General features: G+C 42.9%; 2 protein-coding genes across 3 annotated transcripts; both read left to right on the forward strand.

Annotated features, from left to right (window-relative positions):
- Nucleotides 1–3,879: 3,879 nt before the first annotated feature.
- Nucleotides 3,880–43,315, forward strand: ASB12 (ankyrin repeat and SOCS box containing 12). The gene is made up of 5 exons (XM_082263253.1): nt 3,880–4,015; nt 10,034–10,863; nt 21,343–21,475; nt 35,952–36,739; nt 43,079–43,315. Exons 2-5 carry the CDS (start codon nt 10,050–10,052, stop codon nt 43,213–43,215), a joined length of 1,872 nt encoding a protein of 623 aa, XP_082119379.1. The 5' UTR covers nt 3,880–4,015; nt 10,034–10,049; the 3' UTR covers nt 43,216–43,315.
- A 23,127-nt stretch (nt 43,316–66,442) lies between these two features.
- On the forward strand, nt 66,443–71,683 carry AMER1 (APC membrane recruitment protein 1). Of its 2 annotated transcripts, none has more exons than XM_082264278.1 (2): nt 66,443–66,575; nt 67,866–71,683. In XM_082264278.1, exon 2 carries the CDS (start codon nt 67,961–67,963, stop codon nt 71,210–71,212), a length of 3,252 nt encoding a protein of 1,083 aa, XP_082120404.1. In that variant the 5' UTR covers nt 66,443–66,575; nt 67,866–67,960; the 3' UTR covers nt 71,213–71,683. The 2 variants fall into 2 exon arrangements, with proteins under 2 accessions (XP_082120404.1, XP_082120405.1); XM_082264279.1 differs by having other exon boundaries at nt 66,492–66,586; nt 67,876–71,683.
- Nucleotides 71,684–72,089: the final 406 nt, after the last annotated feature.

Genomic DNA, 72,089 nt, shown 5'->3' on the forward strand with positions numbered 1-72,089 from the left:
CACTGGTCACTGGAAGTTTAACATGGCACCTCATGGCAAACAACTCTCTGAGGATCTGAAAAAAAGAATTGTTGCTCTACATAAAGATGGCCTAGGCTATAAGAAGATTGCTAAGACCCTGAAACTGAGCTGCAGCATGGTGGCAAAGACCATACAGCGGTTTAACAGGAAATGTTCCACTCAGAACAGGCCTCGCCATGGTCGACCAAAGAAGTTGAGTGCACATGCTCAGCGTCATATCCAGAGGTTGTCTTTGGAAAATAGACATATGAGTGCTGCCAGCATTGCTGCAGGAGGTTGAAGTGGTACTGGGGAGCTACAGTTCATTGAGGGAACCATGAATGCCAACATGTACTGTGACATACTGAAGCAGAGCATGATCCCTCCCTTCGGAGACTGGGCCACAGGGCAGTATTCCAACATGATGACCTCAAACACACCTCCGAATCTACCCCTGCCTTTCCAAAAGAAGCTGAGGGTAAAGGTGATGGACTGGCCAAGCATGTCTCCAGACCTAAACTCTATTGGGCATCTGTGAGGCATCTTCAAATGGAAGAAGAAATGGAGAAACTCAAGGTCTCTAACATCCACCAGCTCTGTGATGTCGTCATGGAGGAGTGGAAGAGGACTCCGGTGGCAACCTGTGAAGCTCTGGTGAACTCCATGCCTGAGAGGGTTAAGACAGTGCTAAAAAAAGAATAATGGTGGCCACACAAAATATTGACACTTTGGGCCCAATTTGGACATTTTCACTTAGGGGTGTACTCACTTTTGTTGCCAGCTGTTTAGACATTAATGGCCGTGTGTTGAGGTATTTTGAGGGGACAGCTAGTTTACACTGTTATACAAGCTGTACACTCACTACTTTACATTGTAGCAAAGTGTCATTTCTTCAGTGTTGTCACATGAAAAGATATAATAAAATATTTACAAAAATGGGAGGGGTGTGCTCACTTTTGTGAGATACTGTAACAAAGATACCTGCTTCCTTGATTACAGAAGGAGCCAAAAAAACTACTTAGAATCCTACCCTAGGAGGGTGCTACGCATAAAGAACATGAAGCATTAATACACAAAAAATGATTGGTTAAGCTGGCAAGTGCTTTGTTTTACAACTACTTTTGCTTTATATTTTACCATTTTTTCAAAATACCACCACAAGTGCAAATTTTTAGCTAAAGGAAAGGAAGTGTGAGGCCTCAAAACTGTTTGCATCCAAGGCCAATCATTTACAAGTAAAAGCTGCATGTCCAATTACATGGCTGTGGATGCTGTCAGCCTTTCATTGCTTTGTATGGGGCTTCCTGCCTTCAGCTGTTTGCATAAACCCAGCAGAGTCTCCCACAGGAATTCATAGTCCGCCCCCTAGACATACATCTGAATGAGGCACTTTTGAAAAGTATACGTATATTTAAACCCAAGAACAAAAATGTTTTATATTGCAGCTTACCAACTTATATTATTGCAGCTTTAGTATTTTTTCCTTTATTTTCACCTGTTGACCAGGCCAGTAACACATGTCCTGTCTTCGGGACTATGCTCAGTTCTCCACCATATCTTTTGAGGAGCAATGTAGCCACCCTTGGACAGCAGCATCAACCTGTGAGGCTCCAATTAACTAGCAGCTGTAAAAAACACCAAAAAAAATGCTCATAATTAGCATTTTTGTTCCAGCGTTTAGCACTTTTTGTGATGGCGTTTAGCAGCGACAAGCGGATTGTTAAGGAGTGGGCAGCCGTTGCATCCTTAACAACAGGTGACTCATTACATTTTTTTTTTTAACCACGTGGGGATCCCCAAATCTATACCAGGCCCTTCATGTCTGGTATAGTTTTTAAGGGTAACCCCATGCCAAAATTTAAAAAGAAAAATGGTGTTGTGTCCCCCCTAAAATCCATACTGGACCCTTATCCAAGTATGTAGCCTAGCAGGCTAGCAAAGAGCCTCCTGAACCATACCAGGCCACATGCCTCAAGGGAGCATCACAAGGGGCGGAGTTACAGGATGCCCCCCACCCCTTGTTTTATGTATTCCCGGGAGGCGGCGGCGGCCCTGTCTTTCGGCAGGAGCCAGCATCAGGTGCAGACCTCTTTTTTTTTTTTTTTCGGGTTGGCGACCGTGATAATCGTAATTTATGTTAGATCTGCACCAGGGGACTGTTTTATTTTAATTTTTTTTTTTTAAAGGACTTTAATAAAGGCTCCTATCTTTATTTACATTAATCTTTTTTTTTTTGGTAAATGAGTAGGGGTACTGTATACCCCATACTCATTCACATGAGGGGTTTAGATCTGGGGACAAATCCGATAAGCCCCCGCCTGCAGACCCCCACAACCACCAGCCAGGGTTGTGGGGAAGAGGCCCTTTTCCCTATCAACATTGAGGACAAGGTGCTTTTGAGGGGGAGCCCCCTGCCCCAAACCACCCACGCCATGTTGAGCGCATGTGGTCTAGTATGGTTCAGGAGAGTGGGGGCTTGCTCACCCCCCTTTCCTGGCCTGCTGGGCTGCATGCTCCATAAGGGTCTGACATGGATTTAGGGGGAACCCCACGTCATTTTTATAAATTTTGGTGCTAGGTTCCCCTTAAAATCCATACCAGGCCCAAAGGGCATGATATGGATGGGGGGGGGGGGACGCCACGCTGGTTTTTTTTTGTTTTGTTTTTTCTCAAGCTTTCGTTGCTGGCAATTCTTTTGTACTTACCTGCCAGATTAAGGGAGTTTCTGAAGTATAGAAGGCAATTTGTTAAGTACAATTCTTTTGTTAACATTCAGGTGTCAGTGGCAGCTGGCATGCTGGCCTGCTCCTTAACAACCAGCTATTCACTGGTTTTTAAGGATGCTAAGGGACTGCCCGCTGGGGGGGGGAAAAAAAATGGAAACTGGTGCTTAGCAGCGGTTAGCAGCATTTAGGAGCTTGTAGGAGCTGTCAACTTTTTTTTCTGCTAGCAAATTGCTCCCAAAAATGCAAACAAAAGAGTTTTTTCTGCTCCAAAATGCTAAAGCCTAACACACGCCTCTATAATAAAATAGTATGAATTGACACATAGGATAGCACTATTTGCTTCTAGAAGCAGACAAAAAAGTGCTCAAAAGCTGCTGCTAGGAGTGTCTTTTAAGCTAGTGTGCATGGAGCCTGAAGAGGGTGATGTTAGACACAGACAAGTAGATTAGATGGATTTTACATAAATGACTAACAAAGCCTAACTCCAACTTTTTTAAGCAGTTCCAGCAACAGCTTTTCCTATTTGTTTGTGGATAAAGGTTTTACATAAATGCATAAAAGATGACCATTGTAAGCACCTCTGTCAGTGTTAAATAGTTAACCTCAACGTTCTAACTGCTGAATAGTTGAACAGCTTGGTCTGTTAAAGAAAATTGAAAAGTAACAGACTTACTGGCAGGATAAACAATTAATACAACCATGTTACAGGGGACTCGTAAAAACAGAGACTGTTGTGTTAATGCTAGTGACAGACTGCATCATATATGTCATTTTGGATTTTTCCCAGAGTTGCTCTCTTTTAGAGAGTACTATATATCCAGCCAAAAATGGCACATCAGAGAAGGAAAGAAGGAGAGCCCACCTAAATCAGGGCTGGCTGGAAGCCATATGTATACAGTATATTACAATACAGAACATAATGATTTTGTATGTAAATTGCAGTTGCGGGGTTAGGTTATTACAGCTGTTTAGAACAATGTCACTACACCCCATCCTACAATTCAGACTAGAACAGACAAGAGCACCTGCCAGGCACCTCTCTATATTTACCCTTCCAGTGAGGTCAACAGCCCAAGAATGGACATAGCAAGCACAGCCTCTTCAGCATTATTTTTAGCAGGAGCTCTGTCTCTTATCCATTTGTTGGAAGAGTTTAATCACACCCAGTTACATTTCCACACTTGTTGGAGTTCTTGTGAATTTGCTGGATACCCTTTGTGTACAAGGCAAGAATGTAAAGATGGCACATCAGACTTGCACATAAATAAACCTACACAAAGCTTATACAGGTAAGATTAGCCCAAAGTTTATTTATATTGGTTTATTTGTTTGGGTTGCATAACCATTATTTTATTTATGTTGTGTTATATACTATGGATGATTGCAATTTGATGTCTTAGCCCGGGCTTACATTTGTGCGATTGCAGAGATCGCATGTAATTCAGAGCGCACTGCTCCTAAATTACATGCGATCTCATGTGCAGTGCGAATTTTAGCCATACACTTTGTATGGCTGAATTCACACTACATCCGCACTAAACCCGCACATGAGGCTTTTTTTTATTTGCAGCAGAATCGGATCGCATAGTGGTTCACACTAGTGCGATCCGATTCTGTGCGAACTTGCATATCGCACTGCGATATGCGATCGCAACTGGGGGTGTCGTTAACTTTTAATTGACACCCCCTGTGTATCGCATATGGCAGTGTGAACTGCCAGAGGTGCGGATGCAATGCGGGCTCACTCTGCATATTCGCAGCGTTCCCACATCGCACAAATGTGAACCGGGACTTAATCCTAAGTAGTGCTATTTAAATTTGTTGTGAAAATATACTGACTAATTAAGTTTCATTCTACACCTTATGTGCTGCACTTCACTCTATGTGTACCTATATTAAAATCTGATAAGCAGAAAGTTGTTTTAACACTTTTCACTGCAATATGGAAAATACAAAATCTTATGGCAGTTAGGAGTTATAATGATGCCATACCTAGCATTACATTAGGAACATATAGTCTGTATGATATGCATACTTAGAATTAGGTCTTACAGTGATATATGTAGAACTATAGCTGTGATTCCATAAGCAAGCAACAAGTTGGTCTTTTAAAGCTGGATACACACTATCCAACTTTTGTGGTTAGTTTTCCTTCAGATTTACCTTTTCTATGTAGTGCAAGGGCCTGCCAGATTGCATTCAAATTGAAAGTGTTTAGGTTTGACCTCATATTATATGGTTTTGGTAAATCTAAAGGAATAAGTCTTCAGAAAATCTTATAGTGTGTATGGCCCATTAGTCTGAGGAACCATCATGGCTTGTATTTGGCCAGGATATACTAGGACCTGCAGAAGCTTGAAAAATGAACAGCTACCCATGCTTGCTGAAAACTTCATCAAACAAACCGTAATGATTAATGTAATAAACTTCTTGCAGTTTGATTTATATTTGGGCTTTACTACATGGGAATTTTTATGCTGCTGTCACTAATCATGAATTTGTGATAGATGGAAAAAATAATTTTAGCTGCTACATTTAAATCCATAATTTAGATCAAATGTTGATCATGCAATGATCTACACAGTCCACATTTAATTTTTCTTGCTGCAAAATTTGACTAACCTTTACATAATATATACAGTGTGGAAAACTAATAGACATGAGGATCAGAAGATCTGACCCTAGACAGGCAAATCTATAGAAAGACTTGTTTATACAAATACAGCAGTAATCAGCTGGGGAAAACCAATGATGGACCAGCTAGGGATCATTTCACAGCTCAAACAGTTGTACACTTACAGTCTTATGAACATTCTAGCCAATTTTTGTGCCAAATTTTAATATGGACTTTTTTTTTAGGATTTACAAAGACTAGTAAGTGACTTCAGGTGTCTAACACTATATTGTGATCCCTATACAATGCCCCCACTCTTGAAACCCAGCACACAATTACCAATCAGCTTCCTGGTCTTTTGGATCTACCTATGTGCCCGCTTGCCCCGTCCACCTTACTACAGACCCATCAATGTCATTGGTGACTCCAATAGTGAGAGCTGTGGGAGGGAGCAACACCACAAACCTGATATTTGCACACTGGGTTTCAGGGGTCATCTTGTTGGTGACACTGACCCCTCCTATCCCATGAGCCTCCTGGTTGTCCCAACTTCTGATTGTCTGACATTTACATTTATCTTTGTAGAAGATTGAGGCCTATCACACCCCTGAGGAAGGAGCTGTGAAAGCTTTAAAACGAGTTGGGTGAAAAAGACGTTGGTCTATGTATATTGTAGACATTGGTGCAATTACCACTGCACATTCCATGTATTTTTTGTGCTTAAAATGTTTTTAATTTTGTAACCTAAATAAAAATGATTTTTTCTTTTTATATAGTTGTAGTCTATTTCAGTGCCTACAAAGTCCCATCTAAAGGGCCATACACACTATAAGATTTTCTGAAGACTTTTTCCTTCAGATTTACCTCTTCTATGTAGTGCAAGGGCCTGCCAGATTGCATACAAATTGAAAGTGTTTACGTTTGACCTCATATTATAGGATTTTGGTAAATCTAAAGGAAAAAGTCTTCAGAAAATCTTATAGTGTGTATGGCCCATAAGGGAAATTTTCCATGGTCCACCTCTAACAGTGACACGCTAGTAGTAAAGTGGTGGGGATGGGAGTGTACATAGACAAGGCCAGAAGACCAAGAAGCTGGTTAGTATGGAGTCAGGGGTACAGGGTCATGTGACATGCCATTTAAATGAAAATTAAGACTGAATCTCCCCAATGGTGACACAGTAAGCAATATACATTTGAAAGAGGTTTCCACCCTTATTCACTCTTCTAAAAGCATTTTAAGTTTTGTTTGTGTTCTTATTAAAGGGATTTCCCTTCATTTCTTGACCTGACCACACGACAAGAATGAAAATCTGTTTAGCAGGGCACAGACAGCATTAAAAATCTGACAGAGGTTCTAACCCTTCCATACTCTATCTAAAACGCAAAAAGATTTCAGCTAGAGTTCCATTTAAAGTCAGCAGTCATACACAGAAAAGATCAGGGTATCTTATTTTACTTGGGCTTGACCTTGGGCAAATCAATCAGCAAATTTGGCTATATATGGATAATACTGCTGCTGACTTCCCTTGTCAAAATACGAATGCTTGGCTGCCTGTAGTCTCAGTACTTTGATCCTGATACAAGCTTGCAGCTAGAGAGGTCAGAAGAAATTAAGAATTCCTGATCTGCACATTTGTCCCACATAAGCATAAAAGCCAGGACATCTTGAAAATGACAGTTCAGCATTCATCAGTAACAAATACCAGGAATTATATATATATTATTATATATATTATAATGACATGATGGTGCAGGGTCCCTAGTATTTTGCATTCTCTGAATTCTCTCCCCATCCCAATGTCATTTTGGTGAGAGTAGTGTCACTCTCCTCCATTTTTTTAATGGAATTTCCATTTCTCACAAACCTTTGGCAGGAAGTCCATCTAGTGAACAAGCGCATACATCCCTGCACTTTGGTGTACACAGGAACTCTTAACTGTTCCACAATAGTTTTCAGAAATTGAGGACAACAAACTGCCTTCAGATACAGTTATGTCTACTGCAGAGGCGTAACTAGAACCTTCAGTGCCCCGGTGTAAGAAACCATGAAGGGACCCCTGGCCAAGGCCCTTCCCTTCAAGCCTGGGGCTCTTCCCACTGATCCTGGGGCCCTTTACTCTCATTGCGGGACCCTTTCACAAGTTCTGCACTGGGCCCTCTTCCTGCCATGTTGGGGCCTCTCCACGGTGGTGGAATGCTGGGGCCCGGTTGCAAGTGTGACCTTTGCAATCCTGGAAGTTTACCCACTGGAGTCAGTCGTTTTTTATTTTTATTGTATTATTTTTTTTTTTATCATTTTATTAAATTTTTTTTACAATGTCACTGAGGAGCACAGGAAAGAGCTGGTAAATTATATATTTACCGACCCTTCCTGGTTTTCTATTGTGACACATCCCCTGCAGCAGCTGGCAGGAGAGGGGAGGGAGCACAGTGAGGAAGGAGGGGGGAGGGGGGACAGCAGGACACAAGTGAACTGGATAAGAGTGGCGGAGGCAACATACAGAGGAACCAATCTCCTCAATTATCCTCCTGCAGCTACAGGAGGAAAAAGGAAGACAGTGATTTCTCTACATGCTGCCCCCGCCGGCCCTCCTATACAGGTGTACAGGGGAGCCGCACAGGCCCCTGGAACATGGGGCCCGGTTGCAATTGCAACCCCTGCAGTTACGCCCCTGGTCTACTGCATAGAATATAAATACTCATTTCAATTATCTATCCCTGCTTGCATCCACCTTACCTATGTAACATTGAAGAGCAGGAAGTTACCCTTACTTCCCTCCATCTCTTTTTACCCTTCTCCCTCTCCTTCAACCACATTTCTCCTTCTGTCCGTAGCCCCGTTTCCTGTCCTGCCCCCCCCCCCCTTTTTTTTCATCTTTTAACCCCATTCGTAATCTTTGCCATTCTCCATCTCATTATTTCCTTAACCAAGTTGACACCCCAAAGTGCCATGCTCCAAATCTTACAACATAATGTATGGGAATGCCCCTTTCCACTGGTTTCTTCTTTAACAATAGGAAAAAATTTGTAAATTAACCACTTTAAGACCGGAAGGATTTGCCCCCTTAATGACCAGGCCCTATTTTGCAATTCGGCACTGGGTTAGTTTAATGGACACGCTGTACCCAAATAAAATTGATGTTTTTACCCACAAATAGAGCTTTCTTTTGGTGGTATTTGATCACCTGTGCGATTTTTATTTTTTGAGCTATAAACAAAAAAAGAGCGACAATTTAAAAAATATATATATATATTTTTCACATTCTTCTATATGACATTCTCAAAAAAAATGAATTTAAAAATCAAAATTTTTTAACATTTTAGGCCAATTTTTTTGCTACATATTTTTGGTAAAAAAAATTGCAATAGGCGTATTTTGATTGGTTTGCGCAAAAGTTATCGCGTCTACTAACTACAGGAAAGATTTTTAATTTTTATTGTTTTTTTTTTTTTTACTAGTAATGGCTGCGATCTGCGATTTTTTGTGGGACTGCAACATTGTGGTGGACAAATCGGACCCCTAACTGACATTTTTAACACTTTTGGGGGTACCAGTGACATTACTACAGTAATCGGTGCTAAAAATATGCACTGTTACTGTAATAATGACACTGGCAGGGAAGGGGTTAAAATTATAGGTGATCAAGGGGTTAAATGTGACCCTAGGGGAGTGATTCTAACTGGGGGGCGTGGTTTCTGAGATTACCATAGAGACATGTGATCCTATCCTATATAGCAGGATCACATGAGCTCTGTGATCATCCCAGGGAGAAGGACGGTCAGCTGTGTTTACTCTGCGGGGCGATCGCGGGTGTCAGGCAGCAATTGGAGCCACCTGACACACGCATCGGCTTCCCCGATGCCGAGTGGGGGCGGGAGCGCACCGCCGGCAGTGCGCACTTTCGCCCCCTAGCTTCCCGCACACGACCGACGTAGACCTACATCAGTTTGCACAGGAGAGCCACCCTGACGCAGTAAAAAGGCGGCGGGTGGTCAGGAAGTGGTTAAGGATAAACCCTGACGCAGTCCCAAACAAGGACAAATACAGAAACACAAACATGTGAAGGGGGTCTAAGACTTGCTTTGTAGGGTGCAGATTAAACAGGAGTGCAAACTGCTTCAGCTACAGTAGGACCCACAGACAGTGTCCCCGCAGCTGGCATCCACCCAGTCTGCCTCCCCCCCTCTCTCTGGGCTCTGGGGCAAATAAAACCAATCCAGCTCATATTACACACATTCTCTGCTTGTGACTTTTAGGCTCCTTTCACACACTATGTCCGTCAAACGGACTCCGCTTTTCTCAGCGGGGGATCGAGCCGCCGATCCCCCGCTGAGCATAAGGATGACAGCTGTGTCTCCGCGCTGTGTGCGGAGACACAGCTGTCAGTTCCCCATGCATCTCTATGGGGGAAATCGGATGGGAACGGACCGTCGGTCCGTTCTCATCCGATCCGATCCGCTGGATGGATGGAAAATAGGGTTTCCATCCGTCCAGATTTGACGGATCGGATCGGGTCGGATGTCAGCGGACATCCGCCAAAAAAACGAACGATCCGCCTGTGTGAAAGGGGCCTTACTGAAATAGATTTTCTCACATCAGTCTTAAGCAAAGCTACTGTTTTCACTTTCTAATATGGTACAAGGCCACAAAAACAATGTGTGTAATATTATTTTTGTGTTTTATCTCATAGCTCATTCATTCTGACAATGGTTTTCTGCAGATGTCTAAAAATGAGTGTCATGGACATCACAAAAATTTTTGCCATGTTAAAACCTAAAGAAGATGAGGAGGCCTTAGAAGAAAGTCGTGAGCTACATTTGGCAGTGGCTATGGATAATCCGCAATATTTAGCTTTTCTTCTTTCTGATGAGAAGTATAAGAAATATCTGAACAGTCGTAGTGGATGGGGTGTTCCAGTAACCCCCCTTCGCCTTGCTGCCTCTAAAGGATCCCTGGATTGTCTAAGGATTCTCTTGGCCAATGGAGCAGAAGTTGACATACTGGATGTGAAGGCTCAAACTCCTCTCTTTGCTGCCGTCAGTGCTGGACATTTTGACTGTGTTAGAGAATTACTTAAAGCTGGGGCTTGCCCTTCTGGAAGTGTCTACAATAATGGCTCTCCTGTTTTGACAGCTTCTAGGGAAGGCAACATCAGCATTTTAAGGGAGCTCCTGAAATATGGTGCGGATCCTAATGTCAAGTGCAAAGTACCTGACTGGGCGGCAAGTAACACCATTTGTACAGGACCACTATACCTCTCAGTTGTGTATGGCCACTTGGAGTGCTTTAGAACTCTGCTTTTTTATGGTGCAGACCCCAACTACAACTGTACTGATGAAAAAATACTACAAAGGATAAAGCAACCTAAAACTGTACTGGATGTATGCCTAAAACATGGATGCAGGACATCATTTGTAAAGTTACTTATTGATTATGGAGCAAATGTATACTTTCTTGACCTCAACATTGCTAAGTCATTCTCTAATAATGAGGCAATGGAGCTTATAGCTAGAGAAAGAGGTAATTGCTAACATATGAGTACTTACAAAACATTGTTTCCTATGTATCAAATAAGAAAGTCTTCTAGCCAAAACCTAACTTTTTAGTTTTGGAATAAGTTGGGAAGGGTTAAAACCCCATATTAGATACATTTGTGCTGTGTCTCACAGGAAAGAGATACTTTCACTTCCTGTTCTGCTGACCAAACAGGAGATTAGAGAAAATCTCCCCAAAGTCAAGGGAATTCCATTTTAGACAGTTGTCACGTGTCAACATTTCAAATACTTGCAAAAGCTTGTTTAATCCATAGGTGATCTTACACTTAGGGCTCTTTCACACGGGCATTCCGTATGTCTGTTTTTCATCCCATCCGTTTGCGGATGAAAAACGGACATAATGTATCTCTATGTAAATACGGATGTCAGCGGATGATAATCCGCTGACATTCGTTTTTCGTCCGTTCCGGTCAGTTTTTTGGAATGGAAGAGAACCCTATTTTTTCTTCCATTCAAAAAACGGAACGGACGCAAAAACGGATGTCAGTGGTGTCATCCGCTGACATCCGTATTTACATAGACATACATTATGTCCGTTTTTCATCCGCAAACGGATGGGATGAAAAACGGACATACGGACCGGATGACACAAGTGTCATCCGTGTCCGTTTCAAAAAAAAAAAAAAAAAGGACCTGATCGGGCAAAAAAAACTGAACGCCCGTGTGAAAGAGCCCTTAAATAGTTGTGTCTAAGCCCCACTGAGCTGAATCTGGGAAAGCCAGGAATAGTGTCTATTGGAAAGAATATTAAAAAAAAAAAAAAAGAACCAATTTTAAAGACTTGGACTTTAATGGTACTAAATTCAATATATGCACACCATCATATTTAAAAATATTAAAGTGGCTCTAAAGGCAGAAGTACATTTTCTACCTCAATGCATTCTCTGCATTTAGGTAAAAAACCTTCTGCAAGCAGCTCCCCCCCCCCCCCCCCCCAGGCTTCCCACAATACTTACCTGAGCCCAATCTGGATCCAGCAATGTGCACGAAAGCAGAGGCTCTCTCTCTTTAATGGCTCAGACACAGCCAGTGAGGAGGGAGCGGGGACAGCGCAAGTGATCCCATAGCAAGTGGCTTGCCATGTGGGCACTCGCCAGGGGGGAGGGGCCAGGAGCAACGTCGGGAGACCCGAGAAGAGGAGGGTTGGTGCTGCTCTGTGCCAAACCATAGTACAGAGCAGGTAAGTATGATGTTTGTTATTTTTTTTTTTTTTTAAACTTTATCCTTTACAATCACTTTAATGTTACAAACACTTTAGTATTAATAATATTAAATATGTAGGTGTGTCTACATTGAATTAAGTCCAAGTCTTTAAAAAAAAAATGTATATCATCTACTGGGATGTCTAACGCCATAAAATTTATGTAATACGGAATCCACACATACCTAATATATGCCTATTGCAGACAACAGTTTGGTGTCTCCGCCCATTTCCACTGCTTTGTCATTCACAATGCAAAGCACATTGATGACACTGCAGCTGCTCTACGTGAATGGCACAGCAAGGGGAGGGGGTGGAGGCTAGAGGTGTGCATTAGTGATCGACCGATATAGTTTTTTTATTACCGATACTGATATTTTTGGTCGTCGCATATCGGTATCTGCCGATATTTTCAGACATTTAAAAAAAATTGTTTAGGGACTCTTGTGGAGGGATCTGGGGGTCTAAAAGACCCCAAACCCCTCCTCTGCACTTAAAAGCATTCAAAACTGCAAATTTGGCTGTTTTGAATGCTGTAATTTTTTTAATTTGGCGCAGAGTACCCGGAAGTGATATCATGACATCACTTCCGGGTTTTTACATGGAGACCCGATCAGAGCCGAATGCGGCTTTGATCGGGTCTTCGGCAGCCGTACAGCTAGGATGCCCGGGTCTCCCGGTGGGAGGGGAGACCCAGGCGAGCCGCGGAAGGGAGGGGACGTCTCCTCCCGCTCCTTGTAATGATAGCCAAGCGGTTATTTAGTCGCATCGGTTGTCATTACAAGACAGCCGACCGTCGGCTATGGACGCCGGTACCGGGGGGAATGCCTCTAGCTGCAGGCATCACTCCAGTACAGCACTTTCCCGCAATATCGGTAACCTCTTGGGCTGATTCTGATATATCGGGGAAAGTGCAGATCGGCCCTCGATATATCGGCTTTGCCGATAATCGGTCGATCCCTAGGCGCATCTTCAGTGGTCTCAAGATTCGATTACGGTTATCCTGTCAATGATTCTATTCAATTCGATTCTGCGATGCATCACAATTACTGCCCATGGCTTTCATCAACAAACGTAAGCAATTAGAAGAACTGAAGGATGGAAGAATCAAAAGAAATATGGAGGAGCCTGGAGATAGGGAAGGAGGAATCCACGAATAAGAAAGGAATGATGGAAGAGTCCATAAATAGGAAAGGAAGGATGGAGGAGTCTAGGGATTGGGAAGGAGGAATCCATGAATAGGAAAGGAAGGATGGAGGAGTCCATGAATAGGAAAGGAAGGATGGAGAAGTGTGGGGATAGGGAAGGAGGAATCCATAAATAGGAAAGGAAGGATGGAGGAGTCTAGGGATAGGGAAGGAGGAATCCATGAATAGGAAAGGAAGGATGGAGGAGACTGGGGATAGGGAAGGAGGAATCCATATATAGGAAAGGAAGGATGGAGGAGTCTGTGGATAGGGAAGGAGGAATCCATGAATAGGAAAGGAAGGATGGAGGACTCTAGGGATAGGGAAGGAGGAATCCATTAATAGGAAAGGAAGGATGAGGAGTCTGGGGATAGGGAAGGATGAATCCATACATAGGAAAGGAAGGATGGAAGAGTCTGGGGATAGGGAAGGAGGAATCCATGAATAGGAAAGGAAAGATTGAGAAGTGTGGGGATAGGGAAGGAGGAATCAATAAATAGGAAAGGAAGGATGGAGGAGAATGGGGATAGGGAAGGAGGAATCCATATATAGGAAAGGAAGGATGGAGGAGTCTAGGGATAGGGAAGGAGGAATCAATGAATAGGAAAGGAAGGATGGAGGAGTCTGGGGCTAGGGAAGGAGGAATCCATTAATAGGAAAGGAAGGATGGAGGAGTCTGGGGATAGGGAAGGATAAATCCATAAATAGGAAAGGAATGATGGAAAAGTCTGGGGATAGGGAAGGATGATGGAGGAGTCTGGGGATAGGAAAGGAAGGATGGAGGAGTCTGGGGATAGGAAAGGAAGGATGGAGGAGACTGGGGATAGTAAAGGAGGAATCCATGAATAGGAAAGGAAGGATGGAGGAGTCTGGAGATAGGAACAAAAGAATGGAAGAGTCTCGGGCTAAGAATTGAAAGATGAAGGAATCCATGAATAAGAAAGAAAGGATGGAAGAAGCTGAGGAAAGGAATGGAAGCCTGGATGAGTCCAGGAATATTATTCGATGGAGGAGTCTGGGGAGGGGGTGATAGGAACTGAAGGATGAAGGGGTCCAGAGATTAGAATGGGTGGGACCTCAGATTGTCCAGGGTTGCATGGGGTGGGGGTGGGGGACTGTGAATGGAGGTGGTTTGAATAGGGGGGTGGAAGAGGAATGGGCTGGGAGCCATGTCCCTCTGATGTGGAGTTTGGGTGATCTGGGTTTAGTGACCGGGAGCAGTTTGAGATATACAAAAGCAGGGGGGGGGGGGAATGGGCAAGAGAAAGTGGGACCTGCGGGGGGGAAGAACGGACTGTGGAGGACATCAGGCAGTTTGACAGCAAGCTGGGAAACATGCTGTCATATCTGCATAAAAAACAAAATAAAGTGAGCGCTGTATGATTAGTTAGCAGCTAGCACACAATGAATATACAACCTTTATTGGCAATAAAACAAAAAATGGTGTGTATCGTTTTACGGTGATAACTGTTCAACAGTAGTGAAGAAATATAGTCCTGAAATATATATATAAATCCGTGATATGATTGAAAGAAATCTTCTGTGTATTCAAAGTAATTCCAATGCTGAGTGTACTGTATTCAAACCATTCACCAAATGATTTCTGGTGAATGGTTTGAACACAGTACACTCAGCATTGGAATTACTTTGAATACACAGAAGATTTCTTTCAATCAAATCACGGATTTATATACATATTTGAGGATTATATTTGTTCACTACCTTAGACACTTTTGTTTTATTGTCATTATCTGCATGCTCACGGTGTAGAGGTGCGGGGTGGGGGGGACAGAGGACTGTGTGGATGCTGGTCAATAAGGATGGGAGTTGGTCCGTGATGACACTGGGCAGGGGAGCTATGGTAATGAGCAGGGGTGGCAGCAGGAACAGTATAATATGGTGACAGGTTGTTGGTGAAGGAGGGTATTGGTCAGCTTAGACAGTACAGTCTGGTACCTCCCTCACCATGTCCAGTCCCCTCCGTGTCCCCCCCTACGCACCCTCACCTGGCTCTGCCACTCTCCGGGCTCTCCTATGGCTTAGCCTCATCGTCCATCATCGCCCCCCACCTTCACACCATCACACCGATGGCAGGGAATGCTTTGGCCGCCCTGAACCCTCCAGGGACCAAGGTACTAATGACTCCAGTCTCCTCCCCTGAGCTCCCTGCTCCACAAGCCTGGCCACCACCACTCTCATCGGCAGCAATGCCAGCATGGACAGGCTGAGCCGCCCTCCATGTCGCCGTCAACATGTGCACACAGCATGGCTCCTCATGGACTCATTATACCCTGGGGTTGCTTTCTATTGGCTAGTGAGGGAGCAGTATGATGAGGGGAGAGAGAAGGGGATTGGTGGAAGGTGACAAAACACATAGGTGGCTGGGTTTGAGTGTCTTCTAAGCTGCTATTAAGTTGAATGTGACAAGGGGGAGGGGCCGGGATGACAGCAGCGCAATCGCGATTCAGCTGATCTCTGCATCGATGCAGAATCAAGCAAGGCTGAATCCACCGATTATTTTCAACACCCCTAGTGGAGGCACAACACCAGAACTGGTGTCTATCACAGACACTTTTCCAATGCAGAGGTGGTGTGTTCAAATACATTTCTGTGTCCCTATGAAGTCCTTTGGACCTTAAGCTGGCCATACACTAGTAGAATTTCATTTGAAATGTTTTGGTTTGGTGTTTCAATTTTCTAATTTAGTGGGGGTCAAAAAATCATTTGTTTTCAATCGCAGTGATCAGAAAATCCGAAGGAGCGGGATGGGAATTTCTACATTTCTAAGAGTGTGTGTAGTTTTTGTTCCAGAAATTGCAATAATTCCAATACTGAATGTTAAAAGCAAACAAAATGTTTAAATTACGTTTGAATGGCATTTTTAAGCCATCAAGTGTACTGATGAGAATTTTAATATAAATGTTCATTCAAAAATCGACTAGTGTCTGGCCAGATTTTGTACATCGTGCTTCAGTTGAGATTAGGTTCATTCTGTTCATGGAGCTAAGTCCACATTCTGTGATTCAACTGTGAGATACCCAAAAGTATAGTGGGCAGTTGAAGGATGAGTTGGTTTAATGGAAAGTAGGGTCAGGGTTATTTCATAACTTTGTTGGTTAGAAGTCATCTTGATGTACTGTCTGGGCCTAGGATCCATAGAGACATAGATGTAGATTTGAAGGCTTAAAACTAGCTGAAAACACTATATGTCTATGCAGCTATGAATCACGTGGTTTCCCAGAATGATGACCAGGTACAATGGATAACATGAGCATCTACTAAATTCTGTAATTATCTGCAACCACCGTAAAACTCTAAAAAACTGAAAAAGTTAAGGCCTTAGTTTTGAAAGAGTATTCCCAATATTGCATTCACCTGTACGGTGTTGTCACCATAGCCTAACTAGAATACAGAGAAAAATAAAGGTCCCTGTATCAAGGACAGGGGAGGAAAGAGGCTAGTTTTATGACAAAAAATTTAAAAGAAATTAAGGTACAAAATTTAAGTAATTTTATTTGATCAATTAATTAATTTTTGATAAAAAAAAATGTTATCAGGGTTTTATTTTCCCTGAATAGGGAAATACACAGAACCACATCCACAGTGCATGTCTTGCAGGCTGACATAAAAATGAAAAACAAGACAACCTAAAACAAAAATTAACAAAAACCGTCCGGATGCCAAGTGCACACAGGATACTACCGTGACTATGCGCCATATATTATTACCAAAGGAAAGTGCAAAAGGTAGTTTTCCTGTGTGTGAACCCCTTGGGAGCTTGAGCTGAGGGGAGAAATGGATGATGCCGCTAGAAGACCAGAATACAACATTGTATTCTGTGGGGGGGTTGTAGTGGTCCCTATTGTTGCTGCAAGTCCATTAGATGCTCCTGTGGTCCCTTGTTGAGGAAACAAGAGGACTGATTAGACTAAGGGAATTCCCTAGATGCTGTATTGGGAGTTTCTATATTGGACTGGAATTCATGGAACCGGAGTCCATGATAAAGATCCCCCTTGAGGAAGATCTCAGTTACCCGAGTGGGTCATCTGCTCCTGAAAGTATGGAGGTGTGGGATATACAGATAAAAGTTGTGCAGATCTCTGCTGGTGAGTGTTGGATCCATGTGAGACAATGCACCTGGGCCAATGGTTGGAATCTCTCAGGTGATCCTAAAGTCCATAAGTGTGTATTGCACTGGCCATCCCTTGGCACTGCTTAGACAACTTCTAGGGGAGTGGTGTCACTGGTGTCAGGAATCTTCGATAAGCTAGGGGTCCTATGTTATAGATAGCAGTAGCTTAAGCATATATCCAGGGCACATTTTGGCTTAGGGGGTATGTATACATTTCAATCAAGGCTGTATTAGCGAGTGTACTTTAACCATCTTGTGATGCCAACTGCTAGATGATCCCAACCAGTGGTGTGTGTTCAAACTCCTGCTGTTTAAGCTTCTTTCTGTTGTTCCAAAGTTGTGCTGTATAAACTCCTGCTACTTCCCCTGAACGATTCATGCTTTGCTCACTGGCTAGTCCGTCCTTCCTGCATAGCTTGCCAACCCTGCTGAGAGTGGCGTCTCAGGTGTTGATGACGTCAATGCATTTCACAATACAGTTGCGCAGCTTCGTCCGCAACAAAGTGATACAGACCTTTCATTGACTGGAATTCATTTTTCATTAGCAAAAACAAACTAACAATATGGAGAGAAATTCTTTAGCTGGTTGTATTTACTGCTGATGGATGTAGGGCTGCCACCTAATCCCTTTAAAACCAAGCACATACTAATTACACAGGTTCTGGCATAGCTCCCAACTGTCCCTGATTTCGAGTGACTGTCCCTAATTTGTCCCTCATTTTGGTCTATAGTTGTAAAAAAAATGCACTATTTATCTTTTAAAAAGTGTTTCTCAGTGATAAACCTTTCATCCCATTTCTAAATTGTGGCATTTGTAAATTTAAAAAGCCAATCTAAAGGAAAAGTAGTGGTAAAAAAAAGCACTTGTAGGTTTAACTAATCTGTGCTTGTGTGTGTAATTCTCCTTTAAATGGGTGTGGCAGGGGGTGTGTCCATAGCCTACATTATTTTTGCTAATAGGTGTCCCTCGTTTTCATCTCAAAAAGTTAGGAGGTATGGGTTCGTTGGGAGGTATGGGTTCTGGGGCTAATTTAATGCAGGTAAGGCACTAAGTGGATTTAATGACCACCTTATTTAGCCACAGAACCTGGGTAATTAATATGTGTTTGGTTTAAAGGGATGAGGTGGCAACCCTGGATGGATGGCCCTGACACAGGAACTTGCAGCTTCAATCCAGGACTTTTCACTGTCATTTAATTTTGTGTTTTTTTTTATTGCTTGTGGTTCTAACAATCTATTTGCTTTCAAAGGTCAGCTTTTATTCATCTAGTTAAAACCCTTTTCTCCAAAGGAAAAAAAATATTTCTGTAAATGCTTAAGTGATGGTTGGAATTAGATTTTAGTTTGTTGGTCACTTATCTAAAGTCCATCTAAATCTACTAGTCCTAGGTATGTAAATGGCCTACACCATTATTTAAGGTTAGTCAAAGCTTTGCAGTTTGTTTATATCTACAGATGCCCCTTATCTGCATCGGCAGTTTTTTTTGGTAAAGGTGAACTTTGCCTTTAAGCACTACTGCAATGCTGTATTTTGGCCTAGGCCAACAAGGCCCAGGCCTAGGGCAGCACTTTGCAGGGGGGCAGCAAAAAAAGCCACCCCCCACCACCTGAGACTCTGTTGGCCACTGGTTGCTAGAACCACCTCTCTCACCCCCTCTCTCTCACTCACCCCCCCTTTCTCACTCTCTCACCCCTCCTCTCTCTCTCCCTCCCTCTCACCTCCCTCTCTTTTTCTCACCCCCTCTCTCTCTCTATCATCCCCCTCTCTCTCTCACTCTCATCTCCATCTCTCATCCCCCCTCTCACCCCCCCTCACTCTCTCTCTCATCCCCACTCTCTCTCGCTCGCTCTCTCATCCCCCCTCTCTCTCTCTCGCTCATCCCCCTCTCTCTCTCTCGCTCATCCCCCCTGTTGCTCTCTCATCCCCCCTCTCTCTCTCTCTTCGATTACCCCCTCTCTCATCCCCCACTCTCTCTCTCACCCCCCCTCACTTTCCCTCCCTCACCCAACCCCTCTCTCTCTCTCCCTCCCTACCTCACCCAACCCCTCTCTCTCTCTCTCTTTCATCCCCCTCTTTCTCTCCCTCACCCACCCTCGCTCTCCCACCCCCTCTCACCCCCCCTCTGGTGAGATCTCAGGGGTTCATGCTGGGACTTGTAGTCCTTCCATTTTGGAGGAAGACACATCCGTTAAAAAAGGAGTGGGGAAAATTTACATGGGGGGGGGGGGGGGGCGCCCAATTTTAGTTTTGCCTAGGGCAGCACAAAACCAAAATACACCACTGCACTACTGTGCTGTTATATATGCTTTTGACAGGTGACCTGGCCACCAGTGTGCCAGACAATCACTGAAAGATATTGGTAGCCAAGTATTCTGGTAAGTGGGCCACACCTGTAATTTGGACACAAGACCAGTGCAGGACAGTACCAGAGCAGTCAGTGGGGGATTGGGGGGAGATCAGTGTAGTAGAAGGGGATGCAGATATGTGAGCTTTAGTCAGAAAATTAGGTCCTGCTAGATCACTTCAGGCTGGCCCCTTTTGAAGGTATATTTAGGTGCCTATACTGTTTAAAATCCACTAATACACTGTCTCACCCTGCTCTGCACATGCTCAGTTGTTCTCTATTTTTACGCATTTTTAGGCAGTGCTGAATTTGTAGAGGCCAATCTGCTGACAGCCTTAAAGCAGAATTCCTCCCATCCTTTACAGCTAAAGAAACTGCTTCTGTTTGATCTGCAACTGCCATGGTGCTGAACATGTAATACGTTTTGACAACAGCCATTTGATGGTTTGACAGTTTGGTTGAGAACACAAGCAAATGTGACAGTTAACAATCCCGGCATTCCAGGAACGTAACTGTTTTTTAAACCATTAAGTTGATGGGTTTAGTTCCACTTTATGATTTACTGCTGTTCAGGGGCTTTGGGCTTCAGCAAAATGGCAACCTCCAGCAAGAATAACCAGAAACAATGCTGAAGGCAATTTTCAACACATACTAATTTTGGTAGCATAATTATTAGTGTTGCACTGATACCATTTTTTTTTAACAGTGATAAAACCAATACTTGTGCTCAAACACTCACTGATACCGATTACTGATACCTTTATTGTAGCGCTTTGAGCTAATACAAATGTAATGGGCTCAAATTGCACAGCAAAGAATCACATGCGATTTGAACATGAATGCGGTGTGATTATTGTATGAATCTCAAGTGGTTTCTGGCACCTATTCTGTGTGAACCCACGCTGAAGTCACTTTGACAAACTTGGGTTCACACAGGAGCGCTGGGGAAACCGCATGTTATTTGGACAGGAATCACACCACATTCCTGTTCAAATTACGTGTGATTCTTTGCAGTGCAATTAGAGCCAAATCATTTTTTATGGGCTCAAATGGTTTCAGTTATCCCAGCCTTTGCACGAGTACAAGTACTTATGCAAATGCTTAGTATCAGCATGGATACCGGTATTGGTGTAACCCTAATAATTATTCATGTGAAATTTATGTTCCTTGCCAAAGAACATTATTTTATCAAGTTGTTATGTGTAAAGTTCTACTTTAAGGGCCAAGGAGCTTGTGAGATAATAGGAGCAGAGCAGAAGGAGCTTGGAGGTTATGTCATCAGCATGATGACATGGGTTCTGGAACCTTCAGGTAGCCACACAATCAAACGAATGGAATTATATGTTGAAAAACACTGCGCTAAATTAATATAAGGAGTGAAGCTGCTCACACTACATTTGACAGAACACTGTACAAAAATTAATACTTTACTTACTTTTTATTACTACTACTGTTTTTAGAATACCTGACTGGCAACAAAGCCACTTACAGTCTATTTTCCCTGCATGCATTTTAGGGACATTATTTCTACCAAATTGTACCTTTAAATGCAGAACTAATGTTTGCAATCTCTTTACAGTGCACCCAAAGTCTTTGATGTCACAGTGTCGCCTGACCATCCTGAAGTTGCTGAGACAAGCAGGAAAAACCCATCTTCTTGACCAACTGGGGATTCCTCAAACTTTGATCAAATATCTCATGCACCAGACATGATGGAATGCCGTAATGGCAGAAACACCAATGAAAATTAGACTTGAAGAGTTAGCAGGTCATAATTTGTCATTATGCAGAGAATTTAAACGTGGAACTGCATAATTAGCATTCTAAATTGTGTGGTTTGGTTGGACATGTCCATAGAGAAGGTGGATGTAATAAAAGATCTGCTGCACAATACATTCATATCTACTATCTCACTATGAGTGCTGGGTGGTTGGTCGTCAAAGTGGCCAATCATTAAGTACATGTGCTGCTACTTGGTATAAAAGGAAGTGAGCCATATGCATTCTGGAAGTTCCAAGTTTCACTTCTCACTTCCAGAAGCTGGATGGAGTAGCGATGGAGAGGTACAGTATGTGAGGCTTTTAAAGGTAGAAAATATTCCTATTGCTTTTCCCTGCTTTGGAAAAGTACACCTTAAAGTATGCTTCAGCTTAGATCTTGGTTGTATCTAAATAAAGCCACATTAACGATGTGTGAAATGACTCACCCATTTAAAAGATGCCACTTACTGGCTGGTAGACAACCTTATTGTGCATGTTTTAGAGTTTGTATTTTTTAATTCATAATTAAATGAAACCCATCATGAGAAAAATATGTGAACTGTCATTGCTAACCTCCTTTTTAAAATGCTAGTTGCTTGGTTGTCTCTCGCACAATACTTTCTGAGTCTCTGACCTGGTATAGGCACACCTCCTAACTTTGCAACCTAAGAATGAGGGGCACCCTGGGATGGAGAAGATATGTGGAATTCTCTGTGCAGTTCTGAAAATCTTTGTGACAAAAAATATTGGCCGTGGCTTAAGAAGCATGGTTAAAAACATACATACGGTATATACTGTACCCCTTCTGCAGTGTTTGTACCCACATCACACTAGATATCTACTGTTCTATGAGTGAGAGTCTCACTAACATCAAAGGACCAAATAAAATAAATCCTGCCACATGTGTATGCACAGATTTTGAGTGCAGTGTATGTCCTACTATACATATGCCCACAGATACAGCCAGGTCCTGAGGCAGGGGGTGCTGGGGTGGGGCGCGCTCCCTCAGATTTCAGTTGTGCCCCCCAGGTCTCTGAGAGTACATCCACAGATCCATGAGACAGGGGAGAGTTGATGTAGAGGGTTACTCTAATTGGGACATTTGATGTAAGAGTCACTCTGTTGGGGCAGGTAATATAAGGGGGGCTATACACGTGCCCCCAGATACAGCCAGGTCCTGAGACAGGGGGTGCTGGGGTGAGCTGCTCTCCCTCAGATTTCAGTCATACCCCCCAGTTCTCTGAGAGTACATCCAAAGATCCATGAGACAGGGGAGAGTTGATGTTGAGGATTACTCTAATTGGGACATTTGATGTAAGAGTCACTTTGTTGGGGCAGGTAATATAAGGGGGCACTCTGATGGGGGCAATTGATGTAAGGGGGCACTGTGATGAGGGCAATTGATGTAAGGGGGCACTGTGATGAGGGCAATTGATGAAAGAGGGCACTGTGATGGGGCAATTGGTGTAAGGAGGCACTCTAATGGGGGAAATTGATGTAAGTGGCACTCTGATGGGGACAATTGGTGTAGGGGGCACTCGGATGGGGCCACCTGAAGTAATGGAGCACTCTGATGGGGACACTTGAATGAGGACCCTGATATAAGGAAAGGCTCTGAAGATGGAGCTAATGTGTCAGGGACCATGAACCAGGCAGAGACCGAAAATGCAGTTAAAATCACACCTTTAATGTAATAGTTTAATAAAAATACAGATCAGGAACGTAAACAGAAACAGAAGCCAAAACGGGTAATCAGACAAGCGGGAATCGGGAAGCCAGGAGTCAGCATTGTCAAAAGCCAAAGATCGGGATTAGGAACCAGAAGAAACGTCAGCCAGGTAAAGTCATAACAGGAACATAGCAGAGACACACTGGAGATGTTGTCAAGGCGAAGGCATGGAGGCAATGATCAAGACAGTTTAAATAGCAAAAAGGGGCTGGCTGTAGGCTGAACTAATGTGGCAGATATTGGTAACCAGATGAGTCACAATGAGTGGCTGGTAATTAACTGACAGCTGAGCAGCCTTGAGCACTGAGAAGAGAGCTGCTAGAAGCCCTGCCCTGACAGTACCCCCTACTCAATGACCTCTCCCCCTCGGAGGGGCACCAGGCATGAGCAGAAAACATCTATGGAAAGCACAGAGAAGGGCAGGAGTCGGTTCACTCCTGAACCATCTCTGCAATGCCTGTCAGGCATTACATCCAGATTGACTTGTGGTTCAGAAGCACACTGATTGAAATATTGGTGCCCAGCATCTGTTACACTGTTGGCATTATGTCCCTGATTTTTTTTCTTTTTTACTGCATCCCCATATCCTGGGCTGAACAACACTATTGCCAATAGTAAAAGAACTGTTTGAAATTAGTAAAACTGTGCTCCCTTCCCCCTGTCTATCCCTGCTTTTTTTAGAAAACAATATAAAGTGCAGCGCTAATAAAACATTATATATAAATAACCATATATAATGAAGTGAAAAACAAACATAAAAAGTCCCAAGTGATATGAACATAAATTCAGCATAAATTATCAGTCCCAAGTGTCGATGGTGAAAAAGGAAGTGTCCAAAATGCAGTACGTCATTACAGTGCACGTGGAATCCCAACACCCACAGGGAGTATTATATGCACTCACCAGAGGTACAGGACCCAAAATATAATATAGTACTTGGGTCAAAACAGCTTGGATGGTGTATGGTGGTTATCCAGACCGGTGTGATGTCATTGGGTCTTCCAGTTTAGCTTTATGGCAGGTATATACACAAGGGAGGCTCCAATTCAGAGATGATCTTGAAAATAAACCAAAAAGGAGCAGAACATAGTGTAATACCGCTAAAATGTATTGATAAAAAGTAAAGCAAATACACTTACAGACATCCCATGAATAACAAATCAAGAGTACATGGATAGGGTGTCCATGGCTTGGCCTTGACGTGTTTCAGCAGATATGCCTTTCTCAAAAGGCCAAGGCCTGGAAAAACTGCTACACAAATAAGAAAATAAAAAAAAATGGAATTTTGACTTACCGTAAAAGCCTTTTCTCTTAGATTCATTGACAGACGCAGTCCTCTGATGCGTATCAGTAGGGACGTCCCAAAGCAGTATCCAAATGAGGGGTGGGAACAGCAGAACCGAGAAAAAACAGTCCCCAAGGCCAACCAGGCAACACAGGACTCATCAGAACAACCAGATGAGGTCCACCTGAAACAAACAGAAAAACACCAACAAGGAAGCCAAGGGGCCCCCTAAACCGCAGCCTGCAAAACCTTGCGGCCAAAGGAGACATCCGCATCATATCCACCTAATAAAATTTGGAAAAGGTGTGAACGGATGACCAGGTCGCCGCCTAGCACACCTGAAGCACAGACGCCTGATGGTGAAAAGTCCAGGAAGCACTGAGTCCCCGAGTAGAGTGCGCCTTGACAGGGAAAGGTGGAACCTGACCCTTAATGGAATAAGCCTGCACCACTGTCTGTCTGATCCATCTGGAAATAGTCGCAGCAGACACAGGCAGCCCTTTCTTCGGGCTATCCGTGAGCACAAAGAGCGAGTCAGACTTGCGAAAAGGATCTGGTAGATGCCAAATTCACCCTTATTGCCCGAACAACATCCAGGGTATGCAGAGCAAATTCCTTAGGATGTTTAGGCTTAGAGCACAAGGAAAGTAACACAATAGCCTAATTCAAGTGAAAACTGGAAACCACCTTCGGCAGGAAAGATGGATCCGGCCGAAGTACCACCTTGCCCTTGTGAACCCCCAGATAGGGGGAAACGTCAGGACCGCCAGCTCCGACACCCTGCGCGCAGAAGTGATAGTCACAAAGAAAGCCACCTTCTGAGACAAGGTAAGCAGGGGAACCTCCTGAATATTCTCAAAGGGAAACCTCTGGAGCACCAACAGCCCCAAATTAAGGTCCCAAGGTGGTAGCGGAGGTCGCACTGGAGGTACCAAGTGCCGCACCCCTGGATGAAGCTACGCACCAGGGAATGGGCGGCCAATGGCCTCTGGAAGACAATAGCCAGGGCCGAGACCTGACCCTTGATAGTACTCAAGGCCAACTTTTGATCAAATCCCCGTTGAAGGAAAGCCAAGATCCGAGCCACCGAATAGGAGCGAGGGTGGGTTCCAAGGGATAAATCGTCGTTTCTGCACACCCCGCCCTCTAAAGACGACCTCCACCCGGGACACAAAAGCTTCCAGGACCGCTGAAATCGCATCAGTGGACAGTTGAGATCCAGAGGGCCCTGCCAGCTCCGTGAGGGGACCAGGTGGGGACACATGGCCTGAGGAGTCCATGTTGCGCTAATAGAACCCACCAGCAAACTTTGAAAAAAATGACAGAAATTATTATTTTTTTTTTTGTATGAAAAAGGAACATCCACACAGCGCTAAAGCGCCCCTCGGAGGTCAGGCCCGAGCTAAGGACACCCCCCCCCCCCCAGCGACTCACTGTCCTTGGAATGCAGCAATCTGATCAAGGAGGTCTGCACGTGTCAGCGGCGGCTCAGAAAAAGAAAGTGAGCCAGGAACTTCCCAGGCTGAAGAGAGGGGCCCCTCCCACCGAAAAACACCTCCAGGCACACCCACGGGCCTTCCCAGCAAAAAATCCACCGCAAAATGGCCGAGGCCCTCCCCCGCACCATCAACTGAGTGCCGTGAACGGCGCACCCCCCTGGCCCCCCATGCGGCCTGCACACAAGGCCCCAGCAGACCCAAAACAGTCCCCCACGCCGGATGGGGGTCACAACAGGGCAAAGGGAAACCCAGGAGTGTGAGGGTCCGACCATCCCAGAGAGAGGGCCCGCGTCCACCCCAAAATCCACCAGGGAAGGGGGGGGGAACATTTACTAGCCATACCGGGAACACACGCAGTCGCCATCTCATAACAGGACCTCACGCCAAAGAAGTAGGGGGGCTGTCGGCCAAATAGGAACGCTGTGACTTAAGCCTAGACCCTATCGTGTGTGTCCTGGCAAAATGTTTAACCCGCGAGGCCAGTCCCCGTCCAGTGGGACTATCTCGCGGCCAGCCCAGCGCAGAGCTAAGGCCTGCACGCGCTTGATGGCCAGACTGGGGTGACCACTGGATATAGTGATCCAGCTTGTCGCCTAGCCTGGCAGAGTTGCTTGAATATCTCAGGAAAAATGTTCCGGAGAAAAAAAGACTAGCTAAAAAAAAATCTACATTAAAAAATTACTTCTATGCCAGGACCAAAGATCCCAGCAAGGAACTAGGTCCTTACTCCTGACTAGGCAGATTAAAATTGACATCCTATGCAGGAAGCAAGAGGGTTAACCCAAGGGACTGCCCATAGGCGTAGCCAGAAATTCTTTCTGCCTAGTGTCCTACTCCTGTAGGGGGCGGTATTACCCTACTGATATGCATCAGAGGACTGCGTCCGTCAATGAACGATAGAGAAACTCTGTTTTTATTAGATATCCTATTTTAGGCCCCATGACCATCCTTCTCTGTGCAGGGGCAGTAGGGCTGAAGAGGAAAGGGATGGTGGATGTCCTGCAGCCAGGAATCAGGCTCTGCACGTTCTACTGCACACTGTGAAAAGCTCATAGTGTGCAGTGAAATCAGAGTAAGCATTTTTAGTACAGGGGAGAGCAATGTACAACTGTGCAAGACTGAAGGCAAGAATGTATAAAGCTTGTCTGAGCTTTCAGAAAGCAGGGGGGGGAGCTAAGGTTAAACTCTGCAGAGCTGATTGGGGGGGGACACACCCCCTTTCACACAGCACAGAGGAACAGAGCCGAAGCTGTCAATCACAGACTGTGTGTTGGAGCTCCCTCTCCATCACCTTTTTTATCTCTTGGTGTCAGAAAAACCTGTTAGCAGTGACACATGCTGTTAGCAGAGGAACGAGGCAGTAGATAGAGATGACACTCAGTGCTCTGGAATAAGACAAGCACACACTATAGAGTAAAGCTGCATGATTATTGTTAAAAAATTGTGATACCTGTACATATATCAGACTGATCCAAGTGTTTTGATTGTGTTTATTATACATGAATTGACATTTCATAGGTTGTACTTTGTTAATTTCTGGTGTATAGCAATAAAATGTTTCCATTGCTCATATTTCCCAGTGTTTCTGGTTTCCACCTCATCTAAACTCCCAATCCTTTCCTCTATTCAAGCAATTAGGGATGGGGGCACATTTTTCTGTGCTCCATTTAAAGTCCCAATTTCTCGTTTCTTTCTTTTTTTTTGAGAAACATTGTATCATTTGGTCCTTTTAGTTTCAAGGGGTGAACTTTGTCTGCAAATGAGGGCAGTTTAACCTCTTAAAGGAATTGTAAAGTCTGAAGGTTTTTTTATCTTAATACATTCTTTGCATTAAAATAAAAATAATCTTCTGGGTTCTGGGTGTAGCAGCCCCCCAGCACCCCCTAATACTTACTTGAGGTTTTTCTCTGTCCAGCAATGTCCAGGAGTCTCTCGGCCAGCGGGTACTCTCCCTCCTCAATTGGCTGAGATACAGCCATGGTGTCATTGGCCCCCGCGGCTGTCAATCAAAATCAGTTAGCCAATTTGGAGAGAGAGGAAGTGGGGCCGAACGGCAGCTCTGTGTCTGAATGGACTCATGGAGCTGCAGTTCAGTGGTGCCCCCATAGCAAGCTGCTTGCTGTGGGGGCACTCCCCAGGAGGGAGGGGCTAGGAGCAGCGAAGAGGGACCCAAGAAGAGGAGGATCCGGGCCACTCTGTACAAAACCAACTGCACCGAGGAGATAAATATGACATGTTTGTTATTTATTTTTTTTAAAACGAGACTTTACAATCACTTTAACCACTTAAGCCCCGGAAGATTTTACCCCCTTCCTGACCAGGGGGTATTTTGCGATTCGGCTCTGCGTGATTTTAACGGACAATTGCGCGTTCGTGCGACGCCGTACCTAAACGAATTTGGCGTCCTTTTTTTCCCACAAACAGAGCTTTCTTTTGGTGGTATTTGATCACCTGTGCGATTTTTTGATCACGCGCTATAAACAAAAAAAGAGCGTCAATTTTGCAAAATTAGCAATATTTTTCACATTTTTTTATATGAAATTCCCCCCCAAAAAAATGTAAAAATCAAAATTGTTTAACATTTTCGGCCAATTTGTTTTATGCTACCTATGTTTGGTAAAAAAAAATCGCAAAAAGCGTATTTTGATTGGTTTGCGCAAAAGTTATCGCGTTTACTAACAAAGGGAAAGATTTTTGTCGTTTTTGTTTTTTTTTTTAACGCGTAATGGCGGCGATCTGCGATTTTTTTTTGCGGTACTGCGACATTGCGGCGGACAGATCGGACCCTTGACTGACATTTTTGACACTTTTGGGGTTACCAGTGACATTTCTACAGTAATCAGTGCTATACGTATGCACTGTTACTGTAAAAATACACTGGTAGTGAAGGGGTTAACTTTGAGAGGGAGGGGCTGTGTGTGTCCCTAGGGGTGTGCTTTCTACTGTGATTGGCTGTGGCTTCAGATGTATGAACCGTATGATCATCCTTCATACACCGGGGAGAATGACAGGCAGCTTGTGTTTACACAAGCTGCCTGACTTTCTCCCTCTCCCCCCGCCGATCGCAGAGTGACCGGCGGACATCGGGTCCGCTGGTCACACGCGCGGGGGGGTGCGTGACTGCGCGGGAGCAGGAGTGCGCCTCCGGGGGCGCGCGCTCGCTCCCTAGACCCTCACAGGCTAGCGACGTAGACCTACGTCGCTTTGCCTGTGAGGGGCTGACTGCCGACGTAGATCTGCGTTAGGCAGTCGGCAAGTGGTTAAAGACTAAGCCTTCTTCTAACACTTGTTGCTTACAAGGTAAAATCAGTATTTTTTGCTAGAAAATTACTTAGAACCCTCAAACATTATATGTATTTTTTTTTTAGCAGAGACCCTAGATCAGGGTTTCTCAACCAGGGTTCCGTGGAACCCTAGGGTTCCTCCTGAGGTCGTTCCTCCTGAGGGGTTCCTTGAGCAATGGGCAATTTCTGCCTCTCAGATAAGTTCCCAATGACACCATTGTTCTTTTTAGCTATCTATAAGCGGGTAATTCTTCCCAATGATGACAAGAGTAAGGAGCATTCTTCCCAGTGACTGTCACACTAAATGCACTTCAATGAATAAAAAAAAAAAAAACTAAACAGTAAAGTTTTTTGTATAATGTGAAAGATTTAAGCAAAAAACTGTGATTCTTGTTTTATCCACAATCAAGCAGCTCTACTATAGAGGGATATGCTTTGTTCATATTTTATGTCTGAGGTTTACAACCACTTTAACTGCTGGCAGACTTGTTAACTGCTGCTGCTGGCTAACTTCTCTGAGCATGTCAACATTCAGTCTGCCCTCACCTTTCTCCTGCAACTCCCTATTAGATAATAAGACCACCTGCTGCTTTGGAGAACCAACAGGCAGTTGAAGGTCCTCAACCACCTAGGAGACAGTCAAGATTTGTCTGTAACCCTCAGCCTTCTGTAACACTGTCCCCCTTGCTGCTGCTGTAGCTGCTTAGGCTCAATTCACACCTATACATGTTGCTTTTGAGCATTTCTTTAGTGCTTTTTGCTGTGCTTACATTTTTTTTACAGCGATTTTTCTGCGATTCTGTCGCGATTCACGTTTTTTATGCTTTCTTGGGGAAAATGTGTTGTTGGGCAGATTTAGAAATGCAAATCGCGGAAAAAATGCACTTTATGCTTTTCTGCAGCTTCTTCATTGAAGTCTATTGAACCAAAGAAAAAGCAAAAAAACACAGTTTTGTGTTTTAAAAAGTCCCTAACTCTTTCCAAAAACACAGAGGCACAAAAATGCATTGATGTGAACATGTTCCATAGGAACCCATGTTAAAGAAAATGTCCTGCATTTTTGCACAAAGCAAAAAAAAGCATTGGTGTGAATGGAGTCTTAGATGATGGTGCAATTGCTAGTATTACCAGAAAATTGCCAAGCCTAGCATTACCCATCGCTATTTAGATCAACATGACATTGCTGCAAGAGCTTAGTCCCACCAGCAATGTCTGTCAGGTTGCACAAGAACTTCAGCCTTCCGTCTGTATTAAAGTGGAAAATTATACATTTTTTTAGGACATTTAACATTGCCTTGAAAATGCCTATTTATCAATCTAACAGCAACAAACTAGATGCTTTAACTTTAAACAATTAATATTAGGCCCCCATTCATATGTACAAAGGATTTCTGGGCCCGGGAGTCACAGATGTTTTTGTACAGCTACAGGCAGCAATCTATACAAATCAGTGACAGGCTAACCGACACCACAGCTGTATGCACATCCAAGCATTTAAATCTGTACAGCGACAGATCAGCAGCCCTGGGCACAAACAATTTACACCCAGGACTACTAATACTGTATGTCACTAAACAGATGTAAAACCTTTCATCAATAGCTGTGACTTCGGGGCCCAGAAATACACTCCTTTGTATTAGGGATAGACCAACATGTTTTTTTCATTGGTCACAACGTATCGGTATCAGCCGATATGGGCTGATATTTTGTTCATTTAAAGTTTTGAAAAATAAAGACAATTTTTGACACAAGTCTTGTACTGAACATGTTATGTTATTTTGAACATACCGCTCCGTCCGGCACCCACTCCGTCTCTCACCCACTCCGTCTCTCACCCACTTGCCCTAAGTGACACCCGGATGATACCGCTCTGTCCAGCATACGATCTCGGAGGTCATGTGGTCACGCCCCGGGGTGAGAGACGGAGCGGTATTGAGTGGATGCCAAATGGAGTGGTATCACCCGGGTATCACTTACGGCAAGTGGGTGAGAGATACCGATCTGCCAGTAGATCTGCTAATGTGGAATTGCTTATATCTTTTGTACATATGTGAGTGGCATTTCAAGTGTGTATGTTTATTCAATAACATTTGTAAATGGAATTATGCTATGTGACATAATTTTAGCCCTACATGAGCAATATTTGGAATATCAGTAATATCAGCCAGTTCCGGGCCGATACAGATATATCGTAGGGCTGGGCGATATGGCTGAAAACTGTATCACGATATCAGTGTTTCATATCGGTCGATATCGATAATTATTGATATTTTTTATTACCCATTTAAAATAAGGACCAGGAGAAAAATGTTACATTTAAACATTTTTATTTTAAACTTAACCTTCCTCTGATCATAATCCCCTCAGTTCTTAAGACAATAAAATGTCAACACAACCATGTAAAACTCAAATAATTAAAATGTAAACATAAGTCTAAAGTCACAATGAACACTTAACAATTATCTTAACATTTAAGGTGCAAAATGAAAGAAAATGTAAGAAATACTTAATAAAGTGTAATAAACAAGTTTGTGTTATTACCAGTCTTGGCAGGTACGACGGTCTTGCATAACCTGCAGACGACATTGGTCTGACTACGGTCAGACTTATAATATCCAAAAAACTGCCATACTGGCGAGCTGACTTTTCCTCTTTTATTTACAATTTCCTCACTCGCTGCGGCACTCATTTTCTGCTTATCAATCGCCGGTTACTGAAGAGACAGAGACAAAGATATGGCGCAACCAAACATGACACTGTTACATGATTGGCTGTTAGCGTGTCACTCCCTATGTTGCTAGGTTACCAAAAGTGTGAGTGCCTTTGTTAATGCAACCAAACTTGCTTCGCGTCCTCTGTTTGCTTCCGACGAAGAAAAAAAAATATCGAACGTTTTATCGAACAATTTTTTTATTGATATCGATCACGTGTCTATCGCGATACATATCGTTATCGTTTTATCGCCCAGCCCTAATATATCGGCAAAAGTGAATATCGACCCTCCGATAATCGGCTTTGTCGATAATCAGTCGATCCCTAATTTGTATGATGTATGGCTCTCTATCACTGTGTGCGGGAAAACTGCTGTAAAAATATAGAAAATTGCTAGCCAGTATACAAATACTATTCTGAGTTATAGAACATGAAAAATAAAATTTCATGAACATTTTTAGTTATGAAGAAATGTTTCTTTACCCCCTAAAAATCTTGAAATAAAAATAGGACCAATCTTTTTCCTGCCATGGCACAACAATTATTATTATTATTTAGGATTTATATAGTGCCAACAGTTTTCACAGAGCTTTACTATCTAAAGGGAGACAATACAGTTGCAATAAAATAAAATACAAGAGGGTTAAGAGAGCCCTACTCATAAGAGCTTACAGTCTAATAGAGTTATTGTGATTATATTTGATCACATTTCCTTTATTGCAGACAATGTTTACTGCATTTCCTCATAATCCTAATAATGTACAATATATATATATATATATATATATATATATATATATATATATATTTTTTTTTTTTTATAGAAGTCCAGAAATCTCCTTCACAGATGAACCATAAGATCCAAAGTGTATCCTAGTCCATATACAGTATACTGAAACTTGTGAAAACAGAAAATGAATTATAAAATGGTCACAAGATGGCGTTGTACTCCCCTCATTCTTACAAGAATTTCCCTAACAGACTTTTGAGATGCAGGATTAGGAAAGTCAATCCACATCTAGTAATAGTGTCTATTAATAAAAGGTTTCTGAGAACAGATACACAAAAAGATAGAACAAATTACTCATGTTTCTCCTACATTCCACCCATCACTTTAGCTTTTACATCATAGTTAACCTTTAGTACAGAAATGTAAGGATAAAATTAACTATTTGGTTATTTTTAATTTTTCGTCAATGGAAATCCAATAGACTTCACTAAAGTAAAATTGATTTGGTGTGCTAATTATGTCTTCAAAATTGAAATTATTATAAATAAAAATGTGGTTGTGGTGACACAATCTTAAAGTGTATTTCCATTTGTTACTTGTTCTCATTGACATAACTTAACTTGAAGAGGGGGCTGGGGAGGTTAATGTCTACCATAATTACCCTGTCTGTACTGTACTGGCCAATCTCATTTTCAACTGTAATCTAGATTTGAACACTGTCCTAATAAAAGGTTAAAGATCTAGAAGCTGGACTTTTAGTTTGTACATTAAAGAGGGAAACTAAAACAGGGGAATTCATAAATGTGTCATAGAGACTTTTTAGAACTCTGTCAGGGTGCAGCTCTGAAAGTTCCAGTGCTTGCACCCAATTAATGTACCTGTTGCAGGCGATGGGTACATGAATCTGTCTGTGTTTGCACCAGACATCCCAACCTGCAAAAACGAATTTCAGGGAAGTGGCAACCTCATTTCAGGGAGGTGGCATTCTGCACCCTCCCCCTTCTTCCACCAATGTAGCACAACTAGATAATGATCAAATTAAATGGAATCAGTATACAGAGGTTTAAATCTTCTGAGGGATATTAAAGGAACACTCTAACCCCCATGACCACTTCAGTGATTTGAAGTGGTCATGGTGATAGGAGTCAGAAACACTTCACATGCTGGGATATTCACACGAATGCACTGCGGTTTAACTGCTGGCGGGTACTGCTGGCTGGTACTGCAGATGAGTACTGCTGGCTGGTACAGCTGGTGAGTACAGCTGGCTGGTACTGCTGGTGAGTACAGCTGGCTGGTACTGCTGGTGGGTACTGCTTCCTGTATCTCGGTCAGTCTCCTCACAGGCGGATTGCATATGATATCACTTTGCCTGTGACTCAGACTGTCATGATGGAGCATGAACTATACAGGAAGCATCAGCTCCATTCTGGCAGCTCAGCTGACAGCCGGGATATCGTGCAGCACTTGCGGGTGTCAGGGAGCTGTAGGCCACATGCGGGAGATTCCTGCACCTCGCAGGAGACTTGGGATGTCTGCTGCACTGTGCAGTTACTAGCCTGCCTCCTTCCCTCCCTTGCCACTGCGCCTGTCATACTGAGGCGGATGACTGAAGAGTTTTGTACTGGGGTGGGCAGAGCCTAATGGGGAACTGAGAGACTAAATCCCCATCAGGTCTTCTTCACTTTTGATACACTTTTGGCAGGAGTTGGCGGATTAATAAGTTAGTGCTCCATGGTTTTCACATCCTAGCAACAAGTCAGGACATGGAGAACTGGATGTTTTTTGACCAGGCTTCCAGGAGGGTCCAAATAGCTACAGGTATGACAATAAAATGAATAAACATTTTGCAAAACGGCACAGCTTTTTTAAATAGAATATAGGAAAAGATATAACTAGCATACGCTGTAGATACAGGTCCATAAATATTGGGACATTGACACAATTCTAATCTTTTTGTCTCTATACACCACCACAATGGATTTGAAATGAAACAAACAAGATGTGCTTTATTTGCAGACTTTCAGCTTTAATTTGAGGGTATTTACATCCAAATCAGGTGAACGGTGTAGGAATTACAACAGTTTGTATATGTGCCTCCCGCTTTTTAAAGGACCAAAAGTAATGGGGCAGATTAACAATCATAAATCAAACTTTCACTTTTTAATACTTGGTTGCAAATCCTTTGCAGTCAATTACAGCCTGAAGTCTGGAACGCAGACTCTATAGATACAGATATACTGTGAATAGTACAGTATAGACATAGGTATAAATAGAACACTGTATAGATACAGATATACTGTGAATAGTACACTGTATAGACGCAACTATAAATAGCACACTGTATAGACACAGGTATAAATAAAACACTGTATAGACACAGGTATAAATAAAACACTGTATAGACATAGGTATAAATAGCACACTGTATAGATGCAGCTATAAATAGCACACTGTACGGATACAGATATAACTAGCATACTGTGTAGATAACGACATAAGCCGTACACTATTATAAAAACATAGATACAGATACCAACATAGATGCAGATTCTGTATATAGATATAAATCGCAGGCTGTATATATAAAGATGTACATTAAATGGCACACAGACACCTTGCTTGGAGACGTTTTTACAAGCAGATCGATGACATGTGATCGTAACTCTGCCATCTAGCGGTGAATTGAGGGAAGTTGAAGAATGATGTAGGAAGCGGTCATGGATCTGGTGTGATACACTACCCTCGATATACTGTATTATAGTATAATATACAACGAGCATGTAGAAGACGTATTATGGAATGAGTGCAACCCGGCGATCTGACTCTCTCTCCCCCTTGTGTGTCATTGTAATACATCGGCTTGCCTTACTGTGTAGTAGCAATACATCGACTTGCCTCCAATGCTTGCCTTTGCCCCGCCCTTTCTGGGTTCTGATTGGTTTAGCCTGTTGTCAATCATAGTCAGGAGCAGGAAGTGCTGAGTTCAGTCCTGGCAGACATGATCCTCCCTTCTTGGTGACATTACACTAATGGATGGATGCAGCTTGGATAAAGCCTGAAGTTATATGAAGGCTTCAGGAACTCCCAGCTATTTGGAGAAGACCATGTCTGCTGTGCAGTAGAGGATTGTCTCCATAGGATTGCACTCCTCCTGGTTACTTAACAGCCATCTGATCCTAAATGTAGGTTGGAAATTGAAGTGTTTGGACTATTTCAGGCACCCCAAGGATTCTCCATGCTAAGATACAGAGGACTTGAGGATGATCATGTGGAAAGTCAGGAGCTCCATTTTGCTGTGTCAATGGACAACCCAGAACTCCTATCCATGTTGTTATCTAAGGAGAGATATAGGAAGTTTATAGACAGCAGGAGTGGTTGGGGTGTCCCCATGACCCCTCTGCGTTTGGCTGCTGCTAATGGCTTTGTGGAATGTCTGAACATCCTTCTGGCCAATGGCTCCGAGGTGGACAGCCTGGATGTGAAAGCCCAGACTCCCCTCTTTGCTGCTGTCAGCGCTGGCCATTATGAGTGTGTTAGAGCATTGCTAAAGGCGGGAGCCAATCCCCGGGGCAGCATCCACAATAACTGCACCCCTGTACTTACAGCAGCTAGAGACGGTAATGCCAAAATCCTTAAGGAACTTCTTAATTATGGAGCTGATGCCAACGTCAGAGCAAACCTGGCAAATCCAAGCTGTACTGGACCTCTATACCTTGCGGCGGTGTACGGCCACTTGGAGTGTTTCAGGAGTCTTCTTCTTCATGGTGCTGATCCAAATTACAATTGTCCAGACCTCCAACTTATCCAAAACATGAAGCGTCCACAGTCTGTGCTTGAGATATGTTTGAAGCACCGATGTGAGCCAGAATTTGTGAAACTACTTATTGATGTTGGTGCTGACTTGTATTTACCCAATGTGCATGCCGTGTCGTTGGCAGACAGTCCGTCATTAAAACTTATCGAGAGGGAAAAAGGTAAAGGTCATTTTTATCCAGAGTAAGGATGGAAATTCATTGGCTGATACAGCAATCCAAAGACAATTTGCAAAGTATGATAATTCAGTCAGCATTCAGATTAGGTTAACCAGTTAAAGTGGTAGTAAAGTCCCATTGGATACTTATACCTACAGGTAAGCTTATAATAAAGCTTGAAAATAATACAAAGAGTAGGGAATATCCACAGGACTTCCCTACTCCACAGGATCAATTATTTATGTAGTCCACTTTACCACCAGTATGGTGTTGATTAACGTACCCAGACATAAAAATATAACTGGGAAGGCTTCCAAAAAAAAAGTAGGTACTATAGGTAATACTATTTGTTTGACTTGTTCAAAAATACTTTATTTCAGAACGTTAGACAGTATACATAACTCACGAAATGATTGATTACTACCACCCATCACCAGCGAAGTTAAAAAATGACAATGTTGTCATACATAAATAAGCGTCTGGACTCCAAACAGACTTAAATATAAAGGCTCAACCAGAATACTTCCATACTTTATTTACCTTTTTTGAGCTTTTTTGTTAGGTAAAAAATAATTTAGGTAATAAATACTACTATATCATTTTTAAAAAGCGCTAAGTATTACTCTGTACATTTTTGTATTTATTTTTGCTCTTAGGCCCCTTTCTCATGGGGCGGATCCGTTCCGTTGATCCATGCTGATCAGGCGGATGACAGGTCCGTCTGCTCACTGTGCAGAGACGGACCTGTCAGAGTCCCACTCTCCTCTATGGGGAGATTGGATAAGAACAGACAGCATGTCTGTTTTCATCTGATGCCATCCAATCCGACCCTCTTGACGGATGCGAACGTATCACCATCCGACTGTTTTAGGACGGACGGGTGTCAGCGGACACATCTCCACTTACATCCGCCTCTCCATAGAGTAGAATGGGTGGCCCGATCAGGTCCGTCTTAAAAAACAGACAGGCGGATCTGATCGGTCGAATCATGTGAAAGGGGCTCAAGGCTTGGTTCACTGCCCATTCACAGAAAACAATCTATTGTGGGAGAGTTGTAATATGTGCAATATGAATAGAAGAGAGGTCCAGAAGGGGTTAGGTGAGCAGTGCAATTTTTCTCAGTAGCTGCCACTGCTTTTAACCACTTTACCACTGGAGGATTTTCCTGCTTTACGTCTAGGCCACTTTATGCAACTTGACACTGTGCGTCTTTAACTGACAATTGCGCGGTCATGCAACACCGTACCCAAACCAAATTTACGTCCTTTTTTTCCCCACAAACAGAGATTTCTTTTGGTGGTATTTGATCACCTCTGCGCTTTTCATTTTTTGCGATATTAATAAAAAAAAGCGAAAATTTTGCAAAAAAATCGACATTTTCTACTTTGACAGTTAAAAAATATCCAATATATTCAATTTTTGTCATATATTTTAGGCCAAAATGTAATTAGCTACATGTCTTTGACAAAAAAAATTCTCAATGAGCGTATTTTTAACCGCTTTAAGACCGGAAGATTTTACCCCATTCCTGACCAGGCCATATTTTGCGATTCGGCGCTGCGTTACTTTAACGGACAATTGCACGGTCGTGCGACACTGTACCCAAATTAAATTTATGTCCTTTTTTTCCCCACAAATAGAGCTTTCTTTTGGTGGAATTTTGCGCTATAAATAAAAAAAGCGCGACAATTTTGAAAAAATAACAATATTTTTCACATTTTTTTATATGAAATCCCCCCCCCCCCCCAAAAAAAATGTAAAAATCAAAATTTTTTAACATTTTAGGCCAATTTGTTTTCTGCTACATATGTTTGGTAGAAAAAATCGCAATAAGCATATTTTGATTGGTTTGCACAAAAGTTATCGCAGCTACTAACTACGGGAAAGATTTATGTCATTTTTATTGGTTTTTTTTTCAACTAGTAATGGCGGCGATCTGCGTTTTTTTTTTTTGCGGGACTGCGACATTGCGGCGGACAGATCGGACTCCTAACTGAAATTTTTTACACCTTTGGGGGTACCAGTGACATTACTACAGTAATCAGTGCTATAAATATGCACTGTTACTGTAATAATGACACTGGCAGGGAAGGGGTTAACTTTATTGGTGATCAAGGGGTTAAATGTATGCCTGGTGCTTACTGACGTGTGTGGGGGGAGGGGATTTAGTGACACAGGCACAGATCGTAGGTTCAGCTGTGCTGAATCCGGTAATCTGTCCCTGCCTGTCACATAGGAGATCCGCCCGCTTTGTTTACACAAGCGGGCGGATTTCCTCACTCGATCCCCGACGATCGGGGAAGAGCGGTGGTGATCACCGCCTCTCCTCCCCTGGCCCGACTCCCGTTGTGTCTGAATACAGCGGGAGAGAGCCTCCGGGGAGGAGTCTAGCGATGTAGATCTACGTCGCTGGACGATAACGAGCCACTTTGCCGCAGTACCAGCTCAGTGAGCGGTTGGCAAGTGGTTAATCCTTACAATGCCAGAAAATGGTGGCCCTGTATGAAGGGTTGTTTTTTTTTTTTTAAAGCAGCTATGTGCAAGTAATGGGATACACAGCAATACACATAACTAATATATTTAAAAAAATAAAAAAAAATTCAGCTTTAAATTATGCCAGAATGTAATTCTCAGCTGCTGGTGTGACAGAGAATGTCAGGCACAAATTCAATGTAAAAAAAATAACATTTATTTAAAAATAAGTGAACAACATAAATGTAAACGCACCTCCAATAAACCAAACTGTGTAAAACAAACCAGATCATCAAAGGAATGGTAACACACAATGCCCAACAGCCTAAATCAAATATATACAGCAAATAGGGAATGCAAGCCTAATCGTAATAAAGCCAGGGTCATACATGGGAGATCAAGCAGAGGGAGCTGGGAGCAGGACAGGACAGGAAGATGGTAACAGGAGACGGCGAGAGCAGGAGGGAATGGATCAGGCCGCAGGGTCGGGATCAGGGTCCAGGAACAGGAAACAGGATGCAAGCTACTGGAACACAGGTTAGAGGCACATGGAGACAACATCAAGGTAACATGAGAAGGACAGACAGGACTTAAATATACTTCCTGCAACGAGCATCAGGTGATGACCAATGATATGAGCTTCTGGCTGCTGAGAGATACCAGTAGGTGAGCCCTTTCCTGACAGTAATGTATGTAATGAAAGTGATTGACCTGAGGGTCCTTAGTGACTGCAAGTGCTGTACGTGTAGCTTGGCTTGGCCTTTATCTTCTTTTGCCAGTCTGAAAGTATAAGCTTCAATGATATGCCAAATTATTCACCATTTATATCTGCTAATTTCAATGTAATTACCCACCTTACCATGGTATGCATGTTCTTTCTAGATTTTCTTATAGAAAATCTCTTTTAGCTGTGGGCCGGCTCATACCTTTAGCTAGGCTAAGGACAGTAAGCCCAAAAGAAAATGTTGTCCTTTCTTTTACATTTTAAAGGCCTAAGAAAGGTGGGAGCACCACTAAAACATATATCTACCAAGTGAATTGCTAGGGTTCTGTGTAATGATATTCCCAGCTATGGCCCTATATGTGCCTATTCTATAGGAAGGGATAGCCCTTGTAGACTTAGGGATCTATTTAAAATAAAATTTACACAGCTTTTACCCACTGTTAATACAATTTTCTAATTGAATTTATTGGAAATTGAGTAAATCTTTAAGTGAGTGAAATTAATGAATTTTGAAAATATTGGTCAATGGATCCAGTCACATGGCCAGAGCGGCATTGAATAATTGCAATATGGATTACTCGTAATATAAAATTGAATCAAATGACAGCATTACCCACCCCATTATATCTGCATTTGTTGTCCTTTGCATGAAGTGAAAAATACTTCTCAAAAATTCCAAACATCTAGGTTTCTTAAATTTGCCCTAACCTGTAAATACTTAGACAGCATATGAAGATTTTGACACATGCTAGTTTTTAGTTGTCATACACTGTCATTTGTTTTCAATACCATCTAGTTAATAAAATGGAGTGAGCTATGGTGATCAGCAGAACTATCAAATCCACAAATCCCATACTGTACCAGGTGTTAACCATGCAGCTATATGCAAATAAATGTGATTTCTAAACTACCATGCTGCAGTGCACAGTACCTGGAGAGCCAGTCATCAGACTAAAGCGCTATCACCTTGATCTTGTCCAATTCATATGCAAATACTGGCTTTTAGAAAACTTTTTTTTGGTGGGGTTGAAGCAGTGGATTAAGAAAGTACAGACAAGTAACATCAAGCAGCTGTCACAGTAAATTGATATCTCCATAGTCTTTTGTTGGAGACTGAAGTGGTGGATCAGGAGAGTTCAGAAAAAGTAATATTTGGCACAGATCATTTCGTTATACTAAGAATATAATCACTTTAATCATATACATTTACAGTATTCAGATTCAGAACACTTTATTAATCCAGAAAGGGAAATGATTAGGTTACAATTACATTCAACAAGCTGCGCTTAGCAACTTATGGCACTTTTCCACTGCAAGTACCGGCTCGGCTCCACTCGGCCCTGCTTGGCTCTGTTTGGCTTTCCACTTCATGATACCGCATGGTACTGTGTTGGAACGGTTTGGTACGGTTTGGTACGGTTTGCTTTTCCACTAAAGTAAAGTGGGTGGGATAACAACGATTCTCTGACCAATCAGTGGCTAGTAGTGACATACAGTCAAGGCTGCATGCAAAGGATTGTGGGATATGGTACCGGTATGGTCCTCTTGGAACCACAACTGAGGTGGTACTGTTTAAGTGAGCCGTACCGTTCCGTTCCATGTAGTGGAAAAGCGCCGCCGTACCGTACCGGACCGTTCCAACACCATGCCATGTGGTACCATGCAGTGGAAAAGCACAAAAGCGAGCCGAACCGTTCGGTTCCATGCAGTGGAAAAGTGCCATTAGTCTACCATGGTCCTAAGGCCCACCCAGCACTAATAGTACCGATGTGCACTACGCTTAGGGTCTGGAAACAGGTATCAGCGAGGGTCAGTGACCCTGACACGGTTTCACCACATGCCCTGATATGAGGGAATCCCCAGTTGCCGCACTTCCAGTCCATTCCGGATCCTGGTTTGTGGCACAGATACAACATTACTAAGCTCCAGCATATTATGGCTGACGGTAGGTTACTCCCCTTTCCGATGCTTAGATCCAAGTTTAGGCTCCCGTCCTCTTTGTTGTTCTGCTATCTGCAATTAAAACATGCGGCTCAGTCACAGTTTTCCGACAGATGTTACTATGGCCCCCAATATGGTGGAGCGCTTCCTTGTTACCAGAAATGCTGATCGAATTGTGTCCTCATTATATCTTAGGATAGCAAGCAGGGATAGGGGTCGGAGTGTTAGGCTATTTTCTATCATGAAAAGTGATGTCCCCACACTATAGTCTGAGGATTGGGAGGAGGGACTACACTGCTACGTACCTAGGATGATCTCGGCGAGAGATTTATTCAGTTGAAATTTCTTCACAAGGCGTATTACACTCCGCAGAGGGTTGCTAAGATATACCCTGCTTGCTCTGATGCATGTCCCAGGGCATGCAGCCAGGTGGGCACCTGTATACATATGGTATGGTCCTGCCCATGTATACAAGATTACTGGTGGCCAGTGGTGGATGAAATGCATGGTATGGGGGTTCTCTCTATGGTCCTTGAGCCACGAGTGATTCTACTGGGACTTTGTGATGCAATTTCTCCCAGCACCCACATGCAACTATTTGTATCTTACCTCCTGTTCTATGCACGAAAAATGATCTTGCTTAAACGGAAGTCGGCCGAAACATGAATTAAACATGAATTTGCTGACAAATGCTATACTGAATTGGTTAAGCTTTGCTTAGGTCGATGATGAACTGTAGCTGTACCCTGACTGCTCTAGTATTCACTGTGACATGAACTGAGTACTGTGTCATTGTATTGTGTTGTACCTGTTGTTGAAGATAAATAAAAACGTTTCTGTTAAAAAAACAATTACATTCAACAAAGAAAACACAAGATCACAATAACAAACCGAATAAGACACCATGACACAATAAAATTTACCAATAACAGCAATTAGTACCAAATAAAACTAAATTAAAACTATACTCTAATAAATGTCCATACTAATGGAATACAACATAGAATAAATAACACAGATTGAAAAATAACAGAAAATGAAACTACCAAAATGCAAATAGTACACCACTTTCTCTAGCAATACCCAAAATCCTAATTAACCGAATACCGACATACTATAAAAAAGACATAACAAATACGTATTATTGTTTTTGTCAAAAAATATGCTAAATACTATTATTTAATTTTTTTTTCTTTGTTTTTCAGGCCACCCAAGGTCCCTTATGTCCCAATGCCGTGTGACAATACGAAGACTGCTTAAGCAAATGGGAAAACTACATCTGATTGATCAGCTGGAGATCCCTAATAGCATAGTGGGCTACTTACAGCACCACAACAGTTAATGTCAAAGACATGACCTAGACACACTGTATGTAGTCAAAGGGTGCAACACAAGTGAATCAAGAGAACATTTTGCTACTGATCTAATGCAGCTCAGCCCTCCCTTAAAGTGGTTGTAAACCCACTTTAGAGACTTTTACCTATAGGTAAGCCTATATTAAGGCTTACCTATAGGTGCTATAAATATCTCCTAAAAATGCACCGTTAGGAGATATTTACAGTGCATGCAGCCGATGACGTCATCCGTGCATCCGCTCTGAAGGAACGGCCACCCGTGCCGTGAACGGCGGCTCCCTCGCGAATGCGCAGGAGTGATGTAATCGCGCCTCTGTCCATTCAGATGGCCGGAGGAAGCGAACAAGGAAGCAGGATGGCAAAACATGTCAGCCGTCCTGTTGCTGAGTGGGCAGCACTGTGGGGGCTTCGTTTTAAGGTAAGTATTTCATAATGAGCTAGTATGCGATGTATACTAGCTCATTATGCCTTTGTCTTTACAGGTTTTTTTTTTCTCATTCTTTTTTCAGAGGGTTTACTTCCTCTTTAACCAGTGTCAGAAAGCAGTGACCTAAAAGCTTATAGCTTGTAAATGATGTGATGTTTTTTAAAAAGGTTGCCTTCTTCCTATAGGGTGGATAAAACTTTTGTGGCAAGGTTTACTCTCTCGGTGGATGCTTCTATGAGTTGGGTATTAGGTTTTATTCTCCTTCATGTTCATGGGAACACTTTAGAATTCCAATAACTTAGCAACGCTAATCTGAACCAAGTACAATGTAATTTACAAATTATGTAATGACATCCATATATTCTGGTACATGTTTGAGAAAAAAACTCTAGTTTACCTGGTTTTCTCTGACCCACTACATGCACATATACAGTATGTACTTATTATTATCTCCTATCAAAGGGTTTGAGTTACAGAACTAGGGCTGATTAGCAATTTCAAATAAAATGAGGAAATTAGAGTGGTAGATCTTCTGTGAAATGTTTAATAATGCTAACAGGTATGACAATGACAACAGAAAGATCGGCATAATTTGGTGTTTATTTATTTAAACATGTACTTTACATGTATATTACACATTCATTTAATTCCCTGCTATCAAGGAGCATAACATGAAAATTACACCCAAACCTCCTAAAATAACCCTTGACTGAAAAAAAAGTTATAATCCCTTTTTCTAAAAATCACAGTGTACAGCTTTGTGAAGATAATCCTCAAGTGTGTGCTTAAATGTTCCTTTCAAAGCGGGGTCCTGATAAGGGGGTACGGCTGGCAGCACACAATAGGATCCTTTAAGATGGAGAGTGGAGGAAGGGTTTCGGTAAATATGTCATATTTACCAGCCCCTTCCTTTCCTGAATGAACACAATGAGGATTTAGTAATGGTTCATTCATAACTCAAACATTGGCTATATGGGGCCCTGTGGTTTCCAACAGCAAGCCCTGTTTCAGGTCCTTTAGTCTACACACATCTACTATATTGTTAGATGATTATGAACTTGAAATATTTTGGGAGCCGTGAAGGTTGTGTTTCTTTCTATTTAGAATATTGCTTTTATTTTTTGCTAAAAATTTGATTTTAAATAACATATATGTGCCTGCTTGATATTGCCAAGTCCAACACCATGTTCATTGAGATAACAAGGACGTCTGAAATAGTTCTCCACTCATGTTTGTAGCACAGGGATCCTCAAACTACGGCCCTCCAGCTGTTGCGGAACTACATATCCCATGAGGCATTGTAAAACTCTGACATTCACAGACATGAATAGGCATGAGGGGAATTGTACTTCCTGAACAACTGGAGGGCCGTAGTTTGAAGACCCCTGTTGTAGCAGTTAGGTGAAACAAATCGCATTCACGTTCCTAATCCTAGGATGGAATCAAAATATCAGTGACATGTAATTTTAATCCATATTCCAACACATACTCCTAGCTACCGATTAGTAGGGATGCACCGAATAATCGGCGGCCGAACATTATTCGGCCGAAAATAGAAAAAATAGCACTTTCGGTGTTCGGCCGAATAAGTCAAAAGGCCGAATAATTTTGTGCCGAACAATAGGGCTGAACGATAGTCGGTATGATATCGACTATCGTTCTGTGGTCGTAGGCGATATTCATATCGCCGAGGTCACGATATTTACATAGGCAGGGGGAAGGGACTCGGAGGAGGACTCACAGACTTCCGTGAAGCCGGGACACTTCAGCGGTGAGCATACATACATTACTCACTCGTGCACTGCAGCCCGCCCCACACATTCAGTGAGTCTTACTCTCCTCCCTAGTTTTTCAATGGCACATTCAGGGAGCCAATCACGCCGTGATTAGCTGCACAGCGAACCAATCACGTGTGCCTGCACACCTGATTGGTTCCGCTGTGCCGCTACTCACGGCGTGATTGGCTTCCTGAATGTGCCATTGAAAAAACTAGGGAGGAGAGTAAGACTCACTGAATGTGTGGGGCGGGCTGCAGTGCACGAGTGAGTAATGTATGTATGCGGCTGTGCTCCTTTCCAGGCTCCTACTAGTCCACCTTCAGCCTCCTACTACCACCACTATGAGAGACAGTCTGTCACTGTATAATCTGATCGAGTCCACACTGACACTGACTGACTGTCACTGAGTAATTGATGTTACCACATTAACCCTGACCTGCCCAGTGCCCTGTATCTGCAATTAAAATTTACAAGGCTGCCTGCATGCTTCCTGATTTCCATTCCCAGCATCCTTCCCAATCCCTACAGTGTCACTAACATTAACCCTATGGTACAAGGCTGCAGTGTGCACTGAATCCCATTCCCTACAGTAACATTTAGGGAGAGAGAGAGACATGAGAGGACGAGAGAGAGAGACATGAGAGGACAAGAGAGAGAGAGTGAGAGGACAAGAGAGAGAGACATGAGAGGACAAGAGAGAGGACAAAAAATTGGCAAAATAAATGGAAAAAATGCAAAACACCGCGTTCGGTATTCGGCCTTCGGCCTTCGGCCAAACATTTCATTATTATTCGGCTTCGGCCAAGAATTTCATTTCGGTGCATCCCTACCGATTAGTATGGGCAACATCCCTATTATAGTTATGCTTATATTATATATTCAAACATTCTAGATACACTGGGGAAACATTGAGATCAAGGGTACCACATCCTATATTAAAATTACATCACTGGAAAAGATACCTTGGGATTTTTAAGGTGCAACAAATAAAGCAACTTTAATAATTAATGTACAACTTTTTTTACTTATACAATATAAAAGCATTTTAAAAATGATCACATTTTTTTTAAATCAACCATCAAGAATATATATTCATGTAGTTACTTAATTCCAACATGTTTCCCCAATTACTGGCTTCTTCAGGAATTTTACTACATACTGAACAACTAAGATTAGAAAATAAAGAAAATCCCCAAAAAGTATCAATATATGTAAAACAAAGAGGAAAATGTGTCACGTCGGTGTGGCCGGAGCAGCACTGGCTGAGGCCATACACAGTTACATTCATATTTGAAGCACTGGGTCGGTTTGAGCGGCATTTCATCTTGCATATGTTTACAGTAGGCAACAAATAGGGCATTCACCCTCATTCACACTTGAGCATATTTTCCTTGTTTCCCTTTGCCTGGCTGTGCACAATCCCATTCGTTCTAATCCCTGCTCACACTTGAATGCTCAATCACCTTACACTCAGAAAAGTACACAAGCTTTTCCCCTGCTGGGCTCACCTCAGAAATAGCCATACATGCTGGCCTGGGAGAGGGACCTTGCATGCGAACTTGAGCCAAAGGACTGGTGTGCCAGACTCCAGATCCAGGTCTCTTACAAAGGGATACCAAATGTCTCTCTGATAGAGGCTAGTATTAAAGTCCTAACAAGGTGGTATTTGGTCCCTGCTTGCCTGGCCAGAATGTATCCAACGGCATTGGCAGAGTGTTACCAAGGATGCTCCCTGCGTGGCACTATGCTCCATATTTGGTGGAAATGCCCCAGGATCCGCAGTTATTGGAACAGGGTCTTCTGTATGCTTTGCAAATTGACAGGTGCCCCGATTGCTCAATAGGTACATTTTGCTCTGCTCAATTATTCCCCACCAGGATTATAAAGCCGTTTGTGGCGCTTAGTTTACTTTGTACTTTTGGCAGCCAAAATCACTATTGCGGGATCCTGGAAGTCATCCTCTGTCTCCATCTGCTGTTTGAAACACAAGGTTTCCTGGATTATGGTATATGAACGGGTCACTAGTGTGATCGATGATAAAAAATCTTTCTTTGACCAAACTTGGGAACCATGGGCAACCTATATAAAGGTACCTCTATCTTCTTCCCAACTGTAATTGCAAGACACATACTACATGTAATCTCTAGGTCTCCTGTCTTCTCCTTCATCTCCTCTGCTTCTCTTCTCTTTCCCGTTTTTTGTTTTGGCCTCTTTCTGCTGCCTTTTTATATCCTCTGCTCTCAATGTCTTTGGATTTATGGTTACATGGATGTCCTCTGACAGCCTACAGTGTAAAATTGTTCTTTGGTCCTTGTTTTGTATTCGGTATTGTAATAACCATCGCATAAGGCTGTCTATGTGCTATATGCTCTGACTTTCTCATTTTGTAAAACCACAATAAAAATGTTTTTAATGTAAAAAAGTTTTTTAGTATATTTAAGAGGTTTTGGTCTTGTAGACTTTGGGAGCTCCTGTAAATATGTTTTTACACCTGAAGAACTTCTCACCTCCTATAGGACTGATCTCCTCCCTCAGCCCAGGAAGAAAACTCCTGAAGCTTGATACACATGTTAAGCATGCTTGTAAAATACCTTTACTTTGTCTGTAAATCTCTTAAAAAAAAAAAAAAACTCAAAATTATTAGGAAAATGCTCTGCTCAGGTGTAAAGGGCTTAGAGAAGGAGAATCCAGAGAAATGAAAAAATGATTTGGAATGTGCCCATTAATGAAGAGGTTCATTGTACCTGACTGGTTTTTGGGCTCACAATCATTCATGACACAACAGTGTGCATTTCTGTCTAATCAGACAATATTTTGGGGTGTAAAAATGTAGTGCGGCCAATGGGGATGGAGGAATGCTGTCTAAATACATAATATTGAGGGAGTGGAGATTCCAGAGAATGTATTGCAGACAAGTAGCGGGAAAGCTGTCAAGCTACTACAAACAGTTGGGGAAGCACCAGGATTAAAGCTGGTGCAAATATTATAGTAAAAAGTGCAACATAGAGGTGCAAAGGGTGTTTAGTGTTGCGAAAACAATGTGTATTGGGAACAGTGATATATAGGTTAATGGGTCTGATAAAAATGTGTTATCCTGCTTTAGTGATTCTTGGAGGCAATATTCCCCATCAGTGAAAGGTAAGACAGGGGTAAAGCTTCAGCATCTGTCAGGATCCTGGCTGATCAGGGCTCTGCGCTATTCACTGAGAAGGATACAAGCAGAATACCCAGCAAGAAACAGCTTTCAAACCCATTTACCATTTACAGGATATAGGCTGATGCATATAAGACAAGGTCATCTGAAGAAAACTACAGAAGGTCAACAGGAAAAGAAGAAACCAAATATAAAACAGGAGAAGAAGAAGAAACCACATATAAAGAGAGAATTTGAAATAGTGAATTGATGGAAGTGGGGCTACAAGAGAGATAAAGACTAAACTCTAAAACATTTGAGCAAACTGAAGGCCTATTTCAGTCTAAGGCTTACCATGCATTAGGGCAAAAAGGAAGTTTTTAACAGGCCTGTTAGAACCTTATAGATCTGTTAAAAAATCTCCCTCTTTGCCGCAATGCATGGTAAGCCTGAATCTGAATAAAGGCGTAACTCAACTTTTGTTGAGAAAAAAAACATTCCCCTCTGGGTGATCTCTGTACATTGCAAGGATTATACCAACCTTTGTTGCAGATTCCTACCTTTTGTTATTCTGAAAAAATCCCTGTTTGTTCCTCGGTGCTGAGTGGGTCTAATGGGAGTGGTTTCATAATTATCAATCAGCTGTGCACCTTCAGAGCCCTGATGAGGAAATCTGCTGGGCCTGCATCCCCTTAGATATGTTCCTATTAGGGGTATCTCATCAAAAATTACATTTGTGTTCCAGGAGATGCCTGACATCTGACCTGTACCTTATTGTAGACTTCTGGGAAGTGAGCCAATCCCACAAGCAGGAAATGTTGTTTCTGGGGGCATTCTGTACACATTCTGTGTACAGAACACCTTCAGGTGGCCATATTGCATTTTCAGAAAATTGCGGCAGAGGCAGATTGAAAAGGAAAGGTAATTTTTAATAACATTCAATTACAATTCGACTTGTGTTGTAATTGTATACGCTATATCGGGGCTCAAAATTTCAAGTCCTGAGCTACTAGCCAGACCTTAAGGGTTACTCGCCACCAGTTGCCCCACCTAACCCCTACCCTGCCCCACCCCTAAATGCGCCCTCATAAATTATTTTATAAAATTACACTGTTAAATGTTTTTGCATGAATGCAGAAGTTGCACAAATAAATATTAATAACAACTTTATCAGTGCAGCCTCATCAGTGCAGCGTCACTAGTGCCCATGAATGCAGCCTCACCAGTGCCCATCAATGCAACCTCACTTGTGCCCATCAATGGAGCCTTATCAATGCCCAACAATGCCCCCTCACAAGTGCCCATCAATGCAACCCCACCAGTACCCATCAATGCAGCCTGATCAGTGCTCATCAATGTCGTCTCACCTGTGCCCATCAATGCAGCCTCACCTGTGTCCATCAATGCAGCCTCACCTGTGCCCCTCAATGCAGCCTAACATGTGCCCCTCAATGCAGCCTGATCAGTGCCCATCAATGTTGTCTCACCTCTTCCCATCAATGCAGCCTCACCTGTGTCCATCAATGCAGCCTCCCTGTGCCCCTCAATGCAGCCTAAAGTGTGCCCCTCAATGCAGCCTGATCAGTGCCCATCAATGTCGTCTCACCTGTGCCCCTCAATGCAGTCTCACCTGTGCCCCTCAATGCAATCTCACCTGTGCCCCTCAATGCAGTCTCACCTGTGCCCCTCAATGCAGTCTCACCTGTGCCCCTCAATGCAATCTCACCTGTGCCCCTCAATGCAGTCTCACCTGTGACCCTCAATGCAGTCTCACATGTGCCTGTCATCGCAGCCTCACCAGTGCCTGTCATCGCAGCCTCACCAGTGTAGGGGAAGAGAGAGGAAGAGGAAAGGTGGCCGGATAATCAGAGCGGGGATCGCTGCACTGTAACATCTTTCATTTGAATTGCCGGGCGCTCAGCTTCACACACAGTCACGCCTCCTGGCTCGGCTCCTATGATAGACATCACACATACCGGTGGCGTCTATCAAAGGAGCCGAGCCAGGAGGCGTGACTGCGTGTGAAGCTGAGCGCCTGGCAATTCAAATGAAAGATGTTACAGTGCAGCGATTCCCTGCTCTGATTATCCGGCCGCCTTTCCTCTTCCTCTCCTCTCTCGCCCTCAATCATTTTCCACTCGCAAAATGCAAGCAGGCGAGTGGAAAATTTGAGGGCTGCGCTATATTATCAGGTGCGTAACTGAGACGCCCCTGATGACGTCAAACGTCTGACGAAACGCTTTGGGTTGGACCAGACGTGACGTCACCACGCCCCTCGGCCAATTCTTACAGGAACGCTGCAGCCGGTTTGCTTTTAGGACTTTTATTCATGCTCTTTTACACCAAAACTATGTGTAAACAGAATTTGGAAAATCAAAAAGATAAAATAGCTTGATCAGGGCTTGCTGTAGGTCAATGTCAGGGTTAGGGTCAAAGGTCACACTCAGAGTCAAAGGTCATGGTCAGTGTATTTTAGGTAGGATTTTTAACTTAAAGCGGAGTTCCGGCCATCCGCTTGCTCAGTGTCACCTAAAAAAGAAATGGATAGTCCCAATTTTTTTTTTCAATTACTTACCTTGATATTGAAGAAAATATACTTACCTTTCTTCCACTTCCTCCCTCTGCGCCGTCACTTCCTGCTTGCATTGATTCCTGGGAGCTGAACATCATCTCTCCCAGGAATCAATGCGCATGCACCGGCCTCGCTCGTCAGTTCCAGTGCAGGCGCGTCATTCCCTGCTAAACAGCTTCTGGGCATGCCCAGAAGCTGTGCAGGGATGACGCGCCTGCCCCGGAAGTGACGAGCGGGGCCGGTGCAGGGCATTGTGGGACCGAAGAGGACACGGAAGAGGATGCTGAAGAGGGCGCGCTGGCTTCAGTTGCCCACATCTGAGATGGCAGCGCTGGACAAGACATTTTCAAGGTAAGTATTTCTTCTAAAAGGTAAGTGCAGCCTGGGACAGTACAGAGGCTAGCCATTATGAAATGTACTAGCCCTGACTGTCCCGGGGGTATTTTTATTGAAAAATTGTTTCCGAGGCCGGAACTCTGCTTTAAGGAGGGAGGGAATGTCCACTCTACTGTCTAGCTGCAGCCCAAACCTTTTATTTTATTTTGGTTAGAGTGGGGAAGACTTAAAAATGCTCTCAAGTTTATATCAGCATCTGGGTATTTCCCCTCGTTTCCTCTCAGGATGGGAAATTATAGGCAATCTGCATATTAGGACACAGACAACACGACATTTCTAGTAAAGTGAGGCATTGCAAGCACAGGAAGTGAGGGAAAATCTCCTCAATGGGGTCACAGACAGAAAAACCAAGAAGAGAATTTGTTTGTAAATTTTTTTATACAAGACAAAGATGACACTTTTAACCTCTTTACAACCGCCTGCCGCAGACGTTTTGCGGCAGGCAGCCGCTCTTGCGCAAACCGCTGTCACTGTACGTCGGTCGCGAGCAGGAGGCTAGGGGGCGAGCGCGCCACCGCAGGTGCGCTCCTGCCCCCGCTCGTCAGCAGGGAAGCCGATGCAGCGGGCAGACGGCTCCAATTGCCGCCTGACACCCGCGATCCTTTCCCCACTGAGAGAGAAGAACGATCAGCTGTTGTAAATACAGCTGACCGTTCTTCTCCCTGGAATGATCATAGAGCCCCTGTGATCCTTCTATATAGGATCACATGTCTCTCTTGTCATTTCACAAGCCACACCCCCCCCACAGTTAGAATCACTCCCCTAGGCTCACATTTAACCCTTTGATCACCCACAATGTTAACTCCTTCCCTACCAGTGTCATTATTACAGTAACAGTGCATATTTTTTAGCACTGATTACTGTAGTAATGTCACTGGTCCCCCCAAAAGTGTCAAAAATGTCAGTCAGGGGACCGATCTGTCCGCCGCAATGTCGCAGTCTCGCAAAAAATCGCAGATCGCTGCCATTGCTAGTAAAAAAACAAAAAAATGACGTAAATCTTTCCCGTAGTTAGTAGACGCAATAACTTTTGCGCAAACCAATCAAAATACGCTTATTGCTATTTTTTTTACCAACAATATGTAGCAGAAAACAAACTGGCCTAAAGGCCTAAAATGTTAAAACATTTTTTTTTTTTTTTGGGAATGTTATATAGCAGAATGTGAAAATTATTGTTTTTTTTTTTTTTTTTTCAGAATTGTCGCTCTTTTTTTGTGTATAGCGCAAAAAATAAAAATCGCACAGGTGATCAAATAGCACCAAACAAAACATAGCAATAACAGTATGGTACAGAAGGCAACTTTTTCTTTTTTCGTTTTATAAAGAGTGGAGGGATCAGAACACCTGTCGGGTTTTTATTGCTCTCTGTGTCCTCAGTGGAGAAATTCACCCTCCCTCTTTGTCCCGGAGAGTGATGGGCCATACACACTATAAGATTTTCTGAAGACTTTTTCCTTTAGACTTACCAAAACCATATAATATGAGGTCAAACCTAAACACTTTCAATTTGTATGCAATCCGGCCCTTGCACTACATAGAAAAGGTAAATCTGAAGAAAAAATTCTTCAGAAAATCTTATAGTGTGTATGGCCCTTTAAAGTGAAAGACAATTCCAAAATGTTGAGTGGTCACCAGAGAAAGGAATAGAGGGGAAATCTTAAAGTGGAGTTCCGGCCACGGGGGTGAAATTTAGATAAAAATACCCCCGGGACAGTCAGGGCTAGTACATTCCACAATGGATAGCCTCTGTACTGTCCCGGGTCGCACTTACATTTTAGAAGAAATACTTACCTTGAAAATTTCTTCTCCAGCGCTGCCATGCCCAGAAGCTGTGGAGGGATGACGCGCCCGCACCGGAAGTGCAAATTTTTCTTCAATAACAAGGTAAGTAAACAAAAAAAAAATCGTAACTATCCATTTCTTTTTCAGGTGACCAATAGCAAGCGGATGGCCCAAAATCGATTATGTCGATTTTGTGGCCGGAACTCCGCTTTAACCACTTTACCATCGGAGGATTTTGCTGTCTTCCGTCCAGGCCACTTTTTGCGATTCGGCGCTGTGCAACTTCAACTGACAATTGCGCGGTCGTGCGACGCCGTACCCAAACGAAATTTACGTCCTTTTTTTCCCACAAACAGAGCTTTCTTTTGGTGGTATTTGATCACCTGTGCGATTTTTACTTTTTGCGCTATAAACAAAAAAAGAGCGTTTATTTTGAAAAAATAACAATATTTTTAACATTTTTTTATATGAAATTCCCCCCAAAAAAGATGTAAAAACCAATTTTTTTAAAAATTTTTGGCCAATTTGTTTTATGCTACATATGTTTGGTAAAAAAAATCGCAATAAGCGTATTTTGATTGGTTTGCGCAAAAGTTATTGCGTTTAATAACAAAGGGAAAGATTTCTGTCATTTTTGGTGTTTTTTTTTTTAACGAGTAATGGCGGCGATCTGCGATTTTTTTTGCGGGACTGCGACATTGCGGCGGACAGATCGGACCCCTGACTAACATTTTTGACACTTTTGGGGGTACCAGTGACATTACTGCAGTAATCAGTGCTATATATATGCACTGTTACTGTAAAAATGACACTGGCAGGGAAGGGGTTAATTTTATTGGAGAGGGAGGGGTTAATGTATGCCTGGTGCTTACTGACGTGTAGGGGGGGAGGTGACTGAGTGAGTCATGGACAGATCGGATGTCCAGCTATGCTGAACAGTCCGATCTGTCAGTCCCTGTCACTATGGAGATCCGCCCGCTGTGTTTACACACAGCGGGCGGATCTCCAGACTCGATCCCCGACGATTGGGTAAGAGCAGCGGCGATCGCCGCTGCTCCTCCCCTGGCCCGACTCCCGCTGTGAATGAAAACAGCGGGAGCGAGCCTCCGGCGGCGCGCAAGTGCCGCCCAGAAGGAGGAGTGTCTGACGACGTAGTACTACGTCGTCAGACGATAACGAGCCACTCTGCCGCAGTAATATTACTGTGAGCAGACGTAAAGTGGTTAATTTCTGGTGACTACCATGGATTTCCCTCACTTTGGAGGGATTTCCTCTCACTTCCTGTTGTGGCTATGAGACAGGAAGCGAAGGGAAATCTCGAAGCGAAGGGAAATCTCCCCGATGGGAAAAAAAAAAGGCAGGGGTTGTAACCCTCTCTTACTCTATCCAAAATGAAATAATAACTTATAAAACAAAAAGGTTTGCCCTCTAGGTTGAGCCAAGGTACAGAAAAATATACAGCACTGGATACTAAACTGGTTAATGTTGTTATCGTATATTGAGAAAAGAGGAGATTTAGTTCTCAAAACTAAAAAATAAAAATCTTTTTGGAGACATGCTTTAACCACTTCTGGACTGCCTGTCGCAGTTATACGTTGCTACTTTGACATTACCGGGGTTATGGCAGAAGATAGCTGACATAACCCCTGTATTTTTTTACTAGGCGGGCGGTCCTCTTTCTCATAAAAGTGGTTGCAGCAGTGGATTCGCCACAGGATCACTTTTATGGGCGGAGTGAGAGGTACCCCCTTCCGCCACTTCCCGGCTGATATCCCCGCTTACCCGAGCCATCGGTAGTGGGGAAAACGATCCGGTCCTTTCCCCTCCTAGGCAGGAAGTCAAGTGAGGGCAAGCTGGCCCCCACCCTACTCTATGGCCTTGGAGGACCGGAGCGACATCATACGTCACTTCCTCCCAACGGCTTTAAAGGGCCCATTTTTTTTCATGATGAAAACAATTATTTTTTTTTTTTGCTTTTTAGGGTAGATGTGAAATCTGTGGTCTTTTTGACCCCAGATCTCACATTAAAGAGGACCTGTCCTGATTATTTCTTTTACACGGGATGTTTACACTCCTTGTAATAGAAATAAAAGTGAGCAAAACTTTTTTTTAAAGGGACAGTGTAAAAATAAAAAATAAAAGGTAAAATAAATCAGAAATTTTTTTTTAAAGCGGCACATCCCCCAGAGCTGGTGAGCAGAAGCGAATGCATATACGTCGCGCCCACATATGTACACAGTGTTCAAACCACACATGTGGGGTATTGCCGCGATCGTTAGAGCGAGAGCAATAATTCTAGCCCTGTAACTCGAAACTGGTAATCTGTACAAATTTTTAAAATGTCTCCTATGGAGATTTTTAAGTACCAATGTTTGTCGCCATTCCACGAACGTGTGCAATTTTGAAGCATCTATTTACTTGATGTAACATTATCTTCCACATTATAGGAAAAATTGGGCTAACTTTCCTGTTTAGTTTGTTTAAATGCAGTGAAGTGTGTTTTTTCTATAAAAATTGTGTTTGAAAGACTGCTCCGCAAATACCGCATTACAAAAAATATTGCAATGACCGCCATTTTATTCTCCAGAGTCTTTGCTAAAAATACATATACATATATATAATGTTTGGGGGTTCTATGTCATTTTGTAGCAAAAAAATACTGATTTTATCTTGTAAACAACAAGTGTCAGAAATAGGCCTGCTCCTTAAATAGTTAAAGAAATGCCAAAAACGTCCTCGATATCGACCTAATGACAAAGGACTGCTCCCCAGTACAAAGCAGAGTCCAGTCTCTAGAAATCAGGACATTTGTACTATAAGAACACTCTCCCTGATAACTGCCATAGTAAACTGGAATGTCACGGCACAACACAAAGCCCAGAGGTGACAATGTAGTAGGCGGAGAGCCACTTTGTATGTCCACTGTCTGATTGGCTGCCGCTGCGGTCAATTTCACAACGCGCCAATGAGCTGACTGTTTGCTATTCTCTGATTTGTTGGTCGTTGGCTTATCCCCAGAGGGTAAGCTAATGTCGGAGAGCGCGCTGATAGGTCGGCGGAGCTGCCAGTCACCGGATTCCTGGGGGGGAGGTGGTCAGGTAGAGGCCGCGCTGGTACAGGAGCATCAGTTTGCTGAGAAGGAAAGCCGGAGTCCGGGGGCGCTGAGAGCAGGAGACGGCGGAGGCTCGGGGCCTAGTGCGGAGTGCTGCAGGTTAGATATGTATGGATTATGCAGGGGACACCTGAGCCAGGGGGGAGACCTGTGTGACTGGGAGAGATACATGCACAGCGGGGTTATTGTGGTTCGGATTACAACATGGCCCCATGTATAGAGGAGACCTGTAGGAGGGGAGGAGTGTGTCTGATCCCATTGCCTGCCCAGTCCTCTTCTACAGGCAGAAGTCAGTGTTATGTGTGCCTCATATCCATTCCAGGGGGAAGGGGGGAAGAAATATCACCCCCCCCCCAAGGGGAGATTTCCTTCCACTTCCTGTCCTGGACACTCAACAGGAAGTCAGAGGAGATCTCCACTCACTGCCTGAGCTGCCAATACACTAGAATTGTCCATCTACTATGCAGTGCCAGGGCCCGACAGCTGTCATAGCAAAATCCCAACCATGGCACTACTTGCCTGGAGTTTGCATGTTCTCCCGGTGCTTGTGTGGGTTTCCTCCGGGTGCTCCGGTTTCCTCCCACACTCCAAAGACATGCTGGTAGGTTACTTGGCTAATGTCTAAATTGGCCTTACTATGTATGAATGTGAGTTAGGGACATTAGATTGTAAGCTCCTTGAGGGTAAGGACTGATGTGAATGTACAATGTATATCTAAGGCTCCGTTCACATGTCAGCGTATGGATCGCGGGCAGAACCGCCGCGGTTCCGCCTGCAATCCGGAGATTATTGCAAATCGCGGGACGCCTGTGCGTTGCCCGTTGATTTGCAATAGCCCCCCAAACGCTGAGCGATGTTGCCGCGATTTCCGCCTGCCGAATCGTGGTAACATCGCGCAAAAAAAATCACGGGACGCATTACACCCAAAAAAGTCCAAGAGCTTCTTTGGAGCGTATTGCGTCCCGCGATTTTTTTTGCACGATGTTACCGCGATTCGGCAGGCGGAAATCGCGGCAACATCGCTCAGCGTTTGGGGGGCTATTGCAAATCAATGGGCAACGCACAGGCGTCCCGCGGGTGGAATAATCTCTGGATCGCGGGCGGAACCGCGGCGGTTCTGCCCGTGATCCATACGCTGACCTGTGAACGGAGCCTAAAGCACTGCGTAAATTGGCAACACTATTAGTGTTAGTACCTGAAATAAACCCCCAAGCAAACCTTTTTAATAAATTGCAGCTTAACCATTCTTAGACGTGATGGCTGCATTTGTTTTCGTTTGTAGGCTTTCATTTCTTCTATTTTCATTTAGTGATCTGGCCAGTAAGTCGGTTGTTTTTCAAATATATACAAGCTCCCCAGCAGAATGTTTGTTACAGGGATGACACAAACCATTTAACACTAGCAGGGGTGCTGATAAAAAATCTGTGTTTATTTATGTAAAAGCTTTATCCCAAAAGGAAAAATGCTGTAACTGACTATAAATGTTCTCACTGGAGTTTGGCTTCAAATTGGTAATGTATTTAAATCTGCTAGTGCTCCTAACCCTCCCCTCCCCCCAGACTGACCATGCTGCTGTATGCTGTGCCTCCTGTGCTCATTCATCCACAGTGGTGTCTCACTAACACTGGAGATTTGTTACTGGGAAGATCACCAGGGGAAACTGCAAAAAAAAACCGAATGCAGCCACCACATCTAATGATTGGTCAGCTGCAAATATTCGGTTTTAGGTTTAATACGGCTTTAAGCCTCGGTCCACACTGTGAATCGCACAGTTCAGTTCACATGCGATTCAGTGCTGTTTGATTTAAGCCCATTCATTTTGAATGCATGCAAATCACATTGCAGCATGAACCAGTTTTAGAACTGCACTGCAACCGGATCGCATGCTACTTTTGTACCATGCAATCCAGTACGGGCAAACGCCCTGCATTTGCGACCTGCGTTTGAGGTGGGGGGGTTGTGGGGTTGTTAAGCTTCCACTGACACAGATCGCAAGGGTAATGCTAGTTGAATGCAGTGCGAGAAACATGCCCAGATCTCACCACATTACTGTACTTCTAGAAGTAGTGGTATGTATGATGTGTGTCCGAGGTCTATACCTGCCAGATGGAGGCTCCGGCACAGTGACATGGCCCTGGAAGTCTCTTTTTAGGTAAGTGTATAGAAATGTGTGTGTAAAATATAGGTTGTTCCTATCCACAAACATACAGTGGGTACGGAAAGTATTCAGACCCCCTTAAATTTTTCACTCTTTGTTATATTGCAGCCATTTGCTAAAATCATTTAAATTCATTCTTCTTCCTCATGAATGTACACCTAGCACCCCATACTGACAGAAAAACACAGAATTGTTGACATTGTTGCAGATTTATTAAAAAAGAAAAACTGAAATATCACATGGTCCTAAGTATTCAGACCCTTTGCTGTGACACTCATATATTTAACTCAGGTGCTTTCCATTTCTTCTGAAAAGGGGGTCTGAATACTTTCCGTACCCACTGTATATATGAGAGATCTGACCTCCTAGAACACGTTTATGTGAACTCTAATAGGATATATTCATTGTAACATTCTGCTGTGTATGTATGTTGTCCTCTGCATGCCATAGTGACCCTAAAGACCCACTGAGGTGACACTTGTATGTAGCATTGCACATATTGCTGGGATGGAGTGAGAAGCCATTGTTGTAGTTGTATGGATCCTGGCAGACCTAATCATTGTGGTTATGTTTGCTGTGTAATCCTAAGTAATCAATGCGAGAGCTCCCTTCTGCATGAGAGAATTATGGCTTTTTTATTGTCCCTTCATCTGCAGCGTATTCTGTAAGTGCCAGTGGATCTGCATGCAGCTTCCTCAGCCCCCCCTTATACTTACCTGAGCCTAGCAAACTGCAAAAAAACATAGGAGGGCACAAACACCTTGTGCATTACCATAGACCAATGTATTAAATCCACCAAGACAAATGGATACTCACAAGCAGATAAAAACAGCAAGCATGTAACTGGTATATTTCAACGCAGTGAAACCAGTTCTGGGACCAAATGATTGGAAGGCTGATGCGTTTCAGAGGACAAGCCCCCTTCTAAATGCCGCTTCTGCTAGGATTTTTTACTTTTTGTAGCAGAAGACCATCTGCAGGTGCAGTTGTACTGCATGGAGAAATTAGGAATAAGGTAAGTATAGCTGCCTATTCCTCTACCCTTGGATGAAACAAATGTTTAACCCCTGTGGGGTAGAGTGCACAGCGGGAGTCTACACACTGTAGAGCTGCATGATTCTGGATAAAATGGAAAATCTCAATTTTCTTTTTGCGTAGAATAAAGATCACGATTCTTGGAATAACATCTTTCACATTCTACAAAAAAAGTGGGCTTTAAGTAATTTTCTAGCAAAAAAAAACACAGATTTTTAACTTGTAAGCAACAAATGTAAGAAAAATGTTTAGTTTTTAGGAGATTAAACTGCCCTCACTTAACCACTTACCGCAAAGTGACGTAGGGCTACGTCGGCTAACTTTGCGGGGGTATACCGGGATGATGCCTCTAGCTAGAGGCACCATCCCGGTACTGTGGTTTACAGCCGATGGTCGGCTTTCCGCCGGTAACGACCGATGCGGCTCGGGAGCCGCTCGATCGTTACCCAGGGGAGCGGGAGGGGACGGGAGCCCCGAGCACCCAGCCAGCACATCCTCCGGCTGGATGGAGTCCCGATCAAAGCCGGAAACGGCTTCGATTGCGTCTCCGATGACGTAACCCGGAGGCGGCGTCCATGACGTCACTTCCGGGTTACTGTGCTGCAAAAGGCGGCAAATTTAAAAAACGGCTGTATGCATACATGGAAGTGTAGTGGAGGGGTCTAGGGTCTTTTAGACCCCAATCCCTCCATAAAGAGTACCTGTCACTGCATATTGGTGTCACAAGGGATGTTTACATTGCTTGTGACCGCAATAAAAGTGATCAGATTTTTTTTTTTTTGTTTAACAAAAAAAAAAAAAAATAAGATTAAATATGAAAACCGTTAGCTCGCGCACAAAAAAAAAAAATACGGAAGTCAAGCCGAGAATGACATCGCTGTTCAAACCACACGTGAGGTATCGCCGCGATCGCCAGAGCGTGGGCAATAATTAAAAAAAGAGCTATACTCTAACTCTAAACTGGTAACCGTTAAAAATTTTTAAAGCGTCACCTATTGAGATCTCTATTGACCGTAGTTTGTCGCCATTCCACGGGTGTGCGCAATTTTAAACCGTAACATGTATCTATTTACTCGGCGTGACATCGTCTTTCACAATATACAAAAAAAATGGGTTAACTTTACTGTTTTAGTGTGTTTTTTTAAATGCAGTGAAATGTGATTTTTCAAAATTTTTCCCAAAAAATGGCGTTTTAAAGACCGCTGTGCAAATACCGCGTGACAAAAAATATTGCAACGACCGACGTTTTATTCTCCAGAGTCTTTGCTAAAAAATATATATAATGTTTGGGGGTTCTAAGTAGTTTTCTAGGAAAAAATACTGATTTTAACTTGTAAACAAAAAGTGTCCGAAATAGGGCTGGGGCTTAAGTGGTTAAAGACAGAAGTTCATCCCCTTTGATCTAAAAGAACAAAATGATACATTGTGTTTACAGTTCTATCCCAGCCTTGGCAATGTTGATAAACATTTACTGAAGGCTTTTTTGACAGCTGTGGTGGAGATGGAGGAAACGCCTTTAGAATCATGAGGGAGGAAGGAATCAAGATTGCAATTTTTTTTTTTTTTTTTTTTTTAATAATAAGGGCTCTTTCACACGGCCGCTCAGTTTTTTTATCTCCGCTGTGGCACTTTTTTTTTCACGGACACGGATGACATTTGTGTCATCTGCTCCGTATGTCTGCATATCATCCCATCCATTTGCGAATGATATACGGACATAATGTATGTCTATATGGGATTGCGGATGACACTGCTGACATCCGATTTTGCGTCCTTTCCGTTTTTTTAACGGAGGAAAAATAGGGTTCTGTTCCGTTCCAAAAACGGAACAGAATTGAAAGGACGCAAATCGGATGTCAACGGATGGTCATCCACTGACATCCGCAATCCCATTGACTAGCATTATGTCCGTATATCACCTGCAAACAGATGGGGTGATATACGGACATACGGAACGTCCGTGTGAAAGAGCCCTTAATTGTGCAGCTCTAACGCACAGCAAGGGTTTTTTTTTTTTTTTTGGGGCTGTCACTCTAATACGATGACTTCCATGCAGTCTACATCCTTGACCCAGAACTATAAAGGTAAGGAGTTCAGACACTAATTTACAGCAGTTTTTTTTTTTGGATATGTGGATAAAACATTCTGAAGTCAGACACAGCCAGACATTCAGCATTTTTAGCCATAGGCCTGCAGTGGCAGCCCCCCCCCCCCCCCCCCCATCCTTCACTTTGGTAACCTGGCTCCTGATCATTGCTCAGCTGCTGTGATTAAAGAAAATGCTCAGCGCTTCCAGGCTTGTTTTTCCTTTTGTGACTGTGACAGGATTGTCATATGTGGGCAGGAGGATGGTGGATTTGTGTGTAGGCTCTGATTGTAAGGTGACTAGAGCCAACACCAAGCTGTCTTTCCTCACTCTCTGCGAAGGTGAAATTAAAGTGATCCTTGGGCAGAACCTATTAAGAAGAAAAAAAAAAAAACGTATTCTACAGTACTCTCCTCCATCACAGATGTACCCTGAAGGTTCCTTACTCCAGATGCCTACTGACACTGAATAAAGCCCAGTGTCCATAACCTCCTGCCCATCTCAGCCCAGGCGGTCATTGATACACCCCTGGGTGGGGTGGGGGCACGTTAACATGTTGGCCTGAGTTCATAATGTCTGTACAGCTCTCTGCATTATGGAAGACCATCTCTTACATTCATATTATGGGGTATTAGACAAAAATAAGAAGGGGGGGGGGCGGGGTGTTGACTTTGCTTTTTTATTTTTTTCTTAAGTGGTGATCTGCTTCATATTTTTTAAGCAATGTTTTGATTACAAAACAAAGCAGTATACTACATTTCCATGTTACACTACATTTCAGATCCTTTTCAGATACAGGCACATGGGTGTTTGTACACAATGCTTACATGTCTGCATCTTTTGACATTCACTGATGAGTTTTTGTCTTAACATGTTCCATCAACAGATTAACTTTGTTATGGCTACAGAAATTCTTAGGTTTCGCTACAGCTGCTGCCTTCACAGAAAGTAGTCTGAACACTAGATGTGTCCCTTCCTAATTTCCCAGGCTGACCCCTAAAACCATTTTAAAAACACTGAAGTCTTCTGCTTCCCCCTTGCTGCCTTATTTTCATCTGAATAGGCTTTCATAAGTTAATTTGGGTCACCATTTAACACTGAGCTACCACAGGGACATGGTTATAAAAAGCATTGTTTTACTTTCTTTTCCGTATTATTGATCCTGGCAGTTCTGTATGAATGAGTCAGTGACCCAGAACAATGGACAGAATTCTCAAATGTCCTGACAACTGATATATGCACGCTATTGTTGTGGGTCAGTGACTGACCATGTAGTGAAAGAAGGATGAGCATGCACCTCCCAAATCAAGTCAGCAATAACCAATCCTTTATATTTATCCTGATCGCTTCCTTTTAGGTGACGCTAAAGTTAGTATAAGCCATGTTTGAAGAACCTACCTCCCTCGCATCACTTAGCTTTCAAAGTGGCAGTATCTATTTTGTAATTCTCATAATTTCACTTATTCTATTCCCCTGTTCATGCACAATAGGTTTTCACACTTCCATATTTGTGATTTCATCTTCATGGAAATGACTAAAAAAAATCATGAAGGGGGGGGGGGATAGTATTATTTTTGCAATGGAAACTTTGGTATCTCACAGTAAATAAAAAGAAAACTCCTAAATCCAGTAGATACTAGATTTGTTTTCTAAACTAAGGCTTGGTTTACATATAAGGCAATTGGATGCGTTTTGAACCGGATCTGATTCACATGTCATGTGACCTAACATTAGTTTCCATTGAAGCAGTTCATCTTTAGCGGTGCACCTACAGGAGTCCTGTGTGTTTTCTGAGCACTGCAGTGCGCTTCAGGTGCAAATTTTAGGCTCGTTGAGTTCTATGGTAACACTTCTGAATGTTTGGCATTTCACCACGGATTGCTCTCGTACTATAGGAGTTGACATCCTTTAGCTACTATGTATTGGCCAACACGGAAATCACAGCTGTGACAAAAAGCCAGTCCTGAGCCTTGCAAATTCGCATCAGAACCTTATCGAAAATGCACCTGAACTGCTGAATCGCTGTGTAAACGGGACATACAGTTCGCAACGGGCATGTGTGAACCCAGCCTAAAGCTTTCTTACCAACTATGAGTCTGAAAGTGTACACTCTACCAAACAGCTGAGAATATATCTAAAGTGTATCCAGGCACTAATATACGTGATTTCATCAAAGCCCCCTTTTCTTTTTTTCTTTCTTCTGTTTTTGAGGAATAAACCCCCATCAGTTTATTTTTGTCTGTTTCCTGTTTGTGGAGATTTACACTCATTTCCTGCTCCATCTTTATGACAGGAAGAGAAGGTAAATCTCCAAAAGTGAGAGAATTCCCCTTTTAGACCGCTGTCATCAGAGTCCCCACTGAAAAATTTCCCCTCTATTCCTGTTCTGTACAATTTTGATCTTGCTCAAATTTTCCATATTGGTCACAATAGTTCACACAGTAAATAGAAAGGTTTATCTCCCCAGCGGTGCACACAGCAACAAAAATGTGACAGGGGTTCTAACCCTTTACACTTTAAAGTCGTAGTAAGCCTATAACCAAAATTATTCATATTGCAGCTTACCAATATGTGATGGGTGCATCACATATCATTTTCCTTCCTTCCTTTTTTGTTCGCCTATTGATCCAATCCAGACCCCCCCCTAACTTCTATTACTAGACCAAATGTTCGAGCAAAAGTGGCAGTTAGAGGGTCAAGACAAAATCTTAAAAAATTCACAGGAGTTTCCACAATGATCAGTTTTTTTATTCATTTTATGTAAAATCTTTTTTCCCAATGGACTTAACAAATAAAGCCAAACTCCAGCTAAAAACTATTTAAGCAGTTACACCAACACTGCCTCCTCAGAATGGCAATGCTACTATCCAAGGGGGTTGTCTGTTTATTCCCCGTCCAGAGTGGAGACACCTTAAGGCCCCTTTCACACTTGTGCGACTTTTCCTGTGACTTGGAACTGCAGTTGCATGAAAAGTTGTACTCCATGATTTCCAATGAGTACCATTCATATCTGTGTGACTTCAAGTCACTACGACTTCAAAGTAGTCCCTGCATTACTGCTTTGGTCCAACTTTAATGCATTTTGAGGTCCATAGACCTCAAGATTACACAGTCCTTGCTTCATTCCAGTCATAATCGCAGGAAAAATCACACGACTTTTAGGTCGCACAAGTGTAAAAGGGGCCTAAGACGTGGAGTGTGTTGCTGCCTGGATTGCGAGGAGAGCTGCAAAATATAAAATTTTTGTTATATTTTCAGTTATTATTGCTTTAGTTTCTTTTTTCTTATAGCTTGTTTCTGTAGTGAGAAATGGCTTGTATTACTCTCTTCATACCAGCCTGGTAAAATGATTGCAGGGACAACTGCTGGGAGCTCAGTTGCTGAGACATAGGCAGGCCCCCAGAGCGACATCTCCCAAAAATCCTTTTCCAACATGCAGTCTGGACAAGCTCTTTGGGAGTCAAGGCAGCAACATTCCTGCTGGGAAAGCACTCGTGTATGCACGTGGAAAAGAAACAGAGGGGTAAGGTAAGGTTATCTAGTCTGGCAGGCAGGGCCAACAAGTCTGTTTTGGACTTCAGTACAGCGAAGTAACCTTGTAGTACGCACAAACGGGCTGCTAGTAGCACACTCGATTTTTGGCAGATGAATAGGTGTGTTTCTGTACTTGCAGTATTAATATAGTTGCCTCTTGCTGACCCAGACATGCAGCATTTTGTCTGTGGCTGGCAATATAGTTGCATTAGTGCACTTTATGTTCTAATTGCAGGGAGAACTTTGAAACCATAATACAGGTGAGCACAGTTTCTGCATATCACAGTGGTGGGGACTAAGCCCTACTGCTCAAATATACTGAAACTGTTACCCCAAATTTTGATATTCTTGATGTGTGTCTCTGTGCCATGCATTTGTGTCAAAAAGTATCCTGGTATTCCTGCTAGTCCCCCTGCTTTCCTATTCCAAACTGACCACACTAGGCACATCCATAGCAGTGTGGTCAGTTTTCTGGTTGTGCAAGCCCCCTTTTAACAAGGGGGGGGGGGCCCAGCTCCCCCATGTGAAAGGAGTATGGGGTACATACCCTACTCATTCACCATAAAGTGTCAAATTTAAAACGCAGACCGTTTTGACAATTCCTTTATTAAAAAACAAAAACGTCCCCCCTATGTAGAGCCATTGTCAATCGCGATGCACGCGATCACCAGCAACTTGGGGGGGGGGGGGGGAATCTCTGCTCTTGCCGAAGGCTCCCACCAACTGCCTGCTCATGCCCCCCCTTTTTTTCTTTCCCATTCGCTTGTCATCGGTTAAGAACTTAACAACCAGCTATTGTAGGCATTTGTGGTGCAGTTTTATCAAGCCAAAAATGCTTGTCAGATGCACTGCAAACGCGCATAGGGCGTTTGGGGGAGTGTTTTTAATGCTCATTTTGCGCTTCTCAACCGCACCTATTTACACTATAGGTGCATTTACAAGCCCTTCATTTGGTAGGGAGAATGCAGGTCAACACACCCTAACTATGGCATCCTTTACTTCTCTTCATATTTGTACCGTAATACCATATTTGTGAGTAATGGCCACGTTAGGAATAAGTGGTTTCTCTTGTCAAGTTCTTTTGCTTGCACCAGTAAAAAAAAAAAAAAGTGCAGACTGAAAAGTGTGAATAAGCTGTAATGTTTTTCAACATCATTGTAATTTTATTAATGTTTTTTATTGTTTCCAATCATAGATCCAGAGGAAATGCCGATCTTGTGGTGACATTCATTTCGGTTACAATGTATGTGCAGTCTTTCAATAAAAATGCACACCATCTGGATTATGTCTCCCATTGTCGCATTGTGCCCTTCAGTTAGCTTCCCTAAGACATGGTAAGTAGGTTGTACTTTTGTTTGCAAAAATACAGTTGGGCATTTACTGTCATTTTTTGGTATGCTATGTGAAATGGAATCTCACTGCAAAAAGTGTGTGTGAGACTCTCATGGAATGGAGAAGGCCAGCTTCTAGATCCTAAACCGTTCCTTAGGACCGTGTTCAAATCTAGCTTACAACTGGATAATGAGATCTGCCGTCACAGTATGGGCAGGGTTAATTATGGTAAAAATTAACACCACAGCCCTCTCTACATAACAGGGGAAGACCTCCGTTTTGGAGTTTTTCAGTAATGGGCAAGTATAGTTTTTATGCTATGTGACAAATCTAACGAAGGCGTGTTTCCCTGCTTGCCTAGAACTACACTTTTTAAAATGATTCTAAATCTTATTTCTTTTTCTAAAATAAGAGTTTTGTTCTTACCTGCTGTGTGCGCTAGTTTTGCACAGGGCTGCCCCTTACCTTCTCTTCTAGGGTCCCCCGCCAATGCTGTGTGCCCCCATAGCAAGCAGCTTGCTTGTGGGCATGCCCCCCAGCTGGGCTGTGTGCGTACATTGACACACAGCATGGCTTGATCATTCCACTGCATTGGGCGGAGCTTTTTTGATTGTAAACTCCAATCTTTTCCCCTGCTGTGTTTTAGATAGTGCAGAATGTTGCACCCCCTCTATGCATGTATGGAGAAAGTGTGTACATTGTGTCTATATTGGTGATGTAGTTGTCACCCAAAAATGTACCACTTTGTATCCAGGCCAATTCTGCCACTTCGCTCCTACATGTAATCGACTTCATTTTTTTTCTTATCTAGAAAATCACTTAGAACCCCCAAATGGTGTGTATGTACAGGGTTGTCAAACTGTGCATATGGAGAAAGTTTGCACCTAAAAGATATCGGCTAATGTCACACTTAAACAGTTTAAGCATTCCTGTCACTGGCAGAATCACTTTGGAGGACACACAAGGGTAGTGATGCACCTGCCTGCTTATATGGCTCTGTTGCTCGTGACATACAATTCGAAGTGGTTTCACCAGCAAGAGAATATTTTCTAGCAATTGTTTAGTTGGCAAATTCTTGCAAAATTATCACAACTGGGGACATAAGCCGAAGTTGATATAATATCATATGCCCGAGATTATGGTTTGGTGCCATTGGGTCAGGAAAATGGGCTTTGAAAGAAAATAAGTCTATGAACTGCAAAATGTATTTTCTATTCTTCTGGATTCTGTTAGTGTTTGTGAACTGGTTTCTGTGCAAGTGCCTGAATGTCTTTTTTGTTTTTTTTTCCTAGGTCTGCAAAGAATGTTTTTTATATTAACCAAATTTCAGTGCCTCTACAATCCTACTCTTAATACCAGCACTCCTTTTTGATGTATAACAGTTGCCATGGAAACTGGCAACTGCCAAGAAGGAAATACTATAAAATCCACTTCCATCTGTGCAATACAAGATGATGGCCACAATGAAGGAGAGTACCCCAGAGTGGATGTGCACTCTACACCGTCTTGTACGGACCAACCAATTCAAGGGAAACCGAAAAAAACTCCTTTCAAATTCTTTGGAGGAAGAAAAAGCATTGTTACTTTACCCAGCTTCTTTGGAGGAAAGAACAAGGGATTGGGAAAAGGAAATGCTAGAAAGTCAATGAGCAAAAGCAAGACCCATGATGGCATCAGCGATGTACCTAGGGATGATGGAAAGAAGGGCTGTTCTGATAATTCTATCAACAAACATCATGGACATGACCTGTGTAAGACAGGGACTATTATTCCCAGCTCTCTTAGTGCAGATTCTGGGATTACATCTCCAGTTAAGCTGGATTTCAGTTTCCATGATATATCTCCTATGGGCAGCACAGAGTGCTTTGAGAAAAAGATGAATGGAGAGAAATCCTTCTCCTTCCCAAGGCCAAAGAAAGGGTTGAAGGGTTTATTTAGTAGCATCCGTAGGCACAAGAAAAATAAAACTCCTGACCCTGACAAGTGTGAGCGGTACGATCATATTACAGAGACTGTTATTTTAGAACAACTAAATAAGTATCCATCAGAGGATGCTGAACTGCCGTGCAGCAGTGAGCAACCAAAGATGAAGATCCAGGAATCGGGAGTCTCCTCAGATTGTTTACTGAATCTGACAAGTGTGTGTGAAAATGAGGAGACTCAGCAGGCTTTGGTAGACATGCCCAATTTAACACCACTGAAAACTGAGGAATTTGTTGTGCAAACCAATGAGGGACTTTCTAATGACCAAAATCCTGTCACCAATTCCAAACCTGACTGCCCTACTGATAGTTCAGTCTCTGAAGTGTGTACTGATCAGGTAAATGCTGACTTAGACAAACAAACCTCGCCTAACTCTGCTGCTGACCATCTCAGTCTTATGTTTGAGGATGTGTCTTCTCTTAAGAGTTTTGACTCCCTTACAGGATGTGGAGATATTATTGCTGAACAGGACATTGATAATATTAGTGATACTTCCCTTTCCTTAGAAAGGAGCAGGGAGACAACTAAGAGAAGTTCATGTCTGGTTACTTATCAAGGAGGTGGAGAGGAGATGGCAACACCAGATGACATGGAGGAGGAGTACCTTCAGAGGCTTTTGGAAGATGGCAATGAAGCTGATGCAAGCTATGAACTGGAAGAAGAAAAGGTACATGAAGAGATGTCCAAGGGCTTTACTGAACTGCAGCCACAGGCTTATTCAATGGGTGCAGAAGATGCCTTCGTTGACAGAACTGTCCTAGGCAGCGCAGAGTTGCTTACTCCCCAAAGTGATCAGCAAGAATCTGCACCAAATAGTGATGAGGGTTACTATGATTCTACCACACCTGGTCCAGATGATGATGGTGGAGAAGGCTTCTCCCATAAAGAACGTCTTCCAAGAGACAGCTACAGTGGCGATGCACTTTATGAGTTTTATGAGCCAGATGACAGTCTTATGAGTCCTGCACCAGGTGGAGAGTCCTTGTATGAGAGTAAAACTCTATGCTCTGAAATATTTGATCACTTTTTTGACTTCAGTCTTCCCATAAACGGTGGGCTAAATCCGGATGTAGAACGCAAGAAGGGTGCAACTGAAACTGAAGAGGAGCGGTTGGCAGTAATTCAAAAACAGCTGCTGTTCTGGGAAATGCAAAGAGAAGCAGCACTGAAAGGACTAGGACATGTAAACAAAGATACTTTTTCCAAAGAAAAACAAATTGAATGTGAAATCAGGACTGTCAACTTGGTGGGCAAGGACTGCCTTACAAGAGAACAAATTTTGTTGCAAAATGTTAGTAAAAATGCTGGTGACAAAGGAATACAGCAAACGGAAGCTGGGAAACAGACTTGGAAAGACTATCAGGAAACTCCTGTAACGGACACTGATTACCACAGAAGTTACATACATCATGGAAATGGCCTTGTGGAGAATTCTGGTTTTGAGTTGAATGTTAGTAGCCTTGAAGCTCAGAACCAGAGTGACACTACATTGGCAACTATCGCCAAACTTCCCAATTCTAGTATTGCACCTATGCATCAAGCCCAGAATGTATTTGGTTCTGAATTTTCCTGCCTATCTAACTACAGTGCAGAAAATGAATGTGAGCAAGCTATAGACTTTGCTGATAATGGCATGTTGTTTTCAAGTATTTCTGAAAGACTTGGCAGTGCTGTTTCTAATTCATCATTTCATCAAAACTTAAATGATCTCCCCACTATGGTTACTTTTGATGTAGTTGATGTTGAAAATGAAGGTGAATGTGAGCAGCAAGTTGACCTAAGTCCAGATGAAGAGGTTGGGTCATCCTTTGAGACATTTGATCACAGATATGAACAGGAGTCTTTGGCTGAATGTGATGAACAATTGATGCAGATGGACTCTCATCAGTCTTTCCAAAACTATAACTGGGGGGTGACCAGCCTTCCTCGTCATCTTGAGCAATATAAGCTAAGTCCTTTTAGGCCAGTTCCACTTTCTGTTAACAGAAGAAGCAAATCGCTAGACACCGACAGCTTGGAGCTTGAGCTTGGTGGAATACATATGTCTAAAAGTGGCTTAAAATCATATGATTTGCTCACTCCTTGGGAGGATAAAAAAAATTCCAGGCAGTGTGAAGATCGATGCGCACGTGGCGACAAAGCAAAGTTTAACAGCTGTAAAATGTTGGGCCAAATTGTTCTGACAAATGAAGAGTTTGAAACCTGTACACCAGTTGTGTCTCCAAAGCAGATCTATAGCAGAGAACTGTTAGGTTCCAAATCCAGTAGTCAACTACCACTGGATAGCAGGGAGCTGGCAAATGTCACTACAGAGACTGCGCAGTATAACGCTAGGCAGTTTCAAGAGGACTCCAAATCCTGCAGATACACCAGAGAAAACACTACAAAAAAGCTTGCTCGTGTGTTACCATTGGAGGAACAGAGGTGTGTAGATACAGTACAGTATAGTTGTGATTATGGTGCCCCTCATAAGCAAATTAAGACCAAACCTGTTGGTGTTACACAAGCGATGCCCCAGCAACCTAAAAAAGACTATGAACTACCGTCAGACTTTGTGGAAAGGTCTGGACCTTCCAAGAAAGGCATTTTGGAGCAGCACAGGGATATATCGCCTGTTGACTGGAGTAATATTTACAGCGAATGTTCAAACGGCTAAATAATACCCACTGCCAACAAGATTTTTATTATAAAGAAATAAAGATTCTCTATTAGTGAAATGAGAATATAAAAACAATACAAAAGGGCTTATAGCCTAGCCAATACGCAACTGAATGAAGGAATGTCGTAGAAATGTTTTGCATATTTCAGTACTTTTTACTTTTTATTTTACCTGTAAGTAAATGGTAAAATCACTGTTGGAAGTCTGTCACTTAGTTGTTTAGTTGCTTCTAAATTTGCAATGCAATGGAAAAAAAACACCGCAGTGCTTTACACTTTTAGAATGTCCTTTTTAAAGAATGGTTCAAGTTATGTGTACCCTGGTATTGCCATGTCACACGTCCCTTGTGGCCCAGACACCCAGCAGCGTAAAAGGTTAATTAAAAATGCAAAACGCTGCCCTCTCAAGGAACAGAATTCTGTTACTAATTTTCCTATGCAGTGCTACACAATTGTATTTTGAAAGTTTACTTCACTGCTTTGGCATAGGCCGTTGTATACTTCATGCTGACACTAAAAGAAATAGAAAATACATGGCAACCTATAAAGGCACAAGACACACTGTGATGCATCTGTTCTTTGTGAGCACACAAGGCCAGTGTGTATTGACATTCCTGTAGACCCTTCTTTTTTTTTTTTGCATTCGTTCTTGATTTGAATTTAGATTGCTTGCATGCTTCAACTATAGGATATTTTCCTTTTTAAAGCACTACATCATTTATTAATTTTTGGTACTTAAAAGTTTGGAAACGTTTAGGAATTAGGCTGCCATAGTCAAAGCTACATTCATAGAGTACACTTCACTTTTTTGGTGTCTGAAACCTCAAAAGGAGGTGGTCGCCATATTGTATTGATCTTAAAACCTTCCCACCTAA

Source organism: Pelophylax lessonae (assembly GCF_965119305.1).
Source record: "Pelophylax lessonae genome assembly, chromosome: 7".
Classification (NCBI taxonomy): Eukaryota; Metazoa; Chordata; class Amphibia; order Anura; family Ranidae; genus Pelophylax; species Pelophylax lessonae.

What these genes read in the sequence shown, in the direction of transcription:
- ASB12 (XM_082263253.1), top strand. Translation starts at nt 10,050, where the DNA reads ATGGTTTTCTGCAGATGTCTAAAAATGAGTGTCATGGACATCACAAAA. An exon ending in GCTTATAGCTAGAGAAAGAG is followed by an intron (nt 10,864 to 21,342) that starts GTAATTGCTAAC and finishes ATCTCTTTACAG; the next exon opens with TGCACCCAAAGTCTTTGATG. An exon ending in TATCTCATGCACCAGACATG is followed by an intron (nt 21,476 to 35,951) that starts ATGGAATGCCGT and finishes TCCTAAATGTAG; the next exon opens with GTTGGAAATTGAAGTGTTTG.
- AMER1 (XM_082264278.1), top strand. Translation starts at nt 67,961, where the DNA reads ATGGAAACTGGCAACTGCCAAGAAGGAAATACTATAAAATCCACTTCC.